The 72089-nt window shown below is 35.9% G+C and overlaps 5 protein-coding genes across 11 annotated transcripts; 4 read left to right on the forward strand and 1 right to left on the reverse strand.

Annotated features, from left to right (window-relative positions):
• The first annotated feature begins 9715 nt into the window (after positions 1-9715).
• Positions 9716-11561, forward strand: LOC126715357 (uncharacterized). The gene is made up of 4 exons (XM_050415933.1): positions 9716-10094; positions 10175-10354; positions 10428-10825; positions 10916-11561. The coding sequence occupies exons 1-4, from the start codon at positions 9818-9820 to the stop codon at positions 11447-11449; spliced, it is 1389 nt and encodes a 462-aa protein (XP_050271890.1). The 5' UTR covers positions 9716-9817; the 3' UTR covers positions 11450-11561.
• On the reverse strand, positions 11548-18413 carry LOC126715328 (uncharacterized). 5 transcript variants are annotated; one of them, XM_050415913.1, is made up of 3 exons: positions 12349-18413; positions 12149-12308; positions 11548-11908 (listed from the first exon to the last, which is right to left on the reverse strand). In XM_050415913.1, exon 1 carries the CDS (start codon positions 17910-17912, stop codon positions 12684-12686), a length of 5229 nt encoding a protein of 1742 aa, XP_050271870.1. In that variant the 5' UTR covers positions 17913-18413; the 3' UTR covers positions 11548-11908; positions 12149-12308; positions 12349-12683. The 5 variants fall into 5 exon arrangements, with proteins under 5 accessions (XP_050271870.1, XP_050271846.1, XP_050271863.1 ...); XM_050415889.1 differs by having other exon boundaries at positions 12029-12308; XM_050415906.1 differs by having other exon boundaries at positions 12149-12228; positions 12269-18413.
• Positions 18414-28464: 10051 nt separating this feature from the next.
• LOC126715365 (auxin efflux carrier component 3) lies at positions 28465-32377 on the forward strand. The gene is made up of 6 exons (XM_050415944.1): positions 28465-30017; positions 30193-30496; positions 30580-30665; positions 31194-31351; positions 31430-31506; positions 31604-32377. Exons 1-6 carry the CDS (start codon positions 28742-28744, stop codon positions 31668-31670), a joined length of 1968 nt encoding a protein of 655 aa, XP_050271901.1. The 5' UTR covers positions 28465-28741; the 3' UTR covers positions 31671-32377.
• A 12533-nt stretch (positions 32378-44910) lies between these two features.
• LOC126713496 (probable aquaporin NIP-type) lies at positions 44911-47525 on the forward strand. The gene is made up of 5 exons (XM_050413257.1): positions 44911-45071; positions 45326-45547; positions 46219-46416; positions 46510-46571; positions 47126-47525. The coding sequence occupies exons 1-5, from the start codon at positions 44955-44957 to the stop codon at positions 47334-47336; spliced, it is 810 nt and encodes a 269-aa protein (XP_050269214.1). The 5' UTR covers positions 44911-44954; the 3' UTR covers positions 47337-47525.
• A 13343-nt stretch (positions 47526-60868) lies between these two features.
• Positions 60869-68826, forward strand: LOC126715377 (protein WVD2-like 7). Of its 3 annotated transcripts, none has more exons than XM_050415967.1 (10): positions 60869-61216; positions 61374-61446; positions 63983-64729; positions 64984-65187; positions 65348-65391; positions 65482-65574; positions 65654-65750; positions 65862-65921; positions 66727-66837; positions 67950-68826. In XM_050415967.1, the coding sequence occupies exons 2-10, from the start codon at positions 61405-61407 to the stop codon at positions 68430-68432; spliced, it is 1881 nt and encodes a 626-aa protein (XP_050271924.1). In that variant the 5' UTR covers positions 60869-61216; positions 61374-61404; the 3' UTR covers positions 68433-68826. The 3 variants fall into 3 exon arrangements, with proteins under 3 accessions (XP_050271924.1, XP_050271917.1, XP_050271913.1); XM_050415960.1 differs by having other exon boundaries at positions 63986-64729; positions 65850-65921; XM_050415956.1 differs by having other exon boundaries at positions 60870-61216; positions 65850-65921.
• The last annotated feature ends 3263 nt before the right edge of the window (positions 68827-72089 follow it).

The following is a 72089-nucleotide window of genomic DNA, read 5'->3' on the forward strand; positions in this document are numbered from 1 at the left end:
CTCTGTATCTGTCTCTATATTTTTTGGATCGTAGCTCTTAAATATATGTTTGTATATTTAAGCAAAACTAGTTAGGGCTTTGATGTGGTATAGGATGAAGATCTGAAACTGGAAATTGGGATATGATAGTGCATGCGCTTTTTTTTTTCTTCTTCTTATGAAGGATTACTTTTCATTCTGAATTGACTTTCCAAGCTTTCACATATATCCCTCAAATTCTCATAAGGTTTATTATTGTTAAATTGTGGATTCTCCAAAACGTTTAAGTTACTAGAAAATAATAGTCATTTAACCATATAATTCTAACACTCTTTCTCACGGGTGGACTCAAACTCCCTTTTAATAGGTAAAGTCCAACACATGAGATTTTTAAATATGAAGTAGAGTGAAGGAGACAGTGATCAAACTCCCAAAAACTTAAACTATTGAAAAATAATAAATTTAATTATTTAACCACATAATTTTAACAATTATACATAATAGAAAGTAGTCCCCTTTCATCCTTTAAAAACTGTGAAATTAGATTTTGATTCAAAGTAATATATCAACTAAGTCTAATAGATAAAGTTTCTTGAACCAAAAAAAAAAAAAAGATAAAGTTTCTTGACGCACTAAACAAAAAGTTTTAAATCCCACGGGCCTTTAAGAAAATGAAAAATTTTATTTCTAGCACAATAAAATGTACCAGTGATTAATTGGCAGGCCCAGTGTTTGTTCATAAAAGGGCCGAAAGTTTAAAGGCACTCAGAGAACTCAGAAGCACGAGCTAAATTATATGTGAGTTCAGCCCAAATTATTTGGATTTTGGAGGGGTTATCCAATGAGCTCCAAATCTGCGCAAACCCATGGGGTCCCATTGGTCAGGTTTTTCAAGTCACAGAGGAGTGAGCAAAATGGAATATGTGCTTAAATTATGTCAAAATTATAAGAAATTCTTATAATTTTGAGATAATTAATTAAATGGTAAGTTGGCAAATCAAGTGTGAAACTGTTGGAGCTATGTGTAGTTAATGAGTTAGTATTTGAAAAATGATACATTCATAATATGTACATTTTCACAATAAATTTTAGGTAACAAACTGTTATTAGTTTTAATTTGGGTTTATCACTAAAATTATTTTTTTTGCTAACAAGTAATAATTAATAACAACTTGATTGTTGTGAAAATGTTGCAGATGTAGCATTTCTCTTAGTATTTTAGTTAAATTTGGAATCTTACATTGATAAGAAGAGATAATCCATATTAATTTATAAGTTTAGTGACTTATAGGGCTTAAATGTAATATATGAGAAAATAGATCAAGCCACACGCAAGGGAAGGGTGAAAAGATGAGGTATGGGTGAAGGGTTGGTTTGTGCCAAGCAACATTACTAGGCTATATTTTGGAGGAGACAAGTTAAGAGTTGAGCTTTGCCAATCGAGAGGGCTTAAATATCCTTAAAGAGAGCAAGATACATAAACTCTAGTTCAATTGTGTTGAGAACTTGAGATCTACAAATAAATTTTGTCATAATTTCTATATTTCTCTTGCAATTTTTATTGTATTGTACCAGCATTAAGTATATAGTTAGGGATGTCAATTTGTGATCATTTATGATGTCCTTTGTCTAGAAAGCTCTAGAATATGAACTTATTAGAGCCTAAATCTTGGTGCCTTAAGCCAATTAGTTAAACTATTTTAGCGATTTTTTTAATAATAAATTATGGGAAAATGATTTATTATTAATTTAAGCTAAATCAGTCGGTTCAATAAGTTTTCATCAAAGCCAATGGCCATGTGTTCATATCTAATTTGAGGAAGGGAAGAATTGGCCATGGAATCATAGGAGTTGTTGGCTTGTGTTTCCATCTATTTATGTTACAAATGAGTTGTATCGAATTGGGGAAATCACAACAATGTCGGTCAGTTTTCTGCCAACAATATGTGTTAGTAAGTTGTATATGCATAGCATGCCCTACTTGAATTCTTGTAAAATCATGAGCTGTTGTGATGAGAAGCCCAATATCAAGAAAACTGAAACTGGACAAAACATTTCTTCATAAAACTCATATTTGGGGGTTTAAGAACAGCTAAGAAATGTGAAAGATGTCCTCTCATTTGGCATAAACCCAAGGGAACACTCTTTGATCCTGTCTCGAGACAAGGACCAAACTCACAAATGATGGAATACATGTAGGACATACTCAAATCAAGTTGCACTACATCACTTCTTTGATTAGTTGTAGGGCATAAACTTTGGCATTATCCTTCAATGGTTTAATTACAAATTTAGAGTTAGCATTTAGCAACCAATTAAGCAGAGCTAATCTACTTTGACATATTTCATCCTTTCTTATAGGGCTTTGCAAATCACCTCATAATAATTTGACCTGGTATTTCAGTTTTTCCAGGAAGAAAACTTTTGTTAGGCCTTTGAAAATCCAATATACCTCCTATGTACAGAAACAGTGAAACACAATATTCTCTATATGGATTGTAAGGTACATATTGATAGTATGAGGAATTCAAGTGGCCTAGCTAGATCGTAGATGTCATGAGTTCTACTGTCCTAGTCAGGACGTATGTTTAGCTTACTTTATGAACCAAATGTTAGACACACCAAAATTTGCACAACTTGTTTTACAATTAGTTAATTAAGGTGAAAAGTTGTGTAAAATAACATTTTTATTTGGATAATGAATCCATATGTACTAACAGATTGTCAATACAGCATTTTTTTTTTAATAGTTATAAGACCATATTTTTTTATATATATATATTTTTTTGTGTTGGAACTAGTTTATGTAACAATAGCTCATCAGTGATAATTCAATTGTTATAATGAGAAAGAGAGAATTTGAACCATATAAGTCTCTGTAGAAGGAAACAGATGGGTTCCAAACCAAATTTAAGTTATTTTCCTCTAACCTACTATATGGTAGTTGAAGAGTTTAATATAATTTTAGTTATATTGATTTTTTTTAATGAGTCATGTGATTTATTTAAATAATATATAAAAATAGTTTTATAAACTGTCACGTAGTAAGCTATAAAAGATAGCTCCAAATAAGTTTGGAACAAAACTTTGTCCTAAAAACACTAAGAGATACCAATTAAATTACAAGACTCTTGACAATAATAGATCGTGAGATAAAAAGAGGATGTGAATATGGTTTTGGGTAGAGAAAAGACACAAAAATATAAAACTATGAAAATTGACAAATGCCCCGCTTTCCTTTTGCAATGTCTTTTTTGGGACACTATGGGTTTCTCTCCACCCCGTACGTGTTTCAGTGTTTGTAATTTGACATGAGCTTGATGCATCTAGTCTTGGTTTCATGTCTCATTGTTGCGGGTTTTAGTTATTGTGTGTTTTAGTGTCTAATGTTTGTAGTGAGTATGTTCTTGAGTGTGTGTTGGTTTGCGTTGTTATGGAGTGTAGGTACTTGCTGGTTTTGGTTCCTTAATTGGTCGTTTGTATGTTTCCATAAATTATGTTTATGTTTTCAATAATATTCACCTTTCACAAGTAAAAAAAAGGGAAGAAAAAAAAGTGTGATTTTAGAAGTTTAGCACATGGCTTAGAATGTGTGTGAATGATGTGATTCAGCAATTATAAACCAGTGCCAGTGACACTTGTGCGTCACCCAAGTCATAGAGCCTTCCATTTCCGTTTATTCATGATAATTAAGGAGGTGATTAACTGATTTTAATACAATTTTGTTCAATATATAGTTGTCTTTGGAAAAAAAAAAAAAAAAAAAAAAAAAAAAAAAAAACCTACCTTGAAATCTGTCTACGTTGCATTAATGTGATAAGCTTTTCTTTTTTTTTCAAGACCAAAGCAATAAAGCATAGTAGACAAATACAAATCTTTTTGTCATTTCAGGACTTTAAACACAATGGATCCCTTTGTTGGACATTTAATTTACACTCCCTCTCAACCCAACATGTAGAATAAATTCACTAAAGCACTGAACCATATCACATATATATATGGACCTCTCAAGTCTCACCAGCTAGTAGCTAAGCTTTATTCCAAATGGATGGTCTTGTAGACACATGCTTTGTAGACATAGTCAGAAAATTTTGCCACGAAAGGTCTTTTCCAACCTAAAATATGTCTAAACATTAACTCAACATGTCTCCAAGCACCATTAAATATGTCCCTCTCCTTTTTCTTTTTTTTCCTCACCCGTTTTTTATCACAATGTACTACTAGATCTTAATGATATATACTTTGATGGAAATTCAAATTCCAAAGAGATAATGAGATAAAATGTTCTTAGTTGTATTTTCGAAATGAGAAATGTTAACGGATGTCTTTAGGGTAATGGTTAATAATTCATTTAAGTAAAGTTTTTATGGGAAAAGAAAAAAAAAACAATTAATATTTTGATAGCTTTTTTCCATTCACCATAAAAGTGGTGTTAAAACTTTCTTAAAATAAATTGTTAATCATTATCCTAAGGGCACCCGTTAGCACGACCCTTCATAAATTGTTAAAGAAAAAGAGAGAGAGAGAAAGATAAGAAAGGGCATTGTGAGAATAACAAGAGCTGAGGAATGAGAATGAGTGACACCATTTCAAAACAAAAGAATGTTCTTTCACATGGTTGGCTTTGGGTTTATAATAAATAACTTATATTATACTATACTAGTATTTATGTATATTAAAGACAACCCCACAAGCACGAAACCTAATTCCTGTAAAACTTCGTTGGTACCAATGAAATTAATTAATTATCAAAATAATAATAATTATCATTATTAATCAATTACCAATCTTAATAATATATATCTTGTTACGATAACCTATCTTTATCATGGTCATGGCCCTGAGAGATTAGGTCAACCTTGTATTCACGTGTGCAATAGACAATGGTGGTTTACATGTCCACATTAAGATGCATGTGAAACTGGGCATCATCTCATTCCACATGATCATGCCGTTCCTACTTCCTCAGATGTGTGTATCAGTTAAGTTGAATTGAAGTTTGATAAGTTTTGCTTGGTTTAAAGATTTTTACCTAGTAAGACTATAAGAGACAAATCAAGAAAATTTAATATTAAAAAAATGAAAAAGTTAACACATGTTCTATGCGCATTGGTTTAAAAAATAATTTTAAAAATTTTTATGTGAAAAGAAATTTTTTTTAATTTTTTTGCCAACTTATTATATTTCTCATAAAAATACTATTAAAAATTTTCTATAATGATCTATTAATAAATGTCTTAAAGGCATCTATTAATTGGACCTTAAAAAAAAATAAAGGAAGCTAGAATTTACTCATAACTTCAATTATTTGGGAAATCTCAAGAAATTCGAAAAAGGGGCTAATCAAATGTTGACCTTGGTTTAACAAATGAAGGCCCCACCTGCGGGTTTAGGCACCGAATATCAGAACCTAATTAAATCCGACCTAAAAAAGAAGATTATTGTTATTTATTTTTATTGGAGTTTGACCTGAAGTAGAGTTATATTGTTGGATTTAACATTTACATGACAAAATCAATTTCATTTGGGTTAGAAAGTGATTGATTAGCTAGTGTTTTTGACCTGAAAAAAAGAGCCTATATAACAATATGATTGAGCTGATCACCTTACCAAACCCTTGCCTACTTTTTTTTTTTGGTCGAATTAGAATCTCCCTTCGATGCAAAATACAAGAAACTTGAGATATGAGCTTAGGACTTTTATGTTATGATGTTTACTATGCAATACTTTGTTTTCCTAGATAAATCAACTCATGAGTTTATAATTTGAGAGAAACAGACTGTACTATTCGCATATCACACTTCTAACATAAGACTAACTATTTTCATATTCACACTTTTGATGAGTCACATATGCATTTTGATTTATAAACCGTACCACATTCTTTCATAAGGACCTTCATAACAACAAGCCAACACCACTAGCATGAGCTCCGCTCCTATGCTAGATTCTCGAAAAAGATTTTGTACGCTACCAAGAATGTGGATTTGAATTGGCACTTATCCTCCATGAAAAGAGGTAATTAAAAAGTGCAAGAAAGTAGATGAAAAAGGAGTGAATGGTGTGGCTCTAATTAATGTTCAATTGACCTATCTTATTAGATTCATTAATCACATGAAAAGTAGATTTGTTATTAGACCATTGTTTTCCTAAAGAGGGGAAAAGACCCACCATCTTTAAAAGTTATTATAACATAATTCAAAATGGAGACATGCAAATGTTTTATGTTTAATACAAACAGCGAGTCTATTATGAGTCATATCGTTGAAAACACTTTTTTGACGGATTATACATCATGTATATTATTAAAAAAAAAAAAAAAAAAAGTTACAACAATGTGTTTTGCTCTACGAACATAGACGTGTCCACATTCTAACATGTCCAATGTAACTGGTGCACTGGACACAATCCAAATCGTAGCTTCACTACACTCCACTACGCCCATAAGGCCTCCAACTTAATGGCCTAATAACAAATATAAGCGAACTTCAACATCTTATAACATCTCACACTTATTGATGACTACTTGCCTATCTAGTATTGTTGAATGTCTCATGATGTGCTGTTAATTGCCGTAGGGTGTGCAGCTGAATGCTCCATATATGGTGTCATTACTACAAAACACTTAATATCATTCTTTGTCGAATTCCTTAGGGTGCCATTCCTAAACACCTTCCACCTTGGCTGAATACCTCAATATGTAGTTGCTAATTGCTTTCCATCTCTACCATGGCAGGTATCTCACACTTGCAATCTCAAAATTCTAACAAAAGTCATATATATGGCTCATTTCAAGATCAATGTGCCAATATTAACGTTTCTAAATCTTCTTGGGTAACTATCACCCCGTTGAATCCTACTTGTAATATGTGTCTCTAATTCAAAGGCAAGCCAAACAACTAGAGTATAAGATAAGTCTTGTACGTTATAAGCAATTTTCTTTGTTATATTTAAGTTACACGTACGTGTTTATTTCTTGCTTACTTTATCTTCATATATAGAAAAGCTCTTACACTCCATATCACTAAATTTTAGGATCCTCTTACACCCTTTATAATTTTATTTCACCTACTCCTTATGTTATTTCATAGTCTAAGAGCAAACACAGTGGTAGTAGCCATCGGATGACCATGAATTTCAAACTCCACTTCCTAAGCAAATCTAGATCTACCCTCCGACATATATCAAAATGCAACAAGTGTACCGGTCACAAAAAGATCCCAACAGCTATCATGCATAATGACTACAATTTGATAAAATAATCGAGTTCTGTTAACGGGTACCCTTGAGACAATTATTAATAAATTATTTTAAGAAAATTTTGTCACCACTCTAATTAGAAATATAAAAAGGGAAATGTTAACAAATGTCCTAAGCAGCATCATGAGAAATTATTGTGTATTCTCGGAATACCATAAATACGTACTCCATCCTCTCACATAAATGATGGGTCCCACTAATTAAATTTATGGTGGGACTACCATTCATGTGAGAGGGAGAAGTACGCATTTATGATATTCCGAGAATATCTAATAATTTTCCCATAAGCACATTGTTGGTTTTGAAACTATTTTTAGAAACATTTTATAGGAAAATGAATAAAATAATTAATTTTTCTAACTGTTTTTTATATTTTTCATGAAAGTGATTTTAAAACATTTTTAATATAGTTTATTAATAATTTCCCAAGGGACACCCATTAATCCATATAAAAATCTGTCAAAACAATTAATTTATTTTTTCTTTTCACATAAAAAGTTTCTAAAATACTTTACAAACCAAGTTAACATGATGACACCAACTAGTTTCTAGTTGCTTTGGAAAAGGGATTTATGGGGTTGGTGGCTCCAGCAGCATGGTGAGCTTGAGAGAACGGTGGTGGTGGTGACTGGTGAGGGTGGGGGAGAGGCCTAATGGGCCGACAGGTTCACCTCTTTTGACTCCCCCGTTATCTTTAACTCTTCTTACTATGTACTAATTGCAATAAAGAGAGCCACTTCGAAACACTCAACTTGGGACCTATAATCTAACTTTTTCCTTTTCCTGCATCTCAATCATCCTCTTCTTTAATCTAATAATAGCAGTACTTCTCAACTCTATTGTCCACTTTCACTTTTTAAGAATCAAGCAAAATCTACCGATTGTACATCACTTTTTTTGTGCCATGCCACGTTTACTTACTTTGATCCTTAATTCCCGATATGAATGGGCACTCAATTTTGGTCATTTATAACATATTTCCCTAAGGATTTTCAGCTATAAAATGGGATCAGCCTATTTTTTTTAATCGTTTTTGATGACGTCGATAACCGTCACCAATGGGTCACACCGCACTCGCGGCTCGACTCGAACCTGCACGACGAAACAAACAAAAGAATCCTTCAGAGAAGCACCGGTGTGGTGCCGGCCGAAGGCTCTCCGACGGTCAAGTTAGAATTCCTTTGTTTTTACTTAGTGCGTTAGAGAGGGTTCATAAAGCATACCTCGATTTCTGTGGGTATTACGCCTTTTATAGTGATAAGGGGTTGACTTTCCCTTTTTGGTTCCCACATCTTTTCAATGTGGGACTCTACTCCCAATTCTTCCAAACGTGGTGAGCAAGGATTCTCATTACCGGACCATGGGCCCTTGCTGCGTCAGTAGTGATGGGCCTTCAAAGCTGGGACCATACTTACGCAGGCCCAAGAGACCCAATCCGTCAGGCCCATTAAGGTAAGCCCATCATGCCCAATATTTTATCATCTTCAGTTGCCCCCTTCACCCCAATGATCCGTCACCTTTAAGGTCAAAGGATCAGTGGGGTGACGGTTCTTACATATGGCTATGACGGATTCATGCAAAATAGAACGACGGTCCCAGCTGGATCAACCCGTCAAAGGAAGAATTATCAAGTTGACGGATACATGGCGGGTACAAATCTGTTGGTACGTACTGACAGGTTGTCAGCATTTATTAAGCATGCCACGTGTCACTCTCTGAATGGTCGTTGTATAGGATCGAAGCGTCGCTTCGTCTTCCGTGCACTTCCTATATATATAAGGCGCCTCACTCTTTCATTTTTCAATTTTCACTCAGAAAACACTTGTCAGAGCGAAGCCGTCAACCCTGTCAGAGAAAAGCCGTCAACCTTATCTGTGCAATCCGTCGAGGACGAATACCTGCTAACTACACCAACCGTCACCTATCCTCTGCTAAGTTCGGTAAGTGCTTCTAATTCACTATAGTCAAGTTACATTCTCGTCCATGCATTGTTGTTAGGCTTTTCATATCCGTCAACACTTTCAAACCCGTCGGTCTTAGGTTTTATTGTCAATTGTAGGAAATGTCTAGTGCGTCAAGTAACCAGTCGGTGGTTCGTGATGGGACGGAATACGAGGATGTATACCCGTCCGGTCATAAAGACCAAGAGAGCCCCGGCGAAAGTAGGAGTCCGTCTGCCTCCTCTTCATCCTCAACAAATGAGGATGTGGAGATAGTCGAAGTAGAAGGTTCCGATGATGACGGGGATAAACAACTGGAGTCCGTTGTAGGCGCTGATGGACTAAGGCAGTTCATCATGTTGCCAGAGTGGACTGTTCATAGGTTTACATCCGTCATCAGGGAGAGACATTTCAGCACCTTCAGGACCAACTTCCAAATCCCAGACTATGTCTCCATCCGTCTACCATATGTGTCGGAGAAGTGTTATTACGAAGGGGTAGACGGTGTAGGAGTGTACGACCAGGCATTGAAGGCTGGACTTCGATTCCCGCTTTCTACCCTTCATAGGGAACTCTTGCAGTATCTGGGGTTGTCCGTCACCCAGATATCCCCTAACGCCTGGAGGGTCTTCATAGCCATGGAGATTCTTTACGGTGCAATGTCAAACGGGGAGAGGAAATTGACGGTCCGTGAATTTCTTCACTGTTACCGTCCAGACGAGATTTCTGGATCAAGGGGGATGTACAGTTTTGCCAGTCGGAGCCCCTTGTTGAAGGTGATCTTTGAGACCCCAGACTCAAATAGAGACTGGAAGAGTCGGTACTTCTTCCTGGAGGGTGACAGATGGATGAACCATCCAGGGGAGACGGAGTTCATGCCCGTCGACACAACTTGGGCAGTTATAAATCAGACACGTATGCATCCGTCTAAATTTTGTGTTGCTTTTAATATCCGTCCAGTTATATGTGTATATCTTGATCATCTTTCTTTGCAGGTAGACGGCGCCCACAAGTCAGCCTCGAGGAGTTTAGCTTCCTTGAAAAGGTTTGCAAGAAGACTACGCCGGAGGAAAGGACTTGGGCGAAGTTGGTGAACCCGAGGACCATACATTGGTACTGCGACGGTCCTGAGCCCACCCAAGAAGCGATAAGATACGACGAGCGAGTTCACAAACGTAAGCCCGTCAACTTTACTTGGTCATTTACTTTGCTTTATTTTGTTTTAATTTCATCCGTCATTATTTGCAGAGATGGATGACGCAAAGAGGAGAGCTTTGATCAAGTCCCAAGCCGTCAAGAAGAGGGAATCCGGCGAGGAGGTTCCTAAGGCATCAGCTTCAGTCCCTAAAAGGAAACTGACGGTAAAATCCGACCGTCCCTTTAAGCAGCCAAAGGTCTCTCTTGAACCTGTGGTTGGCTTAATGGCTGAGGGTAACAAGGCCGTCACCCCAGCGAAGCAGGGAAAGGGCAAGGGATTGATGACGGTCCCAGACGGTAAGCAAGAGAGACCTCCTTCCCTTCTTCGTGATGACTCTAAGTATGCATTGGAGAAACTGTCGTCCATCATCACGGCAGAAGACTACGAAGACCTGGGAAACCATTCGACGGAGGCCATGGGGGAGACGGGCCTCTTTGCCGTCGCTCAGGTTGGCTATGTCAAATAAGTTTTTATACTTTTCTTTTTTTTCTCCTTTTTTTTTATTTACATTATGTGACGGTCTCTTTTCTACTCGCAGTCCTTGGTCATGATGAAGGGTCTACTGGACCGGTGTCTCAACCGTGAGAGTGCCTTGGACCGGGTTCGCGCGAAGGCAGAGCAGACGGAGGAAGAGCTCGGACAACTCCATCAATGGAGGACCAAGATGGAGAGGAAGCTGGAGCTCTCTGAGAAGGTGAGGAAGGAGATGGAGGAGAAGACGGCCGCTGCGCTGACGGCCATAGAGAATAAAGAGGCGGAGATCAAGCAACTCAAAGCTGAGATCCGTCAGGCGAAAGAGGCAGCCGTCGAGGAGTATCGATGCTCGGAAACCTGTTTGGGCGAGCTGTCGGACTCCTTCCTTCAAGGCTTTGATGACTCTCTCCGTCAAGTCAAGAAGGCTTATCCAGAGCTGGATTTGACGATGGTCAAACTTGAAGATCAAGCCCAGACTTCTGCCCTCCCCGTCGCCTCAGAAAATACGGAGGACCTTTTTGGCGACGGTGCTACTCAAGGAGACGGAGATTCCGCCCCGTCGAAGGATGTCCCGGTTACTGAAGAAAAGAAAGATTGATGCATATGTACTTTATTTTGTGAACAATCCGTCCTTCTTTTTTAATTGTATTAAACATTTGCCTTTGGGGGCTTTTTGCTTAATGTTAAGATATGCTTTTTACAATTGTTTAGTATTTTGTCTAAAGCTCCGTCTCCCTTCTTGGGGAAGGATTTTTTGTGAGAATATTTTGTTTGTCCGTCCGTATTGAGGACTTATTATTTTTTTTTTTTTATTGAGCACTTACAATTGAGGATCCGTTCATTCTGTGGTGTTGTATGACACTTTTGAACGGACTTATAAAAATTAACGTTGCCAGTGGTCCGTCCACTTTGCGTACTTGCTCTTTTATTATCCCTGTGGGATAGTCCGTCCACTGTGTGGACCTATATTTCTTCACCTTAGTGATCCGTCCACTTTGTGGACCTATATTTCATCACCTTAGTGATCCGTCCACTTTGTGGACTTACGTTTCATCACCTTAGTGATCCGTCCACTTTGTGGACTTACGTTTCATCACCGTAGTGATCCGTCCACTTTGTGGACTTACGTTTCATTACCTTGGTGATCCGTCCACTTTGTGGACTTACGTTTCATCACCGTAGTGATCCGTCCACTTTGTGGACTTACGTTTCATCACCGTAGTGATCCGTCCACTTTGTGGACTAATGTTTCATCACCTTAGTTATCCGTCCACTTTGTGGACTTACGTTTCATCACCGTAGTGATCCGTCCACTTTGTGGACTTACGTTTCATCACCGTAGTGATCCGTCCACTTTGTGGACTTACGTTTCATCACCTTGGTGATCCGTCCACTTTGTGGACTTACGTTTCATCACCGTAGTGATCCGTCCACTTTGTGGACTTACGTTTCATCACCTTGGTGATCCGTCCACTTTGTGGACTTACGTTTCATCACCGTAGTGATCCGTCCACTTTGTGGACTTACGTTTCATCACCGTAGTGATCCGTCCACTTTGTGGACTAATGTTTCATCACCTTAGTGATCCGTCCGTCCACTTTGTGGACCTATATTTCACATCCGCACATTTGGTGGAACTCCGTTACTTTGTGGGCAATTGTAACGGCATTCAAGTAGAAAATCAAAGTTGATAGAAATGTGTAAAGGAAAAGTGCCTGCCCCCCCGGGCTTAAAAAGGCACGACAAGATTGTAGCAAAAATAGTTAAACAGTTGATGGAAAAGTTAATAATGTCAAAAAGTCTTAAAAGAAAAACTGGTTATCGTGTCGTTATCACTGGTAGTATTTCCTCAAGTGCTCAGCATTCCACGGATGCGGCAGCTTTTCTCCGTCTACAGTCTCCAGGTGGTATGTTCCCTTCCTTTTCCACGACGTAACTCTGTAAGGTCCTTCCCAGTTGGGGCCGAGTTTTCCCTGTGTAGGGTCTCTAGTTGTACCCATGACCCTCCTGAGTACGAGGTCTCCAACTTGGAAGCTTCTTTGTCGGACCCGGGAGTTGAAATGTCTGGACATGCGATCCTGGTATCTAGCGATCCTCTGTTCTGCTGCCGACCTGACCTCATCTATAAGGTCCAGCTGTAGCCTCATGGATTCGTCATTCCTTCCCTCGTCGTGGTTGTGAACCCTGTAGCTTGTGAGCCCAACTTCCGCTGGGATGACTGCCTCGCTCCCGTAGGTTAGTCGAAACGGTGTCTCTCCTGTCGGAGTCCTCGCCGTTGTCCTATATGCCCACAGTATGCTTGGCAGTTCTTCTGGCCATATGCCCTTTGCCCCCTCGAGCCGAGTCTTGATAATCTTTAGCAGGGATCGGTTTGTGACCTCAACCTGACCGTTAGCCTGAGGATGGGCGGGGGATGAGTAGTGGTTTTTTATTCCTAGCTGTGAGCAGAAATCACGGAAGGGGCCGTTATCGAACTGCCTCCCGTTATCTGAGACAAGGACTCTAGGAATACCAAACCTACATACTATGTTCCGCCAGACAAAACTTCTAATGTTCTTTTCTGTAATGGTGGCCAAGGCTTCCGCTTCTACCCATTTCGTGAAGTAGTCAATGCCCACTACCAAGAACTTTAGCTGCCTTATCGCCGTTGGGAAAGGTCCCATGATGTCCAGTCCCCACTGAGCGAACGGCCATGGAGCCGTTATGGGGGTTAGCTCTTCAGCTGGCTGTCCGATAAAATTGCTGAACCTCTGGCATTTGTCGCATTTTTTAACGTAGGACTCAGCATCCTTTTGCATGGTCGGCCAGTAATACCCAGCTCGTAGCAATTTGTGCACCAACGACCGCGATCCAGAATGATTCCCGCATATTCCTTCGTGTACTTCCCTCATCACGTAGTCTGCCTCTTCAACCCCGAGACATCTTAGGTAAGGACGGGAGAAACCTCTCTTGTAAAGGATGTCTTTTATCAAGACGAACCTTGCCGCTCGGACTTTTAACTTTCTCGCTGCCTCCTTCTCTTCAGGCAATATCCCATCCTTTAGGTATGAAGTTATCTGCGTAGTCCAGTTTCTTTCGGAGCGTATCTCCTGCATGTTGTCGGGGTCTATTAGCGGAAAGATTTGAACGAAGGAAAGCACATTACCCGGTGTTATCATATGCTCTGCTGAAGCGGCTTTGGCTAGCCGATCAGCGGGCTCATTGTCTCCCCTGGGGATCTGGACGAATATTGCTTTTAGCCCGTCGACTCTAGCCCTCACTTGATCAAGATATCTCTTCAACCTTTCCCCTTTGCATTCGTAATCTCCGTTTACTTGATTGGTCACCACTTGAGAGTCGCAATGCACGACCACACTTTCAGCTCCGGCGGCTTTGACTAGGTCGAGTCCTGCTGCTACCGCTTCGTATTCTGCTTCGTTGTTGGTAATGGGGAAGTCGAGACGGACCATAGATTCAATCTCGTCTCCTTCAGGTGACAGCAATATTATGCCGGCTCCTCCAACTCGCTTATTGGATGATCCGTCGGTGTAGATGTTCCACTGGGGGGGTTCTTCCGCCCCCTTGTCCGCGTCATGCGTAAACTCTGCTATGAAGTCGGCTACAGCTTGTCCTTTAATTGCCACACGTGGACGGTATTTGATGTCAAACTCACTCAATTCAATTGCCCACAGCGTCAGTCGACCTGCGGCCTCAGGATTACTTAGTGCCCTTCGCAAGGGCTTGTCGGTCATTACGTTCACGGTATGGGCTTGAAAGTAGGGCTTGAGCTTGCGAGCCGCCGTGACCAACGCAAAAGCGAGTTTCTCCATAGGTTGGTATCTTTCCTCGGCACCGCGGAGCGCCCGGCTGGCGTAGTACACGGGCTTCTGTGTCCTGTCCTCCTCTCTGATTAAGGCCGCGCTGACGGCCACAGTGGAGACGGCCAAATAGAGGAAGAGCTCTTCACCTGGTTGCGAGGGGCTCAGTAGAGGTGGTGAAGATAGATAGGTTTTTAACTCCTCGAATGCTCGTTGACACTCGTCCGTCCACTCGAATGACCTTTTCAATGTTCGGAAGAAAGGTAAACATTTGTCCGTCGCTCTCGACACGAATCTATTCAATGCCGCTACCTTGCCGTTAAGGCTCTGTACTTCCTTCACGTTTCTCGGGGGGGCCATCTCCATTATGGCTCGGATTTTGTCCGGGTTAGCTTCGATCCCCCTTTGAGATACCATGAATCCTAGGAATTTTCCGGCCGTTACACCAAACGCGCACTTTCCCGGATTGAGCTTCATGTTGTAGGATCGGAGCGTGCCGAATGTTTCCTTGAGATCTTCCAAATGGTCTTCCTCCTTCCGGCTCTTCACCAGCATGTCATCGACATAAACTTGGACGTTCCTCCCGATTTGCTGTGCGAACATCTTGTTCATTAGTCTCTGGTATGTTGCCCCTGCATTCTTCAGACCGAATGGCATTACTTTGTAACAGAAGAGACCTTGACTGGTTACAAACGAAGTCTTCTCCTGGTCGTCCTCGTGCATGCGGATCTGGTTATAACCCGAGAAAGCATCCATGAAGCTTAGCAATTGGTGTTGAGCCGTCGAGTCCACTAGGATGTCAACCCTTGGAAGGGGATAGCTATCTTTGGGGCATGCTTTGTTAAGATCGGTGAAGTCCACGCACATCCGCCATTTGCCACTCGTTTTCTTCACCATTACCACATTCGCCAGCCAATCGGGGTAGTAGACTTCCCTGATGAAGCTTGCATCTTGGAGTTTGCGGACCTCTTCCGCTATTGCTTGGTCTCGTTCCGGGGCGAATACTCTCTTCTTTTGTCGGACGGGTGGGAACGAGGGCAACACATTCAACTTATGTACCATGACCGAGGGATCGATTCCTGGCATATCGTCATGGCTCCAAGCGAACACATCCTTATTGCTCCTCAAGAAAGCTACGAGCTCTTGACGGATTGCGGGTTTGGCAAGCGTTCCGATCCTGGTAGTTCGATCTGAATTGGAACTGTCGAGAACTATCTCCTCTAGCTTCTCAGTAGGTTCTGCCGTCGTTCGGTGTTCTTCTATGTTCAAGGCCTGGATCTGGTCTTCCACCTCCATCATAGCTACGTAGCATTCTCGTGCGGCAATTTGACTTCCGCGTAGCTCTCCTACCCCATACTCCGTTGGGAACTTGATCATCAGGTGGTAAGTTGATGTTGCCGCCTTCCAGGAGTTGAGCGTTGGTCGTCCAATAATAGCGTTGTAGGCTGACGAGCAATCGACCACTAAGAATGTTACGTCCTTGGTGATTTGTTGAGGGTAATCTCCTACTGTCACCGACAACGTGACTGCGCCCAAAGGGAATATCCTACTCCCTCCGAAACCAACGAGTGGGGCGTTTGTCGGTATCAGCAGCTCCCTATCAATCCTCATTTGTTGGAACGCCGGATAATACAAGATGTCGGCCGAGCTACCGTTGTCGACCAACACTCGGTGGATGTTGTAGTCGCCTGCCCGCAAGGTGACGACGAGGGCATCGTCGTGTGGATGGTGTAGGCGTCTCGCATCCTCTTCCGAGAACCCGATAATAGGGCCTTCCCTTCTTGCCATCTTCGGCACTGTGCCTGCCAATTGAACATTTTGTACCATCCGAAGATATGTTTTGCGAGCCTTTTTTGACGATCCGGCCGCACCTGTTCCTCCAATTATCATCCTTATGTCCCCCAGTGGGGGCCTTGGTCGCTCGTTCTCTCGGCGGGGGTGTTGTTCTTGTGGGGGTTGATCCGTTCTCTCCTTACTGACGAACTTCTTCAATTTCCCTTGTCGGATAAGGGTTTCGATTTGTTGCTTCAAATCATAGCAGTCGGCCGTGTCGTGACCATGGTCACGGTGGAAGCGGCAATATTTGTCTCTGGACCTTTTGTTGGGATCACTCTTCAGCTTTCCCGGAAACGTCAGGGATCCTTCGTCCTTAATCTGCATTAGGACTTGGTCTATCGGGGCGGTCAACGGAGTGAAACTTGTGAACCTTCCGCCCATTGGTTTTGGGCGTCTCTCCTCCCTTCGATCTCCCATCCGTCCTCTCTTCCGCCCCTGGTCCTGTCGGGGGTCCTCTTGTCTGTCCCTTTTCTTGGGTCTGTCTTCTCGGGCTAACAGTGCGTCTTCAGCGTTCATGTACTTGGTGGCCCTGTAAAGCACCTCTGACATGGTCTTTGGGTCGTTTTTATATAGGGAGAACAAAAACTTACCCCCCTTCAGCCCGTTTGTGAACGCGGCCACCAATATTTTGTCGTCGGCTTCGTCAATCGAGAGCGCTTCTTTATTGAAGCGTGATATGTAGGCCCGTAACGTCTCCTCCTCTCTCTGCTTGATGTTCATCAGACAAGCCGTGGATTTCTTGTACCGATGTCCTCCAATGAAGTGTGTAGTGAACTGAGCGCTCAGCTCCTTGAAGGTGCCGATGGAGTTTGGTGTTAGTCGGCTGAACCAAATCCTCGCCGCGCCCTTCAGGGTTGTAGGGAATGCCCTACACATAATTGCGTCTGCCACTCCCTGGAGGTGCATCAGGGTTTTGAAGGTCTCCAGGTGATCGAGAGGGTCCCTTATTCCGTCATAACTGTCCATACTCGGCATGCGGAACTTGCTCGGCAGGGGGAAGGAATTGACGGACGCCGTAAATGGCGAGTCGGTCCGGTTGACAAGGTCGTCAAGGTCACTGGACACTCGCCCCTTGAGAGCGTTCATCAGCACTTCCATCTGCTCCTTCATCGCCTGCATTTCCGCGATGATGGGTTGTGGAGCTGTATCCGTCACTGAAGGGATGCTAGTGTCCCGTCGCACTTGTTTGCTCGGTGCGTTGCTCTCCTGCGGTCCGTCATTATTTCTCCTCTCCGCACTGTTCCCTTCTTGATCTCCCTGGCTATTCACCGCCGCACTCTTTTGATTCAGCTGCTCTACCAGGTCGTGGTTTCGCTTGGTGAGGCGCTCCACGGCTGCGGCGAGCGTCTTGACCTGTCTCTCGAGGGCAGTCGTAGGGGCTTCTTCGTGGACGTCATTAGTGGTTGCCATCGAGCGCGTGAGTACCATGTAACTCTTTTGTCTAGGAATGTTATGCAGTCCCCACAGACGGCGCCAACTGATGACGTCGATAACCGTCACCAATGGGTCACACCGCACTCGCGGCTCGACTCGAACCTGCACGACGAAACAAACAAAAGAATCCTTCAGAGAAGCACCGGTGTGGTGCCGGCCGAAGGCTCTCCGACGGTCAAGTTAGAATTCCTTTGTTTTTACTTAGTGCGTTAGAGAGGGTTCATAAAGCATACCTCGATTTCTGTGGGTATTACGCCTTTTATAGTGATAAGGGGTTGACTTTCCCTTTTTGGTTCCCACATCTTTTCAATGTGGGACTCTACTCCCAATTCTTCCAAACGTGGTGAGCAAGGATTCTCATTACCGGACCATGGGCCCTTGCTGCGTCAGTAGTGATGGGCCTTCAAAGCTGGGACCATACTTACGCAGGCCCAAGAGACCCAATCCGTCAGGCCCATTAAGGTAAGCCCATCATGCCCAATATTTTATCATCTTCAGTTTTATTTCTTGGGTGGTAGGAGATGGGGCACGAAGTGGGCACTAAATGGTTAGAAATAGTAGTGGCAGCAAAACTAAGGGATTCTTGGTTCCTAAAGAGAGTGGAAGATTATTTTGGAGAAACAGCAATGGTGGGGTTGGTCCTCTATGTCTTTTTGCTTAGTTACAGGCCTACACGTGTGTGCTTATAGATGTGCACGTGTGTAGTGCCTTGAGGCTTGCATATCCATGTGCATTGCCAATACATTAGTCTTTGGGGTCCTCTATGCTTTAGGCGATCAGGTACAATTGAACCCCGTCGGTGGATAGAAACATGTCTATGCTTGTAGCTAGTTTGAGGTGAAGTTGGCTTTTGAAGTTCAAATGTTCAATCCATAGAGTATAGGGTCTATATATAGACCCACAAAGCAGCTATGCACTCATCGCAATTGCTTTATATGAATGACAAAATGTCTTATAGATGCTATAGTAATTTGGTGCATCAGCCTGAATAAGAAGTAAAATGTATTGTTTGTATTTAAATAACCTTTTGTTATTCTTCTTTTTAATCTCTGGTAGAAATTACTCAATGAGTTGTGGAACAATTTAGTTTAACACAATATGATATATAGCTAGAAATGCTATACTTGTTAAGAAAACTTAAGTTTGAATTCCCCATTTTTAATGATTTGTGTCTGCATGTGTGAGAAAAAGAAATCATTGATTAACATGGTATATATATTTTATTTATAAGTTACAGTAGGTTTGTTGGGGATTGCCTGTATAGTCTTAACTGTGGTCCAAAAGAAAGTTTCTTTTATTATTGTTGTTATTATTAAATTTTTTTAGTTAGGAGGAATTTCATGGTGGGTAACCCTCACTGCCAAAAGATGCTTCTTTTGTTTGATTTGATAACATATTTTCAATCATGCAGGGCCAAGGAGACTGATATTTTAGTCATTTGAATGTGACTGATGTTTATTACTCAAGAACTTCCATATTCTATTATTCCTTTCGGTATGGATCATCTAAATAATTAGCTCTCAATGGTTCCCTCTTTGCTTTAGCAACCAGCTTTTAGGATTAATCTGTATATGGTTAGTCAATAATCAACTAAAGCACATTCCCTTTGCCTCACATGTTTTGTCACTATTGATCTTCCTAGATTAGAGAAGGAAGATTCACAATAGTTTTAGTAGTTGCAAACTAAGTATGACTTCATTGATGGATCATAATAAACAAAATTCTCATTATTTTATACTTGTAATGATGGTGAAATAGCGTAGAAGTGATTCTTAGTTATAATGTGGGCCTTATTATCATCTCCATATGCATGATATTGTCAAAATATCATTAAGATTAGTCACTTTTAAAATTTAAATTAAAAAAAAAATGCTATTTCTACATTCATCTTGATTTGTTCCGCACTAGCATGTCTCACGTAAAGAGATTCGCAATGAGTACCTTTCTCATTTCTCACATGATGACAGTAAAAAAAAAAAAAAAAAAAAACGAACGTGGAATTTTATTTGATTATCAGTTTAGTCATAATCCCATGGTGTTCAGCTATTAGCCGCATAGAAATTTGAGGCTAAAATTAGTGAGAGAGTACAAGGGATCACAAAAGGTTTTTCTTCTACGTACGCAACAATGAATAATTATAGTTTTCCATATTAGTCAACATGAATATGACTCATACTGATCCTCTATACTCTTTTCTAAACAATATTTTACACCTATAAGCAAATGGGATTCAATTCGTTAGACGTAACAATCTCAATTAAACAGATGCATGAACAATGATCTATATGAGATTTTATATATTCCTTTTGAATCTTTTGCAAGCTTTGATTCCCTCTCATCCTACTTTCTTTGATGACATTAATTTGACCCTTTTTATATTATGTCACTGTCATAGGAAGGAAAATCTTTCCAAAGAACTCCATGATTATAAGAGAGTAAAAGAAGAATTGAAGATTTTAATTCAAAAAGGAATACAAGTACGTACAAGATAGTGTTCAAAAAGGTGAGTTGGAAGAGGAAATGGGTAATGGAGGTGGGTGTGGAAGATTGAAGAAGATAAGGACTTGTATATGTAGCTGCAAGTAAAGGAGATGAAGTGTGACAGAAATACTACTCATAAATAGAAGTTAAAGAATATTAGGTAAAGTGAGAAGAAAAAAAATTCCTAGGTAGTTCCAGCTTTCCCGGCCACAAAAATGATGTGCCAACATGCATGGTACTATTGTCTGCGTTGAATAAAAAATTGATAAGCTAATTTTATCTAAGGGTTCTAAAATAATGTAATTACATTTTCCATTATTCCATATATTATATCACTGCAAAATGCTTCATTTTAAATGCAAAAGTTAAAACTTCTGTCACTAAGTAATGGATTATTGTTATAAGAAATCTTTTATTTTTGCCTGTATTATGGCAGGTGGAGTCTGATAAAATTTTATATGAACACAGAATTCAACCATATTACTCTTCTGAACTAAATTTTCTCGATTATGAACACTTAATTTTACCATTTTTCATTCTCAAAAAAAAAAAAAAAAAAAATTTACCATTTTTCCAGTGATTGCTTTTTTAAAAATGCAAGATAGTGTTTCTTGATTCCAGTTAAGAATCATTCCCATGCCCAGTACTGAAGTAGTTCGATAAATGAAGCATGGCAAATAACATGTTTATATTGTGGCAATTATCATCAATCATGAAGCATCTTAAGTGATTGATGTCAGAAAGTGCGTTCTTCAAAGTTATCTAGTCAGAAAAAAGTACCAAGGTACAATGTGATATTTTCATATGCGATTAAATAATCGATAAATTGTTTAATCCATCAACACTTTGCTTTAGCAGTCCTTAAATGAGTGAAATGGGACCTAATTTGTTATTATTCCTCTTACGTATGGTCTCTAGAAATTGTAATAAGTAATGGATGAAAATTAGCTCAGTTGATAAAATATTTTGTTAATGACAAGGGATTCGAGAATGAATCTTGCCTATTCCAAGAGAGTGAGAGAATGAAAGGAAGAAAGATAGAAAATATTGATTAGATAAAACTTTTAGTCATGGAATATAACTAGATAGTATATGAGAAATAAAATTTGATTAGTTTGTGATGTATTTAGGACAAATAAAATGGAAGGCTACCAAGGATTGCTAACCATCACTTTCAACACCCTAATTTTCTTTTGGTGTGTAGTGAAAATTTAAAATATTATGGAACATCAAGAAAAAGATGAAAAAGGAAAAATGAAAGAGATTAATGTGGTTTGGTGACTAAAACCTATATCCACAGAACCAAAAATATAAAGGATTGCATCTTTTATTTACTTTTGACAATACATTATAGCAAAGCCGTATATTTACAATGGGACTTAAGAAATTTGAAAATAAGTTGATTATTAATTTGAATTATTTTGAATTTTGTTAAGTTTTAGATTAGCAAATTCATGAAAATATAATAATCATTGAGTCTATATTTGTTATTGAAATATCCAAGATTAGTTTGTTTAGAATCAATTCAAGAAGACAATATGTCATGTTTCAACTACCATTCAATCAACTGTCGATCGATTGAACTCAAGGATTCGACTTAAGCTTTCAATTGCTTCTTGATCAATCGAAATAGGATTTTCGACAACTCTTTGGTCACTACTCGATTGAAAATTGTGGATTTGGTATTGTGGTGTGTTTTTAATTAAATTGATAATTTGCTCTTTAAAACCTATCAAATCTACTATATAAAGACTCTTATATGTATGACTTTTAAAGTGGTTGACAAGTTAGAAACCATGTGCTATTTAGAGAGAATGTCCTACCCTCCATCTTAATGAACCTGCCAATACAAAAAGATATATTCCTATAGGTTGTATCTATTCAATGAGTTTGAAACCACTAAAGTTCCATCCTAGTGCTATTGTTGCAGAGATCAAACTTTCAATGAGGGTCCCTAGAGTCGGTTAGAAGGTCTAATCATGATTATGGACGAGGTTCGTGAAAGAAGGGTTTCATACAGAAAGTAGCTAATGTGGGATCGTATCAATAAGTTTATCTACAAAGTAGACAATCATGGCTATGAACTAGATTGTAAAACGTTTCTCTATATGGTGTATTTTTCTTATTGGATTAGAGGTATTCTCAAAGTGTTTTTTCCTTTTGGTAATTAATTAATTCTCTCTCTGTCTCTGTCTCTCTCTCTCAAATAAAGTTTTTTGGTAAGGACTTTTGATGTCACGGAAGTTATAAGAAAACAAATGTGTTACTTTCTGAATGGGAAAAGAACCTAAACATGCTAGCTTTTGAATGAAAACCTCAAATCCACAAGGGATCCATTGAATCCACAAGATGATAAGGTTCTAGAATCCATTAGAGAGAAATAGATAAAGTCTGTATTTTTTATAAATCTGAAAACTGGACTACCTTAGAGCATCCATTGCAGTGGAGCTAAAAATTTAGCTATTTAGGGTGTGTTTGGTTCGCGTAAAATCATTTCCGGAAAATATTCTATTTTCCGGAAATGCTATTTTCCGGAAAGGAAAACGTTTTCATGTGTTTGGCTGTCACAAAATTCATTTTACGGAAAATTAATTTTGGTGTTTGGTTCGGTAAAATCATTACCAGAAAATACATCAAATCCGGCGAAACGCTCGTCCGACGAGCGTCCGACAAGCGGCGCTCGTCGATCGACGATCGCGATCGACGAACGCGCTCGTCGATCGCGCTCGTCGATTGCGATCGTCGATCGACGAGAGACGAGCGCGATCGAGCTCGTCGATCGCGATCGTCGATCGCGCCGCTGGATCGACGATCGCGATCGTGCACCGCGCCGCTCGTCGGCGCGGTGCGATCGTCGGACGAGCGGCGCGATCGTCGATCGCGCCGCTCGTCGGCGCGATCGTCCCTCTCTCTCTCTGATCTGGGCTCTCTCTTCTCTCTCTCTCTCTTTTTCCGGAAGTAAATTGAAGTGAAAATGAAGGCAGAAATCATTTTCCGTGGTCAAAGGGAAAATTCATGGTCAACCGGAAATCATTTTCCGGAAAATAACGTTTTCCGTGACAGCCAAACACCGAATTTTCCGGAAAATCATTTCCGGAATCAGTTTGAAGTCAATTCAAACGCACCCTTAGCTCCACCAAAAGTTACTTTATCTATTTTACCTACACACATGCTGCAGCGGTGGATTTATTTTAGCTTTTAACGCAATAAAATAATATAAACATCACAATAAAATAAGATATCTACTACAATTAAATAATATATTCACTATAATAAAATAATATATCCACCAAAAGTTACTTTATCTATTTTACCTACATACATGTTGCAGCAGTAAATCTATTTTAGCTTTTAACATAATAAAATAATATAAACATCATAGTAAAATAAGATATCTACTACAATTAAATAATATATTCACTATAATAAAATAATATATCCACTACACACAACCACACACACACACAACCATAACCACAACCACCACCACCACAGCCCACAACAAAGAAAAAAAAAATCAACCAAGCCCACACCCACCATCACCACAGCCCACAACAAAGAAAAAAAAAATCAACCAAGCCCACACTCACCAAACCCACCAGGCAACACCCACACCCACCACCACTAGACATGGCAAAACAGGCAAGTCAGGTTGGGTTCGGGTCGGGTCAATTGGGTTACGGGTCACGGGTCAAAAACAGGTCATTTTAAGCGAGTTAAAAACAGGTTCGGGTCAATCGGGTTGCGGATCGGGTCGGGTTGGGTTGACCCGTATTTTCACATGATTTTTTTTTTTTTTTAAGAAAACAACATGTATTTGCCATTTGGAAAGTTATGCAACAAATTACTTGATGTAAAATGCATTATTTTGAATTCACAACTTATATCAAGAATAAACTCAGTTAAACTTATTAATACTTATTCAATAACTTTAAAATTATACAAATCCAAACATTGCTATCTAAAACAAAATAATACAAAAATAAATAAAACAATTACACAAGTTTTATTTCTACACAATATCAACATCCCAAAATATAAAACAAAATTACAAATGACTTATTGGATAACTCATTTGATAAAGAATAAAAACATATAAGAAATTTATAATCTTGAAAATTAATTTTATAATCTATTATCAATTATGGTTGACACTCTATTTCAATTTGAGATATACATTAAAGTTTGATCGCTTACTTATTTATACATGGTCTTTTTTATGAATATCATATCATTGTTAAGCAACACATACTCTAAGAAATATCATAATTTATTTTGAAAAACCATTTATTTTGGACATAAATTGTTAAAAAATAGGTATAAGCATTCATAATTTATGCTAATTTGATACTTTGGCTTTACTATTTTCACACTTGTGAATGTTTCTCACACATGTCTACAATTTTTAACTCTATAAATTATCTTGGCATGTACTTTGCTATTTGATATCTAAAAATCTTTACTCATTACAGAATGTTCAACCACATGCATTTATCTTTCAATTAATTTGCATGCAGTTATGTAAATGTATCAATTGTTTCTTAAAACTCACAATAAACAATTAAACCAATATTGTCTTAATTTTACTCTTTTTTTAACCCAAAAAAAAAAGTTTTAAAAAAATGGTTTGGATTCGAGTCGAGTTGGGTCATGGATCAACCCGTTTTTGCTTCAGGTCAAAAAAATTGAGTTCGAGTCAGGTATTTTTTGGGTCGAGTCGGGTCAGGTCATAATTTTCTGACCCGTTTTGCCATGTCTAACCACCACGAAACCCACCCAAGCCACCCACCGATGCCAACGAACCCAGCCATAGCCCACTAATGCCGACAAACCTAGTCACCCACCGACGCCGATCTACCCACACAACCACAACCAGCACCACACCACAGCCCATAACAAGCAAAAAAAAAAAAAAAAAAAAAAAAAACCAAGTAAGGGCGAGATGGGTTGGCGGTGTGGATCGACAGCGTAAGCCAGTGGCGTGGATCGGCAGCGTGGGGGTGGGCTGGCAACGGTAGAGGAAGTTGAGAGAGAGAGGTGAGAGTTGAGAGATGATCAGAGTTGAGAGAGAGAGAGGTAATATTTTAATCGGGCAATGAATAAAAAATTATTATTATTTTTAGCTCTAAGCTACAATACACATCCATAGATAGATGTGCACTGTAGCAATGAAGCTAAAAAAAATAGTGTAAGGACTCAATTTGTAACGACCTCAAAAATAGTTTTGGGTTCATACGTTAAGGGCCCAAATAATATAATTTGTAGAGCGTGGGCTTAAAAGGTTAGGCCTTGGTCACCGGACGGTGGTTAATCATGGTACTTATACAGAAATGAACCATGTTCGCTCGAGAAGTCTTTCTCCTCGGCATGGCTTGGGAGGCTCTGGTTCTTGGCCTTTTTCCCAGCCCCTTTTTCTAGATTGCTTACTTCTCTTTTTATATTAGCCTTTACCCTTTCTCCAGCGTCCACGTGTAGGCTCAGTTTTCCAGGGCTGATACTTGTCCCATCAACCCATACCCAAAGTGGTTAGGGGTGGTTGTAAAAGCTGAAAAGCATTGCTCTGTCTAGCGCAGAGTATTTAATTGCAGTAATGACAGCCTTTCCTTTGTCCTTTGTTGCCATATTGTCCAGGAATCCTTTCTCCATCAATGTGGAGGTGTTCAGCTTTTCTTTAAACTGTTCCTATACCGCACTTGCACTTTCTTTCAGGAGCGCGTTGTGATGCCGAGGATAGAATCATCCTCGGCTATATCTCTAGGTCATTTGGACCTTCACTGTACGTCCTTGGCAATATTCCTCCTCGACTCGAGCCTTGGGCCCTAAAGCAAAAATGGGCAAGGGTCACAAGCTCTTTGGCCCCACTAATAGCTTTAGCTCTACTGTTGTATACTTATTTTTGTGTTTTTGGTGGAGCTAAAATAGCTATATAGCTTTTTAGTTCCACTACTACAAGTACTCTTAGAGGTTATAATATGTGAGAATAGTAAAAAGAAAATCTAGGACAGTTAGGAAAACGCCTAGAACCCTAATTCGCATCAGTCACGTAATTAGGTGGCAAAATAGAAATTTTTGCCAAAAATAGAAAATACTGTCCTTAAGAGACATCTCAAAAAAGACAGAATCTTATTCTGACTTTTAAATTAAAAGTTATTATAGAAAAAACAAATATTATTATTGTGGGGCCCAATAGTTTGTGGGTTTGGCCCGCTCGCTTATGGGGAGTCCACAGACCCCAAACTGAAGGAGGCCAGGGCCCAAGCCCAAAAATATTAAGCCCAAAGGGGCCCGAAGATATGGCCGAGGACAGCTTAGTCCTCGGCAGACCCAAAGTCTCATTGAGGAAAGTGGCATACAAGCAAACTTAAAAGATCAGAAAATATCTCGGGGAAATTGTCCTTAATACCCCTCATTGATATGACATTGCACCTAACAGAACCGGATTCTTAGGCTTTATTAACCATGCCCAACAATGCTGGGATGGGATTGACGAGACAAATATCAGTCCTGGAAAAACTGACCCTACACGTGAACGAGGGACAACAAACGTAGGCCAGTATAAAAGGAAATGTAAACTAATTAGGAAGTGGCCCCCCATCTCACTTCCTGAAAAAAACTCCAGGAATGAGAATGCCCGGATAATATATGCGCTCCACCACGGAAAACCCATCGACGGGTAACCGGAGAAAAACACTAGTGCTCCTCGGACATGATCCGAGGAGTCCAATCCCTCAATTTATAAAGTTATTGGGCTTGGATATCCGAACTAAAGCCTTTTTCTAGTCTGGGTTTATCTAAGGTCCGGTCTGTACTAACGCCTCGTGACCCAACGCTAGCCTTTCAAGCCCACTCTCTACAAATATTATTGTGGGGGATCTTTCACGCGCGAGCTCAACGTCGTTGTTGGGCCGTTTAAGAGTCGTGCCCCTACAATTATAAATAGAAAAAGCCCTATTTTCGGGATCTTAACGAAGAAATTTACCTATATTTAAGCGAAACTCGAAATTTCGAGTCTAAATCAGAATATCGTTTTCCTTTAACCTGTTAAATTTCATGCAATTCTATCATTATCAACCCAATGGCCTTTACTAGCACCCCCTTGATTTTGTGTTGTGATTTCTGACGCACTTGTTAATCCAAGAAGGCCTGTGTTGTCTATTCTACGCCAACTTCGCAACAAAAAATATCATTTAACCTCTTTTTAGTTTCTACCGTTACACTCGTTTATTGTATCCACAAAATTCCATTTATAGTGCGTTATAATTACCATACATACCCTACCAGAAATCACGCACTCCTCTAGCTAAGAATGAACTGATCAATTCACCCAATTTTATTGTGAGACGCCACATATAGTATATCTTTATATACGTACAAAAAATTTGTTCAATGGTTGTTGAAATTATTTTCTTCACGGACCCAAACTGAGACAAAGTGAACCAAGATTTGTATCAGAGTCACATGTCTGGAGGACCATGAAGAAAAGTTTAAAAGAGTGGGGATTATATTGGTGCGGCTCATAGATCAGCCTTCAAAGGTTGAAAGGGAAAAAAGAGAAAATTTGGACCATCACTCAGCAGTTTCTGCTCTCTGTTTTTTTTTTTTTTTTTTTCAGTTGGTCAAAACTTAGCATGTACCTTAATCATGCATCACCATTCATGTGGACCTATCTATCTCATATATTTTCAATTTTAAACACTTCATATTATTATACATATAATAGTGCTAGAATATATGTTCTTTTATCTCTATAAAATCTTAATTTTTTATATATATTTAAAAATAAATAAATAGAGCTTGTAAAAAAAAGCCATTGCCATCCCACAAAATCGGCATAGAGGTCCTCAACGTAGACACAACAATGAAAAAGAAAAAGAAAAAAAACAATTAAAGGTGTCCACGTCACTGAAAACCCCATCCCACGTGACAAATGCCACGTGTACAACTTAACCCCACTTGGGTTAACCTAACCATATCAGGCGGTTACTTCCTAACTCGTCTTCACACTCCGTAGTCAGTACACTCAACTCATATATATCCTTCTCTCTCTCCCCTATATATACATTCTCTCAAAGTTACACTCCTCGTAATATATAATATCTGTGTGCGTAGAGAGATTTTCAGTTTTCACAAAACAAGCAAGCAATACTGCAGAAAGCTGCAGAGCTGAGCGTACAGCTAAGAACTATCTATAGAAAGGGAGTCAGTTACTACTAACGGTTTTTTCCCCTTTCTTCCCATTTTGCCCTTCCACTCTTCTCAAATTCACACCTCCAATGCCACTCACCTTCAAACACTAGATCTGCAAACAACAAATCCAAACAAAAAGCAAAAAAGCTTTAAAGATGATCACCTGGAAAGACTTGTACACAGTTTTAACGGCTGTGATTCCACTCTACGTGGCGATGATCTTAGCCTACGGTTCCGTCCGGTGGTGGAAGATTTTCTCGCCGGACCAGTGCTCCGGAATCAACCGCTTCGTCGCCATCTTCGCCGTACCTCTCCTCTCTTTCCACTTCATCTCCACCAACGACCCGTACTCCATGAATTTCCGGTTCATCGCCGCCGACACGCTTCAGAAAATCATCATGCTCGTCGTTTTGACCTTTTGGACCAACTTCACCAAGAACGGTAGCTTGGAGTGGATGATAACGATTTTCTCACTTTCCACGTTGCCAAACACCTTGGTTATGGGAATTCCATTGCTCATAGCTATGTACGGTAAAGACTCTGGTTCTCTCATGGTTCAGGTCGTGGTTTTGCAGTGTATCATTTGGTACACTCTGCTTCTCTTTTTGTTCGAGTACCGCGGCGCAAAGATGCTCATCATGGAGCAGTTTCCCGAAACGGCAGCTTCGATCGTGTCGTTCAAAGTCGACTCCGACGTCATGTCGTTGGACGGCCGTGATTTCCTCGAGACCGACGCCGAAATCGGCGACGACGGGAAGCTCCACGTCACGGTGAGGAAATCGAACGCGTCGAGACGATCGCTCGGTCCGTGTTCGCTTCCGGCATTGACGCCTCGACCGTCGAATCTCACCGGCGCCGAGATTTACAGCCTGAGTTCGTCTCGGAATCCGACGCCGCGAGGCTCCAACTTCAACAACTCCGATTTCTACTCCATGATGGGATGCCAAGGCTTCCCGCCGGGGCCTAGGCATTCGAGTTTCGGTCCCGCCGACGTGTATTCCGTACAGTCCTCACGAGGTCCGACTCCGAGAACTTCGAACTTCGAAGAGAATTGTACTTCAACGGCGGCTCAGACAGTTCCTTCTCCGAGATTTGGATTTTATCCAGCTCAACCCGTAACGGCGTCGTATCCAGCTCCTAACCCTGAGTTCTCATCAACTATTACTAAAAACACCAAAATTCAGCAGCAAGCTCCACCACAAGGTCCGAATAACGGTACTGCTAATACCAAGGCGAGTCATGATGCCAAGGAGCTCCACATGTTCGTGTGGAGCTCCAGCACGTCTCCGGTTTCCGAAGGCGGTGGGCTCCACGTGTTCGGTGGGACCGACTTCGGAGCCTCGGAGCAATCTGGACGGTCCGATCAAGGCGCCAAGGAGATCCGCATGTTGGTTGCTGCTGATCATCCGCACAATGCGGAAAGCAACAAAGGTATACATGTTAATTTACACTTCATACATACATTCACATTTAACACCTGAGACAAGTGTCATATCTATGACGTACGCTAACGAGAATGCAATAATTAATGCCAAAAAATAGTTAAGCAAATTCAATAATTGTTCAATTAGTTAACTTTTTTTTTTTTTTTTCTTTTTTTGTGAAGGGATTGGGGAAAGTGAGGGGGGATTGGGTGCGGAGGAATTCACGTTTGCAGGGAGGGAAGAGGAAGAAGAGGAAGAGAGAGAAAAAGAGGGTCCCATTGGACTCAACAAGTTTGGGTCCAGTTCAACAGCTGAGCTTCACCCGAAATCTGTTGCAGGAGCTACAGAGACCATTACCGGAAAACAAATGCCTCCAGCTAGCGTTATGACTCGTCTCATATTAATCATGGTGTGGCGTAAACTTATCCGCAACCCCAACACCTATTCCAGTCTCATTGGTCTTGTCTGGTCACTTGTCGCTTATCGGTAAGTTAAAATTTACAGTCACATTATACAATTTATACTAAAATATTTTAGTGTGCTGATTGAATTTCATCTTGATTTTGAAGGTGGAATGTGGTTATGCCAAAAATAATAGAGAAGTCAATCTCCATACTATCCGATGCTGGGCTTGGAATGGCTATGTTTAGCTTAGGTGAGTAGTCGTTATTTTACCATATAATTTTTTTTTCCATACATAGACTTGTGAATATTGTTGTTTAAGATTAAAATTGCGACAATATAAGATTTTAGGAACCGTGGCAATTGGGGCACCATGGATTATGGTCGGGGTGGGCACGATTGTTGGTAGTGATGTTTAACCCTGTCCGTCTGTGAAGATATGGATTACTGCATTGTATATGGACTAGGACCGATATTTTTCTTCTCCTATGACTTTAATTTTAGTTTTTGGATTTTATCTTGTACAATAAATGAGATTGACCGCCCGACATATGGGACCCAATACTGGGAAGTCGTTTTCGGGGACCAGGGTCGGTGGCCATTCGTTGTGATAGATGCCCATTACCGAGGGGGCCATATTAATTAGTGAAGGTAGTTGATTTTTGTGGGATTAAGGACTATGATTGATACGTCTATGGACTTTTATTTTCATTTTTTTTGTGTGGGGATGCTATGGTGTTGGTACGTACTGATTTGGTTGTAATTGTTGTTACTTTGAAAGGTCTGTTTATGGCTCTTCAACCCAAGATAATAGCTTGTGGGAATTCGGTTGCTTCTTTTGCTATGGCAGTAAGATTTCTCACCGGCCCCGCGGTAATGGCCGCGGCTTCCATTGCCGTTGGCTTGCGCGGTAGGCTGCTACACATAGCAATTGTTCAGGTAATTCAAACACTGATGCCTATTTTAACCATGGGGTAAATGTTTTTATTCACTAACATGAAAATTGTGGTCCAACAGGCTGCACTTCCACAAGGAATTGTTCCCTTTGTGTTTGCTAAAGAATACAATGTTCATCCAGCCATTCTTAGCACTGCGTAAGTAATTTTCTATTTGAAGTTTACTGATGTATTAAAATAATTGATTAAAACTTAAAAGTAATGTTTTTATAATTTTCAAAATTTAATATTGCAGGGTTATCTTTGGGATGTTGATAGCATTACCTATTACTCTTGTCTACTACATTGTTCTTGGTTTGTGAAGTTTACACTTTACAGTAGTAGCAAAAATAGGAGGAGTTTTAGAAGAGAATTCTAGATGTGATTATGTCTTTACATGTGAGCATTGGCCACACCGGAATATGTTGTTGTTGCATGAGGATTTTCTGGCAGAAATCAATGGTAGGGCAAAGAGTACGCTAAGTTCCAAAACTTTGGATCAAAGATAAGATATATCTGACTCTGGTGGAAGCCTTGATCTGAGGGTCACTGCCCCTATTAACACCTGAAGTTTCATCTAGTTTCCAAAAGTTTGAGAAGAACAAGGAATGCCCGTCTAGCCAAATGGGAACAATAGCGAGAAAATCCCGGAAAGAAAGTTGTAATCCCCAAAAAAAAATATTTGAAAAACAAGAAGGTGGTCAATTATATCTGATTCTCTCCCATTCAGTTGTGCGTGTAAAGTTGGATTTCAAAAATCCCCTCTACCACATAAAAAGTGTCAAAGTTGATTACTGAATTGAGGAGAAAGAATAGGAGGGAATAATTTTCTTTTTAATTTTTTTATTAGTTTTGTTGTTAGTGTTGGTTTTGATTGTCCGTGGATCCGGCAATTATTTGATATTGTCGTTTCTTTCTTGGTTTGTAATTTAGTTTAGGAATTTTATCGATCAAAAAGGGGTCATTAGTCATTTTGTTAATAGAAAGATGATGTATTTTGCATTAAGACAAAGACATATCTTCCTTTAAACTTTGTTCATCAAAAAATCTTCCTTTAAACTTTCACGCAAAGAAAGCAAAATGACAAAAAAAAAAAAAAATGTAGGGTGAGGCTAAAGAAAATTTTTGAAAGCACATGGTCTTTCTGCTGAGTGGGTTTTGTACTTTTTTGCTTAGAACCTCTCTTTTAAGGGCTTTTTGAGAGGGTTGGGTACTGAGAGAGAAGTAAAGTAATGAGATAAGAAAGCAGAAAGGCAGAGTCAAAAAGCAGCATGCTTACTTTTGCCAAAGGCTTTTGGTCATTGATGCGCCCACAAGCCTAACCCTACCCTACTAGAGGAGGACTCTTCGTCACTCTAAAACTGCTAACTAGGGTGGTGGCCCTTGTGGGCTGGACTGGTCAGCTATTTCCTACTTATCTTTTCATTTTTTTAGCTGTAAAATGATGGCACGTGATTGAACGAATTTTATCTCATTCATTCATAATGATCACAAGCCATCACACCTCTCAAAAGTTGATGTGATCATCACTCCAAACTCACAAAAGTATGCTGCCAATTAGGGTCATCATGATGGCAAACATTGCATCTGTAAAGAGAGAAACAAAGGGTTATATGATGAATGCAAATCCTACTTGCTGGTTCCTTGGTATAATCGAATGGGGTGGGCTGGTTTTGTTCATTCTCAACTTTGTTCTTAAAAAGTGGCTAGGTGGGTGGGAAAAGCACAAAAATTTATTTCAAAATCGAAGTAGTAGTACCATTTTTCAATGTTTTCCTTCTTCTCTCTATATGAAAAGGTCACTCAAGGCTAACTACATTATTGAAACTCGGCAAATTGAGAACAAACACTCACAAACACTAAGCGACAATGCTTGGAGTTGGTAAAGAAGGTGAGTACGTACTGTTGAAGGTTTATTCATGGGACTCAAAAAGCAGTAATTGAGAGAGAGAGAGAGAGATTGAAAATATTTCATTCAAGTTTCAATTGTCGCATTATTAGCTAGATAGATTGTCATGATAACTTCCTGATTGATTAATATCCTGTTTATGTCACATTCTTTAGAAAAAATAGAAAGACCGCTTGTTAGCAGACAAATAAAAAGAAAAAGAATAAAATTAATTAAATACACTTCCTTACTTTGACCTTTCTTTCCTCCCGAAATTTCATGTATATATAATTTTAGCAATAGAGGCAATAAGAAATATTAGTATTTTTTTTTTCTAAAATTAATTTGAGAAACTGGTTAGAAATTTTGTGAGAATAGCGAGGTGTTTTTATAAGTGTTTGTAATTCTTATAGCAGCAATGTTGAGTTTTCAATTACACAATTAAGTTTATTTTTGTACATCCATTTGTATTTCTTTGATTCCTCGAAACCTTCCTTTGCCTTTTATTAATAATTTTGAAAGTCTTGTATAAATAATAACTTAAATTAGAATGGTACTATAAGTATAAAATGAGTAACGGAGAATGTGATACATTAGCAAACTCCAAACCCATCAAAAACATTCAAAGTACTTTGTACTGGCATGCTTGTTTTTTGAACAGTTGCCTAATTTCCAGGTATGAGCAGTAATTTTATAGCCATGGAATAGATAAATCCTTGGCTTGATAATCATATTGAAAGGAAAAAAGAATGTCAAACAAAGTTATTTACACAACCTTTACTTTCATTTGAGTTTGTGTGTTTAGGTGTTGGCCTTCAGATTAATTCCACTAATCTTTTTTTTCCCCCTCTTTAGAATCAATTCCAATTAATAATCTAATCTAGTGGGGTATGAGGTATATAAGTATATTGGCAATAAACAAAAATTATATTTCCCATTAAGAATGTTCCACTTTATACAACGCGTGATTTTTTTTTTTTTTCAACTTTGATTGCTTTTTTTAATAGAAAGGCATGAAACTACGATAAATAAAATACAGAACCGATCATATATATATTGCGACACAGGATTTTGATTCCATTGGTTGGGTATAGTCAACTTTAGGGGTAAAATCATAACATAAGCTAGTCATATAAAACAAACCAAACTACTCTTGACCAACTTGAGTTTGCTGCTTTCTCAAAAAAAAAAAAAACCACTTGAGTTTGTTTTTTTTTTTTCTTTTTTTTTTTTTTTTTTTTTTTTTTTTTTTTGAGAAAAACTTGAGTTGGCTACTTAAGGTGCTTGTTTTAAGCTGATTATTCCAACTAAATGAACCAAGCTTAAATTTAAGTTTGTTTTATTAATTACTTAAGAAAACTTCAACAAGTCAAATTCAGTTTAATATGTACGTGAATACTAAAGATAGTAAAGTATAAATGAAATTATTATTGAATTTTAGCCTAAAATTTGGCTCCTGATAAACTACTTTATTGCACGGTTGACATGGGCAAAAGACTTCTGCTAAAAAGACAATTAGACCCATCCAAAAAAAAAAAAAAAAAGAAAGACAATTAGAATAATACCAATGTTGTTCACACACACACAAAAAAAAAAAAAAAAAAAAAAAAAAAAAAAAAGAAAAAAGAAGGAAGAATACCAAGTGGTGCAAGCCATAAATACTCCGATGCCAAAGTCAAAGAATATTTATTTTGGACAAAAAGAAAAGCTAGGCTATATTTTGGTCATCATAATGCATACCTTGATCCCACCGTTTGCCTTTAGATGGATTATCATTTTTGAGTTTTTTGTTGTTGTAGTAAATGTGGAATATCGAATAAAACTATTAATGTGATTCTAAGAACTAATTACTATTTTTAAATTTATCAATTTTTACTTTCTACTTCTAGGCAAGTAGAGGGTGAAATTACACTCTATCACTTTAAACTATACTTCATGTTACACTATACTATAAACTTTTCGAGTGCACTTTTTTCACCATAAACTTTTCAAATGCACTTTTTTCACTCTAAACTATGACTCTTGTTACACTTTGCATCCTGACATTAAATTTGCTGTTAACTTGGATGAAAAAATATGACACTACGTGAAAAGACCTAATTGCCCATCTTTTCAATGCTTTAAAAACAAAATATAAATTATATTTTACCACCCTAAACTATACTCATTATACTTTACATCCTAAATTTTGAATTTTCATCCAAGTTAACGGCAAACTTAATGGCAGGGTGTAAAGTGTAATAGGAGTCATAATTTAAAGTGCAAAACGTGCATTCGAAAAGATTATGGTGCAAAGTGTAATATAAAGTATAATTTAAAGTGGTAAAGTGCAATTTCTCCAAGTAGAATTGAGGTCTTGTTCATTCCTTTTTTTTTTTTTAGTTGAGTTGACTCAATTTGGTGAATTCATGGCCAAAATGAGTAGATGATGAGATGATAAGATTTTTTTTTTTTTTTAAGAGATAATTACAACATGTTGTTAACTCTGTAACTCGAACATTTTCCTCGTGAACCTCAAAGTATTTTGTATATGGGAAGATGTCAATTCAGTTACAAGGCCTTTGACACATGATAATAAGATTTGATTGAGCTAAGTGGATGATATAGAATGAGTTTTGAGTATATTCATATCAACTGTCAATATACCCAAACAGGTTAGGAACATAAAATTTTTTAGTAAAAGCATAATAAAATTAATTGATCATTTAATAGATTTTGTTCAACCTTGATATTTGAGAACCAAACTTTGATATAATAAAACCAGTCCAAACTTGAACAAGTTAATACCTGACTTAACTCAACCCAACTTCCTAGTTAAATGTTTTGAGTATGAAAACTATATTCATTACGTCCCCCAATTTAAGTTCAAATTCAACAACCTTGGATGACTATTAACTATTAAGCCCCTAATTGATTGGTGGTGTGCTTGAAATGACTATTTAGGCCCTAATTGACCCATTTCATGCAGCCAAGAATAGCATCTCATCAATCACATACCCCATTTTGGTGGGCTAATTGTCAACCCCAAGATTTCGATTCATTAGTATGATGTAGCATTGGAGGGGAACACACGCAGTGCAAAATTTAAACTAGCCTCGAAAACGTAGCCTCTTTTCAAGTCATAGTAATATATTTTTTCCACAAAATTCAAGGGGCTATACATTACTACTATATTAGGGACAAATGCATTGCAAATGGGCAGTGAATATGTATACTTGGGAAAGAGTAGGACGGCCATTAAATCAGGCAAGACCAACATGCTCAAGTAGAAAACGATGGGTCTTTGTGAATTACGACACCAAGTCATCGTGGACGGTACGATCTCACATGGTTTTGTAGGGAGAAACCAACAAAAGGTTTTCATGCCCCACGTGCGCTGAATGATCATTACATTTTCCTATGTAAGTGAAGTCATTCACCAGGAAAATTGAAGCCATCAACACTAATTAGGGACCTGTTCACGTCTTAATTAGTTGAAAATTTTGCCCAATTCCACTATTATTTCGCTGATTCACGGAATCTTCTAATTCAGTCACATATTTAGGATTAACCTTGTCTTCAAAATAACATCGAAGTCAACACATTTGTACTGTAGTTGATTTCATTGGTTTTTTTGTTTTTTGTTTTTAATTAATAAAAAAAAAAAAAAGAGAGAGAAAAAATTGACTTCGGAGTATTTAAAATTGGCTCATCTGCATCTGTTTTTATCTTCGTATTTTGTGACCAAATGAAAATACAAAATGTCAACCAAAAATATTTACTATATGTGATTGACCTTTTTATGCTAAAGTTATTATATAATCTGTGTCACTGATCACAAACGCATTAATTTATTCATAATTTTAGCCTCACCCAAACCCCGCCCTCTTTTTTCATCAGAGGCCCGGGTGTGTCCAGGAATGGGCCTAAAGGCCCAAGTTTTCTACTACACCGGGATTAGCTGCTCTTTTTAGATAATGTGATAATGTGAAACTTTAGATTTTGGCCCATTAGGTGGATCCAAATGGATGGCCAACATACCTTCATTGAAAATTTGAAACTGTAAATAGTATGCCTGGCAACTTCAGCTAGTCCTCACAGAAAACAACTCTTAAAACTCTCAGACTACGCCATGCACCCATTTTCATATCAAAAAACTTTCAATCTTTATCATTCACTATTACTTTCTCTCATGTTTTGGTCATTTCCCGTTAAGCCTCATAATACAATTACGGCACACTTCATGCATCTTAAACAACAATAACAAATAAAGTCTTAGTCTCAAAATTTTGGAGTTAAATATAAATTCTCGATAGATTAATTGGAATCGGTCATATATTCTTTTCATCCTAGTTTAAAAGGCAAAAAAAAAAATAATAATAATAATAATAATGAGAGAGAGAGAGAGAGAGAGAGAGAGAGAGAGAGAAATATAACATTAAGGAGGCTTACTAATTATATGGCCACAAAAATTAAAGTTATCGATCTCAGAATCATATAATTTCCACTAACAAACAGGCATGCTTGAACAAACAAGGTCAATCAGCTTTTTAGGCTATGAGCAACTTCACCCATGTTTCGTACGTGTACTCATAAAAGCAACTAGCTTAATTTCTTGATATCATTCTAGCCACGAATAGAATTACATGATGGAATTCCCATTGTAATTTTCTTTGGGGGTAGGGCATGTTAATTTTTTTTGAGCTAAATGATAGAGGGTAGGGCATGTTAATTATTACGCCAAAACAACTAAGAAAATTCATTCTCATTTTTCATGCATGCATTGATGTGTCCAACTCTCTGTTCATTCAAATTCCCTACATTCATGATAATAATCGAGCTAGATAAGCTCTTGATTTGCTTGTTTTGGACTGATTTTGTTTGTTACGGTGCCCCTAGACACCATGTTCCCTCTTGCTAGCTCACGATTGTACTTTTATTATCTTATGAATCTTTAAAGGACAATATAACTAGTGTTTACAAATAATGAATTATTGATGTGCAATATATGTTGTCATATCTCTCTTTTCAACTAGTTTTTTCATGTAAAAAGAATTTCAAAAGGAGAAAGTTTGAAATGTTTCTCCATAATACACTATAATACAAATGGGAACAGCATCCTAAGTCTATTTCATAGTTAAGATCTTATTTTCTTAATCTAATAATTTATATAGAGACTGTTAATTCATTCAAACTTTTAAATGACATAATACATCTTTAATTAGATTTTACTTCATGAATTTGTTTTAAATGAAGAAAAATCATGTTCAACTAGGGACTTTCAATGGCGATCATATATCAAAAATTTATTATTAGTGTAGACCACAATCCACATCAAAGCTAGAGAAGTGAACTTGACTAATTGATAAAGATCATGGACCACGAAGTTTAATTACATTCAGTAGTTATTATATCTATATTCTACAACAGATGTGTGCATGGTTTCACATAGACTAGAGGGCACTGTCAAATCATACTTTTCAAGGACACATGGCAGAAACATTGGATGATACTCATGTGGATGCCCATACCCTTGTCATGTGGTGCTAGGGTTTCAACCAGTGATTGAAGCCAAACAAAGGTTTGTATTATTATTGCAGGTGGGAGAGAAGAAGATTGGAGAGGATAGGATCCAACTAAGGTAGGGACTTCTTCGAAAATTAAAGTTTAAAGTTTGATAGAGGCTGTGGACTTTGGAGTCATTCACTCACAATTTTTCTTTGAGTACAAAGGAATGGGACCCTATGTGAATGACAATAACTGGTTTAATATATGGATACAATTTTCCACTCTATATGGCATATAGAGTATATGCTGCAAAGGTATTCAATGGATAATAATTTGAAAAGCTGCAAAACAGTCCCCACAATGCTGAGAGCTTTAAAACCGTGATCCCCCTCCCCCACCTGTTTTAAGCCAAAAAAAAAAAAAAGTTTGACACTAAAAAAATCGCAACCAATCTTCTAGTAAATGATAGGTCATTTGTTTCTTTTAATAACATATGGGGGGGAGAAGATGCGTCTATCAAACTTTTATGTCAACAACCCAAATCCAGTGGCCAATAAGCCCTAGGTTAGATCAACTTAGTTGTCACCTACTTATCTTCCCAGGCAAAAAGGTCCTGCAGGGTTCATCCCCCACCAATTCAATGTAGTTAAAATGAAGGATAAGAAGGAAGAGAGAGTATTGCAAATATCTTTTTGTGCCTTCCATCACATAGTTCAAAGAAAATCTTTTCCCTCAAAGAAAAGGTGCAGTCATCTAGGAGAGTAATATGGGATTTTATGTGTACGTAGGAGTTCTGAGTTGTGGAGTACTGTAACAAGACACGACTATTTATGAGTGTGAATTTTTTTTTTTTTTTTTTGCCTGAAATTTATGAGTGTGAAATTGACAATAAAGAGAGAATCCAAATATATATATATATATATATATATAATCAGCATTAGTCTAATAATTAGAGTAAGATATTTTTTGATGTCATGACCCTGAATCTTAACTAATCATGACCCTCAAGTATCATGCAAGGATATTCCCTCTTTGCAAGTGAACTAAAATAAACTTATATTATCATCATTTTTTTTTTTTTTAAATTTGAGTTATTAGATCTCATAAGTTTGAATGATTCATTTTAAAAGTCAACTCATCAGCTCCATCTGATATTTTCAATATAAACATTTAGAGTTCAAATTTACCGTATAACTATTGAACTTGTGTGTGTATATATATTTCTCATCAACATGTAAATGGATGTGAACACAAAGAAATGAATAAGCAAAAAAATCAACCCAAAAAATATATATTAACTTCACCCAAATATAATAAATAATGACCGAGTTTAATTACAATGTAACAGGCATTTTTTTGATGTATCTAATAAAGACATCTATAATTCAAATCATCCATCTTTTTTTTTTTTTTTTGAAAGACAAATCATCCATCTTCAATTGTTAATGTATAAATAAATAAATAATAATAATAATAAATAATGGAACATATGGTGGGCAAAAAAATGGTACGGTCCTCGTACGCGTGGCTTCATTACCCAGCATAAATGGGGACCTTGCATCTAAATTAACGGTAGCTCCAAGTCACTCAAATCAAATTTCAAATTTCAAAAAACCAAAAACCAAAAAAAGAAAAAGAAAAAGAAAAAGACACTTTCAATTTTATTGGCGTTCGTTAACAATTGTGATTTTATGATTAGACTGCATGACTAAACCAGAATCAAAGGGTAGTGTGGTAGTGGCTGCATGACTAAACCAGAATCAAATGGTAGTGTGGTAGTGGCTGGTGTCGTAATCGTAACAAGGTAAGACTTGCGTTTAATATTTATTAGACGAAACAAAAGATTGACACGAGACTATTTTAAAACATTTGGCTCTAGTGTATTAAACGAAATACAAGATCGACACGAACTCAATTTAGAACACTTATCATACACAAGATGTGAGCTAAGAGGCTTGGACTTTGATTGAATATATAAAACTTGATCGTGTTTCAAATGAAATTTTATTATGACAATTTATTCAGGGGAAAAAAATTTCAGAAACATAAATATCAAACTTGATCGTGTTTCAGATAAGATAATCTTGATTAGGATATTAAATTTAGTGCAAGTGGGGGGATTGGACCAAAAATCATTTAAGCTGTGGTTCAGATGGGAATAAATACAAGCATACAAAAACTAATCAAGGCACTGATGCTGAGAGAGAGAGGGGTCATGGTCAGTGTAGGCTAAACCACGGACATGAGCTTGGGGTGTGGACCAAAGCAAGGAGGGACCATTGATTGAATTAAGTGGGTTGAGAGCGAGAGAGAGAGAGAAAGAGAGAGTACAAAAGAAGTTCCTTTTACAAACTAAACCATGACAACACGTACACACACTTAGTTTGATCAAACCTTTTAAGTTAGGATTACACATCACATCTTGTCAAAGACCCATGTCCCCCTTTGATTTAACCTCTTTTTTGCCCCTTTTGTGTTCATCATTGAGATTTTTAATTTCTTAAACAATTCTATGATACATTAAAAAAAATTGACAACATTTTTTACTTCATGTGAGTTAGTAAGTCTGTACTGATTCTCCTCTAATCGATTCTCATCTAATCTCATTATTGACATAATTTTTTTACTTATTTATAACAATTTACTATATTAGCAAGTGTTAAATTTGTTACTAAATTTCCTTTTGTTGTTTTTATAGACTTTCCCTATATATGGTAATAAAATGGAAATAGCTGAGACAGTGCTGACCGTTAAAAATGTGGGACTTGTGTGGGCTTCAACTTATTATTGGCATTACATTACTTGCAGCTGGACCTAGACGAAGAAGAAGAAGCTTTGAATGGGTTGGCCATTAACATGCTTTTTTGACCTGTAGGCTGGATCATGTGTGGCTCATAATGCCTTTGCCTTTCTAAAAGTAGTCCAATACACACATTCACTATACTAACTTTTTTTTTCGTGTTTGGTTTTATTTAATTCATTTGATCATATAAAACTTTTTAGAGTCTTATTTTTGTTAAGTATAACTTACTTTATGTTCAAATTATTCTTTGAAAAAAATAAACCAATAAAAAAAAGTAATATAAACTCTAACACAGAACGTTATATTATGTTAAAGACGTACGTCAAGTGTTAATGATTTGCTTTTCTTTTTTTTTTAAATGTTTACACATTGATTTTTACTGAAGTTTGAATATGATTGATGTCACATTAACAATATAATAAATACATTTCTAAATTATTATTTTGTTTTCTGTTTAAAAATTTACATTTTAATTGCTCATTTTATAAAATGTACAGTATCATCACTCTATTCTTCCCATAATTTTTAAAGTTTAGAGAATTCTATATCTTTTTTTTTTTTTTTTTTGAGAAGCATTCTATATCTTATTTATATTTTTTATTTTTTTTTTCTAGTAATAAGTTGTCAAAATTTTGACACCCTTAAGCTTGTTTTCTTTGGTGGGTCCTTACTCCTTGGTGGGCTCGATCAGATTCATCAGAATCAACTTCGAATGAACCGAAGGTGAAAAACAAATCAAATTACATTGGTAAGGACAGAAAATGTTCTTAGCTTTTTGGGGGGATGGTCCATAAAGCAGTTCAGCCCCTACCTCGATGCATGTATGTGTGTACTGAGAATCATGAAGATGTACACTGATAGACCTGCTCACATGGGTCACAAATATGCAAATATGAATCACCCATTGGTCCCCCCCCATTGCATATTATGCAAAAAAAAGTACACTTTTCTCTTTGATTCTTTTTTGAAATGTTATAGGTAATAAAAACCATGATTCATCGCCAACAGGACATTAGTGAAGTTTTCCCATTTGTAGCTCCACAACTCATAATTAAGAATAAATTTAAAGACACCCTTAATAACATATCTAATTTTACAATTTGTTAACTAGTGTGATTATAAGTATTGAACATTTTTTTTCTTATTACTAACTTGTACAACTCACCACTTTTCGTCGACTATTTACAATTGCATAAATCAGTAAGTTGTGGGAATAGTTGTGTTGGTAGTATTGTTGAAGAAGTAAAATCCTCATTTGTCAATGAAATAAACCAAGGAGGAATGGTGAAGAAACACACGTGATTGTGGACCTCAAATTCTTATTTACAATTACATAAATTAGTAAGTTGTGGAAATGATTGTGATGGTAGTATTGTTGAAGCAGCAAAATCTGCATTTGTCAACTAAATAAACAGGAATAGTGAAGAAACTCACGTGACTGTGGGCCTCAGATTCTTATTAAACATTTGTAGGGTTTCTACCTCAACTGAGTTTAATGCAGTAAGGGTGACATTTCTGGGCTTGATCAATATGGGAGCCCATCTAGTCCTCTTAAAAACCCAAATACTAATGTCTACTATTTCCTTTTGAGCTTATATTTAGTTCTCTTTTGAGCCTTTTATATTACGTGCATGTTGGGCTCCTGATTACTGAGTCTAGATATTTATTCTGCCTTATCAGGTTTAACAAAACATGATTCGCCTGGGACCTTGATAATGGGCTGGTTCTAAATAACCATTATTGGGCTCTCTCAATTTTAATATATTTAGGCCTTGTTGGTCCATGTCTTGGACCTCCTTGGCTGTAACGTGAAAAAATAGACTTTTTGTGGACAACCATACTTGAGACTCCCCATTCCCATTTAAGAAAGAAAAAAAAAAAATATATATATATATATATATATATATATTACAGGTAAATTACTTATAAAGACTCAGAGATTATATACTTTGTTTGAAATTAGATCCAGATATTTAATATAATCAATTGAAGTCCTAAGCTTAACCATTTCAATTTGAAGCTCATGTTATTTTCATTATTCTAAGTAGCAACAAAGACTCAAAAGGGTAGGTGGGGACTAATGATAAAATATTGTGTTTCACATTGCTAATTAATTGTTGTTTCTTGGCAACAACTTTCTCACTCTAAGCGAAGTTTTCTCTCTCTAAATAGAGCTTTCTTTATCAATTTATCTACACTCTTTGTTCAATGACCGTCAAATTGACTTATAACACAAATCCTAGGTGAAATACAATATTTAACACATAGAGTCTGTTTGGATAAAACTTATTTTGCTGAAACTGAAAACTGAAAACTGAAAACACTATAGCAAAATAATTTTAAATGTGTGAATAGTACCGTGGGACCTATTTTTAATGAAAAAGTTGCTGAAAAGTGTAATTTGTGGGTCCGTAAACCATACATATATACACTGTTCACTGTAGAAAGTCAACATTTGCGGTTACTGTTCAATGAACAGTGCATGAACAGTAACCACATTACTCAAAAACGCGTGAAAACAAAAAAAAAAAAAAAAAAAAGAACGAAAACGCAGCTTCACAAATGCAGACGCAGCTTCAGTGGAATCCAAACACATACATAGTCTGTTTTATTGCTATTTATAATGAAAGAAAGAAATGACAAATATTGACAGAGACTTTGAATTGAAAGGATTACATAAATTTTGGACTTCAATTTACAAAATTAAAATCTTAGAACCTACTAATTAAGTTAGCCAAATACAAATAGAATCAGTTTTTTTTTTTTTTTTTTTTTGGGGGGGGAGTGGGAATCAAACAAACAATTCCTGAGTCCCAAAGCAAAGAGCCTTGTTGAGGGCGTCATAAGTACCTGGCATTAGATACTCGCTAGAGGCGCAATAGTAGCACTGGCCAGCTTCTTTATTCTTCTGCAAAATCTTCTCAATTGTTTATTGCTTTCAATTGATGTGTTTAATTAATGTATTCAAATTGCAACGAGGTTGCTATTATGTTTTCTGAGTCTTTTGTTCTCTTGTTTTCTTTTTTGCCACGTGATCTATAAAATGGGAAAATAAAACCTAATAAGTGTTTTCTAATTATAAAATGGGAAAGAAAACCTATCTTAAGTTTTTTTCTAAAATGGGAAAGAAAACCTATCTTTTAGCTGCTTAATGGTTAATATAAAAAGAAACAAAACTTCACAGTTCTGGTAGTTATTTCAGTTTTGAGGTCAAGATTGTATGAGAAAGCAGAAGCACATATATACATCCGCAAACCACTCCTCAAAACAGGTAAACCATCAATCCTGACTTTACTTGACATGTATATATATAATTATATATAAATTTATTTCTTAAGCCAAAACTAAGATTCTATCCGCTGCTTAAAAAAAACAAAGATTATATCATACAAGAGAAGAAGAAGAAGCATTTGATATTATAGGAAGAGAATGTCTTTACATGAAATAACAAAGATGGAAGGAGGTAGCACCTCAAGCAAAGCCGGTGGCAGCAGCGCAACCGATAGGATATGCTCTTCATCGGAGATGGTTCAGCTCATTCAAAAGGTTAGCAAAGGGTTAAACTTATGTACAATTCCTTAGATTATTCAATTATATTCAACTACATGGTTGTATTGACCAATTCAGCAAAAACTATATTATCTTTTTGAGTGACAATCTTATTTAACCATATGGTTCATTTATCAATGCATCTATATGGTTAAATTTGATTGGAGAACTTAAAGTATCATACTTAAGGATTTGTCTAAATTTTACTCATTATTCCTCTCAATTTTATTTTATTTTATTTTTTTCTTCAGGTTATTGCTGAAGCCATTGGAACATACATGTTAATCTTTGCTGGGTGTGGTTCGGTTGTTGTCAATAAGATATACGGTTCAGTAACATTTCCAGGGATTTGTGTAGTATGGGGTTTGATTGTCATGGTCATGATTTATTCTCTTGGCCACATATCTGGGGCTCACTTTAATCCAGCAGTGACTATAACTCATTCAATCTTTAGACGTTTCCCTCTCAAACAGGCAGGTTTTCAAATCCACACCATAATACTCAGTCTCCAAGAAATTATATAAATACAATACATACAATACTCAACAATGTGGGTGGGTGTTAATAAAATCAAAACACTATCTTCTTTTAATTTGGTATCGGAGCCTTTTCAACCCTCATGACTTCCAAGTTCCAACTCCCCTTCATATACTTCTACCATTAACTCACCCCTAAATCTTCCCTAACCACTCATTCTCTTCCTCCCTGGTCAAATATTCATCATTTTTGTCTATTCCAATTATCTCAACTGGAAAAAAAACAATTCCTTCCATACCTTAGTGTTCAGGACCTTCTCGGGTTCATTAATGGCTCCAACGCATGCCCTCTTTCCACAATTTGTTTCAATTATGCCAATGTTTCTTGAGGATTCTTAAGGAAAGCACTTGACACAAACATGTACAAAAACTCTATATAAAAAGTTGCATTCAATACACATGTTTTGTTAAGTCTGGAAATGGTATATAGTAGATAACCTTATCGCTAAACTTTAATTTTGAAGAGATTGATTCCCAAACTTGTTCCCGTTATACATCACCAAAGACACTTTCCATTAGTCCAACTATAAATATATATATATATATATACACACAGCCATGCACATAGATATATGGTCGCTAAATTTGGTTAGTTTTTGGTTTTGCAGGTGCCTCTATATATCTTGGCGCAGTTTTTAGGATCAATTCTTGCTAGTGCTACGTTATGTGGTATTTTTACTGTGCATAAAGAGGATTTCTTTGGAACAGTGCCGACTGGATCCAATTTGCAATCTCTTGTTATCGAGATCATCATCTCCTTTCTTTTGATGTTTGTAATTTGCGGCGTTGCCACAGACAATAGAGCAGTTAGTAGCATATATATATAGCTTTCAAAATTTCCCATCCAATGAGTTTATATTTTTAATTGGTTAAGTTTGAAACAATTTCTTTCCTTGTAGATTGGAGAATTGGCAGGAATTGCTGTTGGAATGACAATACTTCTAAACGTCCTTGTTGCCGGGTAATTTCTTAGAAAATTGTCGATTATAGCTCAACTATTGTTCCACTCTCATTGTTTATTTCGTATAAGTTTATTTTCATTGATTTATTTTACTTAAAAAATTAGTTTTACAACAATACAGCTATAACTTAAAAAATGAAGGAAAAGTCATGTTATAAAAAAAACTATATATATTCTCATTTATGATTACAAAATGAAAAAAGTTAACTGGTACTTTAAAAGGCATTGTTTTAGCTTTTAGGATATATTTTTATAAATTTTTTATTGGAAAAGAAAAAAACTGGTAATTGTTTTGATTATTTTTTATATTTTTCATAAAAATTGTATCAAAATTTTCTTAAAATAATTTATTAACAATTATCTGATCCTTCAAAATTTTAAACCAAAACTAAACAGACACTTAGTTGGTGGTATATAATATTATGATCACAGGGTTCCATTCCATTCATTTTATTAATGCCAAAAAAAAGGCCCTTGGAAACTTTTGGATTTTTTTTTTTTTTAACATCAATCATACAAAATTTGTTGACATTTGTTACTCGATTATATTGCAGGCCAGTATCTGGGGCATCTATGAACCCAGCCAGGAGTCTTGGGCCTGCTCTTGTAGTGCATGTATACAAGGGACTTTGGGTTTATATTATAGGGCCACCCATAGGGACCATTTTTGGTGCTTTAGCCTATCATATCATTAGATTCACTGATAAACCACTCCGGGAGATAACCAAGAGTTCATCTTTCCTAAAAAGCATGTCCAGAGAATAATGCTTGCAGCAAGTTAATCACCAATTTTATCACTTTTTGTGTTACCCATTACTACAACCTTGTCATGCTAGCTACTAGTTCCTCATATTAGGTAGAGCCGTAGAGGAGGAAAATAAAGTTCAACATTGCTGTTTTGTTTACTTGATGAAACAAAACATAGCAATAGTTTTCACTTTTATATATATATATATATATATATATATATATTTTTTTTTTTTTTTGGTTAGGTACTTCTTAAAACAAATATTTGTATTATGCAATTGTTTGCTCCTTGAGATTTATGTTCTACTGTTCAAATGTAAATAATAGAAAACTAATTGCCATTGTTGATGTTGATGTTGGAGAAAATATGGGGTAATATTTATCTTTTGTTAATTGTTTTATTTTTATGTAACTTTTTGAATTTTAAGAGTTAGGATTTTGTCATTAAAATGATTTTAAATGTTTTTAATATTTTACTAATATGTAAAATACAAAAAATTAAAAATAAAAAAACCTATTATTAGTAAAATAGTTATCAATGTTTTCTTCCATCTGACAAATTCTAGATTTATTTCCATAATTATGTTTAGGGGTCTGCGGGTAGGGTTGGAATGTTTTTTAAACTCATTGTTGGGTTGAGAAATTTCTCAACCCAAACCAACCCATCACATGTGACAAGTGTATAAACCAACACAAACCGGTTGGCATGGTGGGATGTGCATACATGTTTCATGTCTTATAAAAATATCAAGTTTCAATTAACCAGTTAACCACTTTCAATTCATATCATATGCCTAAATTATATTTGAAATTTCCAATTTCATAGCGAATCTCAAAATCCAAAATCAATCAAATAAAAAAATAAAAAAATAAGGGTAATAAAATAAACTTAGATCATTCATGTTGAAAAAACTCATCAACCTAGATCTGACCTAACCTGTGGCTCAAAACAAAATTCTAATCCACTTGAGGCATTGGATTGGATCAAGTTGGTTCATTGAGATGGTGGGCTGGATTCACATTCCTACTTACGTTTTCAAGAATTTTGTTCATTTTTTTAGTTAGAACTATAATTAACTAGCCTATCACCCTTTCTATTGCCGAATTATCATGGGTGTAAGCCAATCGTTTATCCTAAACGTTTACTTATTGTAGTTTGTATGGGGCTACATAGACATTCCATGTGCAAGCAAACTTTTAGTAGGCTGTTGACTTTGGAATCCAATGTTCTCATCTAATTGACAAGTCTTCATTTCAGCCTCTTCATTTCAGTCATTGTTTCAACCATTTCTTTTTCTTGCTCAACAAAGTTAACAAACACTATTCAATTCTTGATGGAGGTCTCCACAGGAACACAGCTAGGCTAGGAAAACCAAATCAGGTGTCATTAAACTAAAAGAAAACTACAAGGAAATTTAGCATAATCTAAGTTAAAGAATTGTAGATAAACTGATAGTGAAAATGAACTAAAAATTGAAGTTTAAACAATTGCATGCCCTAAATTAAAGAAATCGCATTGGAAGAGCCCAGATTTAAGTTTTTCTTTCTTTTTTGGTGTTGAACCAGCAGGTAGCCCTTATTTAAGTGCTAGTATTCGAATTCATGTGCTACATTTACATGATTACAAATTAAGGAGACTGAATGCCCACAAATTACATGATTACAAATTTATTTAATAGATTTAAAAATATTTATAATGTAATAATGACCTTCCTAGGACACTACTGCCCACAAACCCTAATAGAAAAGTTTTATTAGTGAGTTTTCAATGGTAATAAACTTTGTTCAGTCTCTCTATATGCCTCTTTTTTCTCTCATGTGTTCGACAATAAGTTAAAGCCAGGAAGAAAAACCAACACCACATGAAGCCACATGATTATTGTACACACAAGAGCTATATATCACGTGGCTGCTAATGTGAGACTCACATTTCCGTGGGTGATATTGAATGTATTACTCTTAAAATGTCCACATTTGTGGTAAAATCTCTATATAATATTCATAGGACCCATTGCTAGCTCCCTTGCCATGCTATTGTCACAAGTCACAACTACTGCCTGAAGCCCACGTCCTTCTATTTCAGAGTAGTACTTCTAAAACCACAAATTATTCCATAATTTTTTTATCACAATTTTAATGTGGTAAATTGTGAATGGTTAACCATCACTTACACGTGGATCCATTAATTATTTTTTCTTCCCCAATCACACTTTACCACATTATAGTTGTGGCAAGAAATTGTAAAAAATTTTGTGTTTCTAGACATTTTCTTTGTTTTTTTAATATATAAATCTTATGATACGGTCCAATTACCAATATTTTTTTGGATTAGATCATTGACTGAAATGTGTAATGCCACATGGTAGGGTCTCACATTTTGTATGTGTCACTGTCCCTTTATGAAGGCGTAATATAAATATATGGAGGATGTTGCTAGCTTGATTTTATTTTTTATTAAACTCATCTCAAATAAAGGGAAAAAATATATATTCATTGATTAGGTAGCATGTTCATATTTATTTGGCTGGTTGCAACTTAATTGGAAGTCCCCTTTACTAGTAAGGTTTCCCAATTCTGGTTCATGTTTACTGTCAAATGGTACTTTCCCAGACAGAATATTTTCCACTACAGCATCTGCATACCTTCCAAGTTCCAACCCTACGAAAATTTAGATAAACTTTTTCTTTTTCCCTTTTTTTATAAAGAAATTTAGATAACTTGAGAAGACAGCTAATCTAAAGTTGCATTAATACAAGAATGACAGCATGATCGTTAGGATTAACACAAAAACACACCTATGGATTTTATTTTTTTTTTTTTTTTTTTTTTGAAGTCGTCACTACAAAAAAAAGGTTATGTAGCCACGTTTTTAAAACGCGGCTATAGGTCAGAAAAACATGTTTTGCCGTCAATCAACAAAGTGTTTTGTCGTTAAATAAAAGAATTTATAACTCGTTCGTGTTTTGATGTGATGGTAAAAAACAATCATCATAACAGCAAACAACAATATTTTAAATATTATCTTATCTATACCAAAAAATAAAACACACCAATGTGCAAAATTAGAATCATTTATCTACTAGCTTCAAATGGATAATAGGTTAATAATTAAATATCCATTTAACAGAGCTTGACTTCAAAAGATAGATAACATTTAATTGCAATAAAAATACTTAACCTTGATCAACGTCTTTGATATAGGAAATATACATAAAATTCTCAAATCTGTGAGATGCAAAAATAGAGAAAAAAAATATGCATCAAAGAAAAAATATTCGCACAAGACAATATTTACATACGTGATTCAACAATTTGCCTACATTTATGGATTAAACCTTAGAAAATCTTTTAGTAAAAACCAGAGCACTTTTGTATCAGGTCAAATTATAATCCAAATAAAACACAATTAGGTTGCATATAGACATTCGATACTCGTAAACCGGGCCCAAAAGAATATGATATGAAACCATTAGGATTCCACAATTTCCACTGTGGCTTATGTGGGCAAGTGGTACATAACTATGTAACAAGTGGTACATAACTATGTATAATATATCCTGCCATCACAATCTATATTATCCTACCCACCACGAAGATCTAGTGGGAGATGCATGTCATTGGCAAAATATTCAGTCTAGAGCCAACTTGAATTGAATTAGACCATCAAACTTAAACATCCTTTTCAAAGCTTACTATGAAAGGAACAAGATCATATCCGTACACTTGAAATGAATTCGATCATTTGATACTGATGAAAGGTATGAATCATTACTTTGTCGTTCAATCATCTAAGGGTCCGGTTGAAAACTTGAAATTGATTTACCCCACTAGCTTGCTTTTTTTGATCTATTTTATTTAAAAATAGTTGTGTTTAGAAAGAAATAAAAATTTAAAAAAATTATAGCTAAATGGTACAGTGTATCACAGGGTGACCTCAATCCATGACAAAATTCTTGAGATATTGATGAGGTGGCCGTGGCAACTCAATTGTATTTGCAAGTATCTCTAATATTACTTGAGCAGTATTCATACCGTCTTATGCAAAAACTATTGTACATTTTAAAATAAAAACTTATTTTTTCTATTTTAACTAACCATTTTTTTAAATACTCAAATTTAATTATCTATTTTATACTTTAACTCATTAAATTATAATTTTTTTATTTTTTAATAATTTCTTATTCTTTCTTTTCTTTTTTTTGAGAAGGAATAATTTCATATTTCTTCATATACAATATTAATAATTATCCATTCTCCTACTTTACAATCAAAAAACATAAAAAATTGTTTTACATCTATATTACATATAATAAGATTTTCCTCTTTAAACTAGACTCTTTTATATGATTCAAAAATATCCTCATTAATGAAGGGTAAGTTCATTTAGAAATAAGATTATAAATAGAAAATAACAAATTTCATTTTGAATTCAAAAAGAGAATTCCTAAAACTTAGGATTTTTTTTTTTCATTCACGTTCAAAAAAGAAATTACAATTATTGCTTATTTCTAAAATTTATTATTTTTATTTGTTTGAAAAAAAAATATATATATTTCTAAATTATAATGAATGCAAATTATTAACCTTTACCAAAAAAAAAAAAAAAAGAGTCTCTGAACACGCGTGCTCAGAGGCTAGTATACTATAATAACTTGTATATTTTCACAAACACTATAACAACCATAATTTTTTTTTTTTTTAAGGAAAGAACAACCATAATTTAATGTGAGAAATTTTTGGATTTCAAAAGTTATATTTTAGACTTTAAGTCTGTTTGGATACCACTTATTGCTGAAAACTGAAAACTGAAAATACTGTAACAAAATAATTTTTAAATATGTGAATTGTACGGCATCGAGACCCCAAAGCCCATGTCGGCCTTGAGCCCAAGCCCATACAGGCCCTGGGCCCAGGCCCATACCGGCCTTGGGCGCAGGCCCAGCGGAAAGGTCCAGTTACCCTACGCCCTTCTTGAAACTGCCTTAATGTAAAAACAAGTTTTGGGTTTTGAGTTCCAAGAGGTGATCGGTTAAACTTTCCCGGGCAAGCAAATGAGCCGTGTCCGGGAAAATCATGATATGCACGGGAAACTGAGTTGCCGAACATAATCGATCAAGCTGGAACCAAGTTCCAAGGCCATAAATGCTGCACCGCCCTCTCACCTAAACATCCACTTTAACCAAATAATATTGGACCTTCAGTAGCACTAACGGTGGCTGTAATCATAATCTCCCCACTAACCTTGGCTATAAATAGAAGAAATTTGGGAGAAGAAGGGGTTCAGAAAAACTGAGAGAAAACAATCAAGTGAGAAAGAATAAACTGAGTGTTGCTTTGAGTCTCTCTGCCGAGAACGACCCAAAGTAGGAAATCCTCAAACTCACTACAAATAAATTGTGAGCCCAAGCAATTTAAGACCCAGAAATCTCATACTTGGTTCTTACATGAATAATACAATAAGACCCATTTTTAATGAAAATTTTATTTAAAAAAAGTTTATAAGTCCCATAAATAATACACAGGACCTACTGTCAGACGCTATACACTGAATCCAAACATGCCCTTTATGCTATCTTAGATGAGCCGGTGTGAATATTTCAAAATCTTGCACGTGTTTTGCTCTTTAACTTCGCCGAAAAAGCTGTCCTTTCGTATATCGGCCGCACAGTGAAGTTGTGGAGGTCCACCGTTGTGTACCCAATTAAGGGCTGAAATGGACGGCTATGATGCAAGTGCAAGGTCAAAAAATTGGACAGGATCCGAATTTGATTTCACACTGTGCCGTGGGCGGCCCGGGACCCATCAATATGTTTGGGTAGAGTAAGACATGCACGTGCACATGCACACACAGGTTGATACAATTGCTTACCCTAGATTCATTCAACATTATTATGAAATAAAAACCATGGATCCGAATCAAACGGCTATAATCATTGCATCAAATCCATAATTCTATCATTCATCCAAAAGTTTTGGGGTCCCACTGAAGATCATTATAACTATAGTGGGTCCTTTAATTCCTTACCTTATCCTTCAATATAGTACTATAGGGGTGACATTTATATCATGAGGTTGTCCTCATGGAGTACTAGCATGAGCACTTTTAGTTTCATCCAAAAATAAATTAAAAAAAAAAAAAAATACAAACTTTTCTTCTAGGAACAAAGCAAAAGGCAATAGCCCTCCCTAGAAATGATGAACTTTTGGCAATAAAACAATATATGCACCACATTGTCGTGAGAGACAAATGTTTAAAAGTTTAATGCCATGTTAGGTGTGGATTTGGATTGCTTTTATTGTTTATGATTATTTGATTATTGAATTTTTGGTATAATTGATTATTGAATATGTTGGTTGAAATAGAAACATATATGATTATTAGATTATATATTCAGCTATTAATTATTTTCTTATTTTGCCCCACTTTTTCAAAGTTCCATTGTTAATTTGAAACATGGTCATTCCATGATATATTAAATTGTTTTTGGTCAAACCGGTTTTAGAATAATCGAGTTTGTTACTTTGTTTAGTAAACCAAACATTAATTTTAAAATTAAAACCTATTATACCAATCAAAATAAAATAAACCAAACTTGTACTATTTTTTTAATAAAAAATATATAAATATAAAACTTCTTAGATTTATCACACACTGAATCAAATTTGGATTGAGAACAACTTATTAAAAAAAGAAATAAGTAAAAGAAGAAGGTGCCTATTTTTAATCAACATGTGCAGCCTCACAATCCAAAAACTCATTAAATTCCCATATAATTTCTTTATGAAGAGTATATGTATGTAGATTTTAGCTTTTGTTTGGTACAACTTATTTGGCCAACTTATTATTTTTTTAAAACAAAATAAAAGAAAAAAAAAAACAAGTTATTTTAAACACAAACTTAGTGTCCAATTAACATAAAAGATAAATAACTCACAACTCTTATCATGTGGCACTTTAAAAAAATAGATAGAGTTTTTATCACATTGATTGTTGTAGTATAATTAAAAAATTAGGTTAATTTAACTTAATTTGGATTTGAAATGAGTGAGATATAATTGTTATGAATTGGCACATTATGTTGTTCTCAAGATTCACTTATAACTTGCTTGTTTTTTGCTTGAGTGAAATCTCCAAGTTCCAAATTTCGAATTCGGCTAGAATTAAGGGTTGTTGCTTGGTTTTGACTCCTACTAAATACACTTATATAAACCATTTGATGCAGGGCTCCTAGTGAGCTTATTGTTGCTGCAATTATTTGAGAACATCCTTTGAGTATTAGAGGTTTTGATTCATGAGGGTAATATTCGTTCATGTTGAAGCCCATTATAGAAGGATTCTAGAGTTTTTGAAACTTCTACAAAAGAAAAGCAATTTAGCATTCACAACTTCACATATGTTATATATAGAGATTATGACTACAAATGTTTTGTGAGTATAGCATATAGTAATCGATCATTTATAATGGATTTTATAAAAGAATTGGATTTTCAACTCTACAATGGTTTTTTAGTTTTTTTTTTTAATTTTAGTTATTACCAAATTGGTTGCTTTAGATTTAAAATCTGATATATGCGGTTAAAATACATGGAATATTCATAATAAATTTGTTTATTCAACCTATTAAAATTTTTTTTATTCAACTCGATCAAAATAAAGTTTTTCCATTGTATAAGAGTATTTAGACCACATATTGGTCAAAACAGTTGTTTAAACATGTAATACAGAATAATTTTTTTTTCTTAACAAAAAAAAAAAAAAGAGCTTCAGAGAGAGAGAGAGAGAAGTTTTAGCTTTAGGAATTAAATGATGAATGAATATCAAGAATTTTTCAATGAGGAACGTCAAGTGGAGGTGGAGCCACGAGATGGTGCATTGTGATTTTCATCACCTGTGATCCAATGTATGAATGAATAGCCAAAGGACCCACGTGAAGAACCGAATCCCAAGTCAATGCCGAACTTAAAAAAAATTAATGAATCGGTTACAGGAAACTCTACCACACCCAACCCCTCCTCCCATCTTAGCTGGAACCTCTGTACTCAATAGTGCATGAACCGGACACGTGGGCGCACCCTATTGCTCTCCTTTTTTTTAGCTGCTAAGCTCTAATCTGCCGTCAGTTTCAGCCTGCTCTTCCGTTACAACTAGCGTTAAATGAGTTAGGAATGTTGGTAATGAAGTTTTCATTGTTATAGTATTTTCTCAATATTTTTTTACCTATATATATTTTTATAATACTTAAATAATGTTACTAGAAATCTCTTGCCAAACGGGCCCTTAAGTTGTTATCTAACAGTTGCGCTCTACGCATGAAAAAAGTTATTTATGTTTTTTTTTATTAGTGAACAACATAAATCATAAGTCTAAATTTTAGTTCAACTATTAAATGAGTTAATTTCCAATATATTAATATGTTAGGGGACAAACAAATTCGTAAATATGAGTTTGGGTTGTGTAATTTTTTTTTTTTAAGGAATTGTGTAAGATTGTAAATATGTTTATAGGAAGTTTGTAAATTATTGATAACATAAATATTAATTTTTGTAATAAAAATCACATAATTTTTAACAATAGAAGATTGGTCAAACTAATTTTTATGAGTTCATAAACGAAAATCAATCTATTTAAGTAACTCAAATAATATATGTAGAAATGATAGGCCCAGTTGTGTATATATATATATATATATATTGGGCCGGGACCCAATCTAAGGACACCTAATAATCTGAAGACAGATAAATGCTGCTATGGAAGTCCGCATTAGTGAATAAAGAAAGGGGTCTGGTCATGATGATTCAGAAAGGTGGTCTGATGAGGAATGTCTTCTCGGCTGAGCAAAGCAGAGGTTAGAAGGTGTGGTCTGTCATCTAAAACAACATTCTGAGAGATTTTATTGATAAGGATATACATCATGAAAGCACAGGACAAAAAGAAGTTATGAAATATCTAAGAGAAAGCTACTACTACCGCATTGAATGCTCTGCAGCTAACTCTCTGACCGCATTAATGTGGAAATAATACCTAAACAGTAATTTTTAGCCTTACACCTACTCTCAGAGATTTCAGGAGGGTGCTAATAGGATAGGGATCAACGCTAGTAACTTGATCTACACATGGAGGGTGGAGATAGAGGAAGGAAGATGGTATAAAAGAGAAAGAATACCCTAAGGAAAAGGGATCAGAGGAGGAATAGAAAAACACTGTAGCCACAAAAATGGGACTTATAATCAAATAAAAAAGAGATATATACAAGAACACATCTCTTCGGATTATGCTGATGACGATTTTCTTCAGGTAAAACCAGTTTATCTTTACTTTCTGGTCATCTAGACTTACTATAATTGTTATTCAACTTATTAGAGCCTAGTTTCCTGACCTACTCTTTACAAATTAATTGTATTGGACTCTTTAAGCCTAGATCCTACAACATTTTGAGCTTAAGAACCAAATTATGCCCTTACGATATAATTTTAACTACAATTTATTTATTAGTTATTACTAACATAGATTTTATAAATAAATAAAAAAAATTTAGTGGTTGTATTTACTGTAGGGACACGATTTGCAACCCAAGCCCAAAATGTATGGGATCTTGACCTAGTGAGCTCAGCACAATAAATTTATAGAGAGTGGGTCAAATAACTAGGTTTTAGTGAATTGGACAACGGCTAATATGGATGAACTCCTTGTCCGAGGAGGCAAGTGTTTATGTCAAAGGAGGCAAGTGCTCATATAAATCAAGTAAACAGAGTACAAGTGCAATTGTGATTGCTACAGTGTTCTTTCTCTGTTTTCCAATCCCCTTCCTCTAAGGTCTCTATTCTCATTTATACTATATTTCTTCCTTCACCTTTACCCTACACGTGGATAGTTGATGGCTTAGGCTGATACTTGTCCCATCAGTCTCCTCTAGAAGTTTTTGGAGGATGGTTATAAGGCTGGAAAAGTACTGTTCAGAGGTCACTTTCTCATTAATGCGGCCAGGGAATTAGCTATAGCGCATTCAATACTGTGGTAGCAGTTTTCCCTTAGATATTTTTGGATTCCCATCTTTCTTGTATGTTTATGGTACACGTCCCTATAACTAGAACTTCTTGAAAGGTCACTTTGATCATTAGGATCTATACCTGATCTGCGTTTAGCTTATTCGAGGAGATATTCTTCCTCGGATTTGAACTTCTCACGCTCTCGGCCAAAACCCCACGCTTTTGGCTAAAGCCCAAAACCCAATTGTATGATTTGGGCCCATGACCCCACATTTACCATATATATAGAGAGAGAGATGAGTTCAAGTTATACCTTGGTGTAATTTTAAAGAGTTACACATTTTTTGAACCATTGAATTTAAGTAGATTCAATGGTAAAAAAAAGATCCTTATTAATGTTAATATTTTGATTAGGATCTCATTAATTATCCATCATTTATTATATTTTATATCTATCTCTAAACCAAAAAAAAAAGTGTTATATTTGACTCTTTCTCTACGTTTCTCTCTCTATCTATTCTCCTCAATGATAGATAATTAAGAATCAAGAAATTAAAAAAAAGCTTAAGTTCCATCTTTCTAAACTTTGTGCTGCCCCGAGACTTGCTTCGCTATCCACATTGGGCTTGTCTTTTATAGGCTTCCTCTCCGTAACAACTTCAAAAACGGTGGGCAATTCATTGATCAAGCTAAATAGACGTTTCCTATCAAACCAAATCAACTCAAATTTATGTTAAATAGACAATTATAACAAGGGAAAATCGCATGCAATTTTGCAGACATGAAAAACCTTCTTTTAGACTGTATTAATAGCAGATGTACAAAAAAAAAAAATGGTGAAATTTGGGTGAGAAAAAGGAGTCTGAATTTCCCGGTATAGTTACAAAGAATAACTCACTTAGTCAAGCCTCATTCAGATTTCTTAGCTACTGTAAAATAAATGTCATCTTGCCGTTAACTTGCAAGCTTTGACCCAAAAACTGCCATCCTCACAAGATAAGATGGCTTTAAACATAAACAGGTATGGCCTTAGAATGCAGTATCTCACCCTGATTCTTGTCCCATCCCCAGCTAGGGATGGCCATATCCACTGGGTAATGGATATCCAACCTTACCCGATCCAAATGTTTTGGGTAATACCCTGTTTTTCATGAGTAGAGCTTAACCGGGTAGGGTATGGATATTACCCGAATTGTTCGGATAGGGTATGGATATTATCCAAACCCGACCTGTATTTATAAAAAAGAAAAAAGAAAAAAAAAAGCCCTAATCCTCTCTCACCGTCACTCACACTCTCTCTCTGCCTCTCCCCAGCAGTTCAATATAAGCAAATAAAGCTATTGAATCAAGAGAGAGAAACGTGGAGAAAGAGTCAAATATAACACTTTTTTTTTAAGATAGATATAAAATATAATAAATGAGGGATAATTAATGAGATTCTAATCATAATATTAGCATTAATGAGAGTCTTTTTTTTTACCGTCAGATTTACTTAAATCTAATGGTTTAAAAAAGGTACTTGAACCCATCTCATATATATATATATATATACTCCCTCTGTCCCACTTTTTTTGTCATCTATTCCATTTCGAGATGTTCCAAAATATTATCCTGTTTCTAAAAATAAAAGTCATTAATTTACTAATGTTCTTATTATATCCCTATTAATTTACTAATTCAATTTTTTGATAAATTTTTTTAAGGGCAATTTTGGAAACTTATACATTTTTAAAAGGTAGACAAGATAATAAATGATGTTCCTTTAAAAAATTTGACTTTTCAAAAATGACAAAAAAAGTGGGACGGAGGGAGTATATAAAAGAAGAACAAATTAATCAAGTGACTTATGAATAAAGTCAAACTTATCTGACAATAAACCGAACTATGTCTAAACATGTAGGGGGTGTTTGGTAGGGGTATTTAAATAACAGTTTTTGTTGTTTAAACAATACAACACGTATTTTTACAACACTTTTTCACCCACATGTATTTCCAAAACAACGTTATTAGAACAACATTATCAAACGGGCCCGTAATATAAATGCGTGTTTGACAATTGATTATAAGTTAGCTTTTTGCTTAAATTATCCACAGTTTATGAGTCCTACATTTATTTATTTATTTTGTCTAAGTTTTATTTCAAATAATCTAACTTTAAGCTTTTAGAAAATAAACTAACTTAAAATTTTTTTTGTCTTACATTAATTATAAAAATAAGTTACCGAAAATAAAGAATTCTTTAAACATACACTAATTTATTATAGAACTTGAGCTTGTCTCATTTAAAAAATAAAATTAGATGAGCAATCTTGAACTATTATCTCAATGAGAATTTTGTTAATACTTGACTTGACTCGACTTGTTTAAGACCTTGGTTAGAGCATTCACATCAAATGTGCTACAATAACTAAATATTATTTTAGTGCCAAAAACACTAAAAAACCCATTATATCAAAGGTATCAAAAGTCAAATTTCTTTGGTTGTTTACTGTAATTAGGTATTAAACACAAAAATAAGTAATCTAATTAGGTATTAAACACAAAAATAAGTAATCTAACTTTTAGCTTTAGAAAATAAACTATCTTTTAACTTTTTTTTTTTGGTCTCACTTTATAAAAATAAGCTATCGAAAATAAATAATTCCTTAAACAGACACTAATTTATTGATGAACTCGAGCTTGTCTCATTTTTAAAATAAAATTAAATGAAAAATATTGAACTATTATCTAAACCAGAATATTATTAATACTCGACTCATTTAAGACTTTGGTTAGAGCATTGATATCAAATATGCTACAATAACTAAAATATTATTGTAGCACCAAAAACATCTAAGGTGCCAAAAGTAAAATTTCTTTAGCAATTTACTGTAATTAGGTGTTAAACACAAAAAAAGTTATTTAAGCCTCCATTTGGGAAGCACATTTTGCGCATTTCCCAGCATAATTTTTTTTTTTTTTTTTTTTTTGTAGGTCCGATGTATTGTTCACGGGACCTAAAAATTTAAAATTCAACAACTTTTTTCTTTTAAAATTGGGTCCCATAGCACTATTCACACATTTAAAAATTATTTTGTTACAGTATTTTCAATTTTCAGCAATAAACGGTATCCAAATAGACCCTAAAGGAAAGTTAGAAAAAGACTTGAGTGGTAAAACCATAAAATAAAGTATAAAAAAGAAAAAATAAAGAATGTTTAAATAAAGTGATAAAAAAATAAAAAATTTGATATTTAGTGTATTATAAAGCAGGCATTAAAATAGATAAGCAAATTTTTTGAATGTACTAATAAAAGCTAAATTCTTTTTAGCACTAATGTTCTCTTAGTCAAACCACTGGAAATCGAGAAAATTGACCATGTTTGCAAGTTTAACGGCGCCTCAAACGATCCGAGTGACGGAAGAACAGATTTAGAGTTTAGAGAGAGAGAGAGAGAGAGAGAGAGAGAGAGAGAGAGAGAGAGCAAAAGGACAAAAAGTAAAAGGACAAGCTTCACATGATGACTGACTGCGATTGACAAAGCTTTTTAAGCAACCGTCTTTTAAGATTTACAGTTCAATAATCAAACACACACACACACTTAAAACTCACTTATTCTAAAAAAGAGTGTGTCACAAAAGCCTCCACTCTCTCTCTCTGTTTCTCTCTCACACACCACCACCAACAACAACAACAACAACAACAACAACAAGATCTCAAAACTCAAAAAGAGAAACAAAACACAGTGATTTTTTTTGTTTTTGTTCTGTGCTTTCACTCTAAGACACGCTTGCTTATTATTCTCACTCTTTTTTAGATTCATTGGATCACAAGCTTTTGCCTCCATTTAATTCAAACCAAACTGTTCCATTTGAAATCACAAAGCGTTTTCTTTTATTTTATTTGTCTCTCTGGAAAATGCGTTTTTAAGGTAATAATCATTAAAAGCTCTCTCTCTCTCTCTCACTCTCTCTCTCTGTCTGTTTTTGTTTATGTGTTAATTTAGATGTTATTGTAGTTTGAGTTTAATTGGATTTAATGACTATGTTTTTTTTTTTTTTTTTTTTTTGTTGATGAGTGGTGATTAGGTAGTGTTTTAATGCTTGATTTTTGCTGATCATGGCGGGAGAGGTAGAAGAATCCTATAACTTTAGCTTTCAGGTATTCTTTTTTATAAATCTTTGTTTCATTCTTTGTTAATTACATTGTTAAATCTCTAATGTTGTTTGATTTACTTAAGTTATTTTTAAGAACTGGTGCTTAAATTTGAGGTTTTGATAATTGTTAGTCTTAGTAGTAGGAATTTGAGGTTTTAATTATTGCTAAAAGAAATTGAGGGAAAAAAAAAAAAAAGAGTTTTGACTCATTTGACCATAATATACGATTTACTTTTCTATTTTTAGAAATTTATATATGAATGATGAAAGGATCTGCATTTGCAATCGGCTCTGCTAGTCTAATTTGATTTCTCCGGCCTTTCGTCTTAAGTACATACTTTGTTCATATGCATAATGCGTATTGATTGGTTTGCCAAAAAAAAAATGACATTTTTTAGAACCTATCCTTGTGGCTCAGTGGCATTGACTAGTTCTCTCCATGGGGAGAATCTGGATTTGAATCTCCCATCTCCACTTGTTGTAAGAAGAAAAAAAAAAGGCGTTTGAGTGTGTCTGGTGTGTATCATGTTATAAGAAGTATTCATCTACAGGGTCAAGGCTGATGGTCCATAGATTACTTAGCACATACATGTGTTTTACTGAATGTAATCAGAAAATATCAAAGTGAATTGGAGCTTTTTAATCCATACTTCCTTGAAAGTACAGCAAAGAATGTAGTGATTTGCTATTTGTAATTCATGATCTATACCTTGCTTTTCAATGCGATAAAAATGTAAGGATTTCTTTAAATCCCTGCTTGCTGAATTCTATCTTTGATTCACTAAAACTGTGCTTAGCCTAGTGATCATGCCAAACAAGCTTATCTTTATTAGATCTTCTTTGTTTTTTTGGGGGCTAATTACTTTGCAGACTATCCAATTGGCAAGAACATGTTTTGAAGTACCATTAACAAGTTTTTGTGCTTGGATATGCATTTACGTATCACAGGAATTAGTCAGGTTCTGGGAATGGATAAAAAGCATTGCTTGTTGAAAAAATAGAATTATTTGATGTCATTTTGCAATTAAATGGAAGCTTACAATTGATTTTGTCAACAGTATATATTTTTTGGGTAGATGGATCAGTTAGAATCTTATTTAACATAGCAAAACAGTGATTCAAGAGCAGTAGGCTTGAGATTCAGCAGAACACATACTGCTTAGCCAGAACTGCCAAACAATAAACACAGCACAGCAATGTTTGAGAAAAGCATAAAGCCACAACAGACTTAACCCATCTAGCAACAGCTACTTTAGGCAAGTAAAACTCAACTACCTAGAGTCAATTGTACAAACTCAGTACTACTCAGCTTAACTCAAATGAATAAAAAATCAAGGGACAGAAATGAGCAAGGCTGGATTGAATCGCCAATTACAGCAGAGTACTCTATTTAATACTGAGTTATAGCTGTACTTCTTCTTGCTGTCCATTCTTTTAGCATCCTTTTTTTAATAATGCCAATAAGCTGCTCTTCAGTATAGATTTTCCTAGCATTTAGAATAGCATTCCTTTGCTTCCACAATTGGTAGACAGTAGCCACCAAGCCAGCTTGCAGAGGGTGGTTCTAAATTTCTTTGAGTAGCACCCCATTTTTCTAACTCCTTCCAGTTGGTCTTGGCATCTGACAGTAAATCCAGACCCATTATATCATCCCAGATCCTCCTAGTGAAGGAGCATTGCAAAAAAGGAGGTGATCTCTCTCCATTACTTAACCTGCAGATCACACGCACATTGTCCACATCAAGAACCCATTGTATCATTCCGTCCTTGGAACTTGTTTAGGATAGCCATCCAGCCAACAAAAGAGTACCTAGGGATAGCTAGGCTAAACCACACCAGATTCCACCATTCTACCTTGTTACCTTTAGCTCGAACTTCATTCCAAGTGTCAGGCTGTCAGCACAATCAAACTTGTGAGAGGCAGACCATAAGGCTCTGTCTTCATCTTTCAACTCTTTAAAGGAAGCTTGCTCTGGATGCTTACAAGATAATCTGATCTAGCAAGCCTCCAGGTACATATTCTATTCAGTTGGACTGATGCAACTTTTGCCTGAATATGACATCAGGGTGCCTTGAATCATGCCATAGGAGTATCTTGCTTCCATCCCTTACTTTATCACTCAGAATATCCCTTGCCTCTTCTCAGAGTTTAAGAATAAATCTCCAACCCCATGAGCTTGTTGAAACTAATCATTGTATATATGATTGATGATTCCTGGATCTTTCAGTAACCATTTTCTATATCAGTAATGCAATTAAAAAATTGCACATTGTTGTAGAACTTCTATTGTTTTAGTGAAAATACAGCAAAACACACTGACTAGAAATAAAATTAAACCACAAAAGTTTACTTCATTGAGCACCCAACTACCTTCCACATGTGCTAATGAATTGAGTGAAGTTGAGGCTGTTGCCAAAGTATTTGGAAATTTTGCATCAGTGGAAAGCTGGCTGAATTGAAAAACATACTTTTCATTTTTTCTCTCATGGGTGTCTTTTTCCACTTATTCTCTTTCTAACGGCTACTTTCATCACACCAGCAGGCAGATTCTCTACATTCTGGATCTATATCATTTGGAAGGTTTGAAAAAGAACCATTATCTTGGGAAAGGAGGTCATCTTTCTCACATAATAGGTACCTTGAGGAGGTTGAAAAATGCTCGAAACCAGGTTCAGTTATTGAGAAGAAAGCTTATTTTGAAGCTCATTTCAAGAAGAAGGGTCTTCTTCTTCCAAATTCATCCGAGTGCCATAGTGGGTCTGAATATCAAACTAGTGAAAATGATATCTTGGAGAGCAGAGAAGAATTTGAACATGTAAATGAAGGTAGCCACTATGCTCACTTTGATGAGAGCCCTGAGGGTTCAGAGCATCATGCAGAATCCGAAGTAACAGGATGTGGCATGGAGAAGCCAGGGGTTTCCTTCTCTGCTCCTCAGATGGAATCCAGTTTGAACAATGCTGATAATTTGATAGATGGTAATGCTGTGGATTTTAATGCTGGGGAAACACATCAAGCCAAATCTGGGTGTGACAAGTTTCGTTCAGTTAATGATGAACCAGAGATAAAAGGAAACCATAATCTTAATGGTGATGATGTGAATGCTGATGAATCATGTAAAGCCCTAGTTCATGACAAACTAGATATTGAGGTAAATCAGAACCTTGATTGCGATGCAGTAAATGCCGATAAATCACCAAAAGGCATTGACCAATCTCCCAAGACTGGACCTGCTGCGAAAGTTGACAAAACTAGCTTGGAACATTGGCAAACCCCTTCTCCAAAGGTGTGGATTTACAAGAATATTATCACAGTAACAACTCATACTTTTTTGTCTATAGTTCCTTATTTTTCAAAGCAATCACTGTATGTTCTATGGCAACTATAATTTGAAGTAAAGATAACAAAGTAGCAACTGGAAACATGCTCTGGAAGTGTGTTTCATTTTCAATGAGCACTAGATTGTTATGCATGCATTTCTTTAAGCTTTTTCCACATATTTTACTTTGTGGCTTAAACTCCTTGATGTTCTAACTCTAGTTGAAGGCTGCAACGGGAACCAAACCTTTGAAGCCCAGAGTTTTTCGAGTCCAGAGAGACATTTCTGGTGCTGCATCTAAAGACCCTGCAAAGAATCCAAGTAGAAGGGAAAGAGAGAGTTCACAAAGAACAAATATAGAAAAGAATTCATCAAAAACTAGCTATCCAACTACATGTGCTGTGCACAGAACTCCAATCTCAGAGGTAAGCAATTAACAATGCCAATATATTGAGAAGTCGATTCAAGGTGCCTTATCAGTAACATTCTTGTCAGTTGGCAGTTCATTATAATAAGATTCATTAACACTGTACGTGAATACTAAGTGTGTTCTGTTTTCTATTATTGCTTGTTCTTTTTGCACAGGATTCTAGAAGTCAGAAGGCAAAATTAATTCATGACAATAAAAGGTACTTATTGTTTCTTGGAATCTTGGTAGTGGACCTAGTGGTAAACCTATATGCTTACTTTGGACCTCAAGTTTGATTCTTTTGTTGTAGTATTGGTGAAAAGGGATCAAGGAGAAAGAAAGTTGGTGAATCTCAGCCCTCTTCAATGAAGGCTGAATCAGGAGGACATCTAACAGCAAACAGGTTTATTGCAAACACAATGAGGATTGCTCTTTCTATTTAATCTTTTTACCCTCTAAATTTTCATTTTCATTCGTTATAGGCTTCATCGCACTGTGAATTCAACAAAGGAAGATGCAAGGCCAGGTGCTGCAACTTTCAGTTTCAAAAGCAACGAACGAGCAGAAAGGAGGAAAGAGGTAAGTGAGCATGCTGTAACTTTGATTTCAATTGTGCTTTGATTTGGGGATTAGGTTTGAATGGCTTACCCCTTTGCTCCTGTGACTCATCTGACTCAGTTCTATATGAAGTTGGAGGAGAAAATGCATGCTAAGGAGGCTGAGATAAATCAAATTCAAGCAAAAACACAGGTATGCCGAAATATTAAATTAATAAATTTTTATTTATTTTTTTTATTTATTAAGGTTGCGTTTGGGAACAGATTATAAAGTCAGCTTATTTTACTATTTAGCTTATTTTTGCTACTATTCATGGGTCCTACTACTTTTTATGGTACTATTCATAAGTTCCATTATACTATTTCAGTTAATTTTTACCTTTATTTACAGTACTTTCAGTAAAAAAGTTTTCAGTTTCAGCAAAATAAGCTGTTCCCAAACAGATCCTAATTGAAAATTATTTGGAATTTCAATGCATGCTGCTTAACTTTAAAAGAGATAATGACATCATCCAAAGTATTGCTATGCTCTCGGTACTTGGGATAATGAAACAATGGTGATATTCAAAACCTAGGCTCTTATGCTACTGGCTGGAGATTTGATGCTAAAAATTATAGAAGCCGTAGATTTGTTACTATTATTAGTATTATTTTTGGTCTTGGTTCTCTCTCTTTTTAAATGTGGGTATGGTTAGAAACATTCCAAATTCTTAACTTGAAAAATTTCTAGTAAGGTTCATCTTATTTTATTTCTTAAACAAGGATGTAGTAGATATGGATTAAATAGCACCTTCTTAAAGTTGGTTGTTTTGTAAATTATGCTGATGTTCATTACATGTGGTTGTAAGAAACTTAACTAGTTCAACCAAGAGCCTTGTACCTTAGTGGCATTGCTTGGTCTTCCTTATGAGGGGAACCAAGGTTCAAAGCCCCTTCCCCCTCTTGTTATAACAATGAAGCATAGAAAATGAAACTTAATGGGTTCAGTTGTACTGCAGGAGAAGACAAAAGCTGAGATCAAACAATTCCGGAAAAGCCTAAACTTCAAGGCAATGCCTATGCCTTCTTTTTATCATGTAGCTATGCCATCAGGGTCAGATGGGAAGAAGGTATGTAGATAGTTTTTCTATGACCACTTTGCATGGTTATTTGACTAAAGAAATCCATTTTATATAACTAGAGGAATCAGATTCTTCACATCTGACATTGGACCCTCCCAGTGGGCTACCCACAAGCATGTGAAATTAGAGGAAAATTGGCTTTCAGCCAGCGCTTGTGATTTTAAGGGGTCATAAGATCGGTAATGGATTTGGAATTTATGTAATTTACATGCAGAGATGACACGACAATAAACTGATGAAACAATATCAAGCTTTAAGAAAATCATTGAACCAAAACTGGAGCTTGATAGGCAAAACTGCAGAAAAAATCTATCTGAATTGTATTACTGCTGGAAAGACTTGGAGAACATCCAGAGAAAGAAATTACTAGAATTGTGATCAATACTTATCCCATTAGTTTATGTTTTTTAATTAGAAATTCAAAAGTTTTCACACCATCTTACAGTGATATCATTCTGATTTCCAAATATTTTCCATACTAGTCACATAATATTTTTCCTTCAAAATTAAATTTTCTTTTCACTTTCAATGTGTTTGTTGAAGGCCTAGTAGTTCCCCAGTAACTGCCTCATTCATATATAACAAACAGCTTTTTATGCAAGTGAAGAATTGCTTTGTGGAAATCTAGCCAATTGAGAGAAAACATGACTTAATGTGTGAGCTTCAATTTATCACCCAAAATAATTGTAGAAATTTCATGAGCAATAATATCTGATAGTTAGGTTTTCTCTTGTTCAGTGTTGTGTGAAATAACATGGCATGATATCTTATCCATAGGGAAGAGGAAGAGCCCTTAAGGCGATTCATTCTGAATTTAGTTTTAGGAAGTACTTTTAAGAAAGGCATATTTTGAGTTTACCCATGTAAATTTGTCATTTTGAGCATGTGAATATCATTATAACCATTGTATCTACCTCTATAACATGCTTCCCTGTCATATTTTGATGTTTAGCCTTTGTTGTCCTATGTTTTGGATTGTTCTCCTCAATTATAATTAGTTTGTTCTTTCATTTATGTGTCTGATAAAGCCTTTCAGATGTTAATTTGGCAACAAATAAGCCAAAACCATCCTGATTCTGAAGGAAATTTTTATTTATTAGGTCGTATTAAGTACCAACAAAGTTAATAAAGCACGAAATAAGTCTACAAGTCCAGGGAGTAGAGCTGTTGCAGGATCAAAATCATATTTTAAGGCAGGAAATGACCAAGCTCCCTCTACCAGTGAATCTGTTGACACATCCGAACCACTTGATGCCTCAGAGGAGACCAACTTCCCATTGACTGAGCATTCTGGAGGCAGTGAAATCTTGCAGACTGCATATACCAACCAAAGTTTTCCCCCAGAAGCTACAACTAGAAATGAGGTCACAGGGAGGAAAGAGCGAGGAAAGGAGAAGGATACTAGTTTGCATAAACATCGTGTTTCAGAAACTCATAAGGTGACAAAAAGTCAAAGAGTTGATAGGAAACAGAAAGTGGGAGCCCGGAGAAGTAGCAATGAGATGGCAAGGAAGGACATGAAAGGCATTGGCATTGGCAGCAGTTCTGGAATGGGTCATCTAACAGTTGGTGTTGCCTCTTGAACAAAAAAGACCCTTCTCCCCATATATTCTCCTTTTCCCCAAGCTACCATCACATGTTTGTAATCACATGTTCGCCGCCATGCGGAATGAATAAAAAGCATAAAGTGATCTTAAGTTACCCTGTAAGAAGCATGTACGACGTCATGCTTCTCTCCGTAGCACAGATGTGATGTATCATGAAAGCTGAATGTTGAGGTTAGCATTTCATTATCACTTTCCCTTAACATTATTTTATATTTTCATGTATGCAACATGTAACATAACATGTAGCTGGAATAGATAATAATGGTGAAATTATATGAGGGATCTCTTAAAATCAGAAGACCCTTTTACCACCATGTATGAGGTATACCAATACGAATGATTAGTTTAATGAAATAATTATTTGTAATAACAGCATTTGTTCTTAATTTTTTATAATTTCGTAAGCAAGATTTGTATCTAGCATCTTGAAATGATTTTCATATGGTTGCCTATTGTTGTTTACTATTGTGACTCAAAAAATTCATCTTCATATATTAACCAGAGATGATCATTTCTCTTCCAATGACTATGGAAGACAATGATGATGTATTGATGTATATAAACCTGGATGAGTATTTCTCATAATCAAGGTACAATAAAAATCATCATTTTGGGCACATACTGCATGCCCATTCAAATATGAGATCCTATTTAATTAATGGTGGCTATTTTTCTTGTTTTTGAGAGACCACTTGATGGTGCTTGTATCAAGAAACATACTGAATTATCGAAGCTAAGAATTGGTAGGAAGGAGAAAATCTATTTTGTATCTGATAAATGTAATACCACCTCGGTTGGGAGGCATTCCTTTTGGCTTTAGGTTAATTTGTTTAGGTAAACGACGTAGGCTCTAGTATGACTGTACGAGTAATCTATTATCTCCATGTGATAATGATAGTAATTCACTTCAAAATAAAAACCAAAACAGACTCATTACCACTAATAAGACACTAACCAAGAGCAAGAAAGAAACGAAACATTTCAATGCCAGCCCAGCTGTGATCGCCCAGTGGATGCTGACTTCGCTACCACGACTGAGAAATCACTTGGGCTTGCGTCAAAGAGATTCGGTCTAATATGATAAGATTCTCTAGTCCTTTGTTATGTAATCTGGTTTCTGTTTTTGTTTTCAATGAGTTATGACTTTTGTCAAGAAATTAAGCATTAATTGGAGTCGACTACTATATGGGAAGGGGTAAAAAAAAAAATGGCAGGAAAGTGTCAGGCAAGGTTATATATATTGTTTCTTAAAAAAACAAGGTTACATAGGTGCAGGGTATTGCACCTAATGCAATGACTTTCAATGGTTTTCAATCTCAACTATTGAATAAAAAAAGTGAAAAAAGAGTAGAAGTTAAAGTTAAAAAGTGAAAGAAGTAACAATATTTTGTGAGTGAAAGGGGATAATTGTACCGGACATAATACCCCATCCTATCTGTTACGTACTACATATATGTTTTGTTCTCTTATTTATTTTGCTTTGGCCCCAAAATTTATGAATTCCACTAATAGGTATGTATGAGTGTATTTTTCTTGTCATCCATCCTCCAAATTAAAAACCAAATTGTTCTATAAAAAAACTAAAAAATTAAAGACCAAATTTTTTTAATGTGTGACTTTTGGGGGTGTATTCTGCCTGCTTGAAATGAATGCGAAATTGAAGCATTGCAGGGATGAACTTAGGAATGAACTTTCTGAATATTACGTTATACCTCTGAGTCTATTTATTTATATATTCTAATAATCATTAAAGTTCAAGTGAAGAAGTGCTGTTCATTAAACCTCGACAGATATCTCGACAAATGTATCTATCGAGATTTAATATTTGAAGCTCAACAGATAACTTGATAGTTGTATTTATCGAGAATTACAAAATTCAGATTTCTAGATCTGTTTTTCATGCATATCTAAGTTATTTGTATAGGGTTTTCTTTTCTCACAATCCTAGACATATATAATGATTATTTGAAGAGCCGTCTTAGTTGATGCAAAGGTTGTTGCAATTGTTGTTGCACTTACATTGTGACCGGAGACAAATATTGCCCTAGTTCATTTTTCTCTTGAAGAAGTTACTGCGTTTGTACGCCGTAAGATTTTGTAACCAAGAAGCTTCTTGATCTTCATCGTATGGATGAACTGAAGAACTTTGCAGCCAACATCCTTCCCAAGTTGATGTGTTAGTCACGTACTGAGATCTATGCATTGATTGGTTAGTCACGTAATTAGACCCGTGCATTGAAAAAAGAGATTGTCACTACATTACAAATCCAATTGTGTGTTGGGATAAGGGTTCAACTGTAAGTTAGTATAAGGTACTAGAATTCCTTTACTTGTAACTGCTTGTTTTAATAATAATGGATTCTTGGAAGTGGTGACCTTAAATTCATCTGGTGGGGTTTTGCCTCGATAGTTTTCCCCATTCGTAAACAAATCATCCGTGTCAAATTTAATTTCTGCTGCATTTATTCATAAACAAATCATTCGTGTCAAATTTAATTTTTGTTGCATTTAATTATTTGGTGATTTGTTTGTGCTACCACACGTATTACATGTTAATTGACTTAATTAATTCACTTGGCTAATTAATTGGTTAATTTACCTAAGAGGTCAATACATTCTTGGCCTATCACTTACTAATGGTAAAAGACAAATTTGAGTTGAGAGTACTTATTTTAAATCCAAATTAATTAAAAAGTATAAATCTCAAACTTGTTCAGAAGTTAACAACAAATGAACGACAACTGATGAAACAATGTAAAGAGCTTTAGTAGGAAACTTTATGAACCAAAACAGGAGTAGAGCCATCTAAAATGCAAAAAAGGCTATCTGAAATGTTTATGAATTACTATTGGAAAGACTAGGTAGGAGAAAATGTAGAGAAGAAAAAACATGAATTGTGACCAATACTTATACGATTAGTTTTATGTTTCTTAATTAGAGAACTTCAGAAGTATTCACATTTCACACCATCATGAAGTTCAAGGAAATCTTTATTAATCAGGTTGTAGTAACTAGTAAGTAACAAAAAAGTTAATAGAACTGCTGCAGGATCAAATCATATATTGAGGCAAACAATAAGAAGAGGGTATTAATTTGTTTGCAATGAAAATGCAGAGGCTCTTGATTAGAGATACGGAGCCCATTTCTTGAAATTGGTCCTTTATTTTATTTTTATTTTTGTTCACGTGATCCGCAGATTGATAAGCTTTGATTTCCAATCACATTCGTGGCCCATCTAACCAAATTTGCAAATCTTCAATCCTAAATGCATATTTTGTGCAACTAGTTGAGTAGCCTCAGTGAGACTCCGTAGATGTATATGATGGAGACTTGATTCTTGCAGTGGAAAATGTGATGAATAATAACTTATATTAATAGGAAAATCTCTCTTTCAATGATAGCCACTACAATGACTTGAGCATCTTCCCCTACAAAGAAATTCCTTTTGTGAAAGAAAAGACTCACTAAAAGCCATACCCTCAACCACCTGGCTCTTGCCAACAAAGGAAATATTTTTTAGCAATGCATACTTTTATCATCTCTTAGTATTGGTGGTATCCATACCATCAAGGCATCAACCACCTGGTATATCCATATCTGTTGAAAAACACAATTCTCTTTTCGTGAAAGTGA

The sequence above is a fragment of the Quercus robur genome, chromosome 1 (genome assembly GCF_932294415.1).
Source record: "Quercus robur chromosome 1, dhQueRobu3.1, whole genome shotgun sequence".
Lineage (NCBI taxonomy): Eukaryota > Viridiplantae > Streptophyta > Magnoliopsida > Fagales > Fagaceae > Quercus > Quercus robur.

Coding starts and splice junctions, on each gene's coding strand:
- LOC126715357 (XM_050415933.1), top strand. CDS start 9,818: ATGGAGATTCTTTACGGTGCAATGTCAAACGGGGAGAGGAAATTGACG. Junction 10,095..10,174: donor GGCAGTTATAAATCAGACAC/GTATGCATCCGT, acceptor CTTTCTTTGCAG/GTAGACGGCGCCCACAAGTC. Junction 10,355..10,427: donor CGACGAGCGAGTTCACAAAC/GTAAGCCCGTCA, acceptor CATTATTTGCAG/AGATGGATGACGCAAAGAGG.
- LOC126715328 (XM_050415921.1), bottom strand. CDS start 17,912: ATGGTACTCACGCGCTCGATGGCAACCACTAATGACGTCCACGAAGAA.
- LOC126715365 (XM_050415944.1), top strand. CDS start 28,742: ATGATCACCTGGAAAGACTTGTACACAGTTTTAACGGCTGTGATTCCA. Junction 30,018..30,192: donor CAATGCGGAAAGCAACAAAG/GTATACATGTTA, acceptor TTTTTTGTGAAG/GGATTGGGGAAAGTGAGGGG. Junction 31,507..31,603: donor CCAGCCATTCTTAGCACTGC/GTAAGTAATTTT, acceptor TTAATATTGCAG/GGTTATCTTTGGGATGTTGA.
- LOC126713496 (XM_050413257.1), top strand. CDS start 44,955: ATGTCTTTACATGAAATAACAAAGATGGAAGGAGGTAGCACCTCAAGC. Junction 46,417..46,509: donor TTGCCACAGACAATAGAGCA/GTTAGTAGCATA, acceptor CTTTCCTTGTAG/ATTGGAGAATTGGCAGGAAT. Junction 46,572..47,125: donor CTAAACGTCCTTGTTGCCGG/GTAATTTCTTAG, acceptor ATTATATTGCAG/GCCAGTATCTGGGGCATCTA.
- LOC126715377 (XM_050415956.1), top strand. CDS start 61,405: ATGGCGGGAGAGGTAGAAGAATCCTATAACTTTAGCTTTCAG. Junction 61,447..63,982: donor CCTATAACTTTAGCTTTCAG/GTATTCTTTTTT, acceptor TCATCACACCAG/CAGGCAGATTCTCTACATTC. Junction 66,838..67,949: donor CAGGGTCAGATGGGAAGAAG/GTATGTAGATAG, acceptor TTTATTTATTAG/GTCGTATTAAGTACCAACAA.